This window comes from Salvelinus alpinus, chromosome 3 (genome assembly GCF_045679555.1).
Source record: "Salvelinus alpinus chromosome 3, SLU_Salpinus.1, whole genome shotgun sequence".
NCBI lineage: Eukaryota > Metazoa > Chordata > Actinopteri > Salmoniformes > Salmonidae > Salvelinus > Salvelinus alpinus.
Window position 1 is genome coordinate 10,091,121 of NC_092088.1, and position 72,089 is coordinate 10,163,209.

General features: G+C 42.5%; 3 protein-coding genes across 3 annotated transcripts; 1 reads left to right on the top strand and 2 right to left on the bottom strand.

Annotated features, from left to right (window-relative positions):
* The first annotated feature begins 20,673 nt into the window (after window positions 1-20,673).
* LOC139569682 (glucagon-like peptide 2 receptor) lies at window positions 20,674-32,423 on the top strand. The gene is made up of 12 exons (XM_071391091.1): window positions 20,674-20,767; window positions 20,973-21,077; window positions 21,257-21,378; window positions 21,522-21,628; window positions 21,999-22,155; window positions 23,050-23,209; window positions 23,394-23,454; window positions 23,622-23,688; window positions 31,065-31,153; window positions 31,244-31,382; window positions 31,595-31,636; window positions 31,750-32,423. Exons 1-12 carry the CDS (start codon window positions 20,674-20,676, stop codon window positions 32,113-32,115), a joined length of 1,509 nt encoding a protein of 502 aa, XP_071247192.1. The 3' UTR covers window positions 32,116-32,423.
* A 2,927-nt stretch (window positions 32,424-35,350) lies between these two features.
* Window positions 35,351-37,227, bottom strand: LOC139569691 (recoverin-like). Its single transcript, XM_071391097.1, has 5 exons — window positions 36,938-37,227; window positions 36,693-36,830; window positions 36,432-36,582; window positions 36,196-36,307; window positions 35,351-36,044 (listed from the first exon to the last, which is right to left on the bottom strand). Exons 1-5 carry the CDS (start codon window positions 37,027-37,029, stop codon window positions 35,926-35,928), a joined length of 612 nt encoding a protein of 203 aa, XP_071247198.1. The 5' UTR covers window positions 37,030-37,227; the 3' UTR covers window positions 35,351-35,925.
* Window positions 37,228-63,157: 25,930 nt separating this feature from the next.
* LOC139569693 (recoverin-like) lies at window positions 63,158-66,399 on the bottom strand. Its single transcript, XM_071391098.1, has 5 exons — window positions 66,102-66,399; window positions 65,861-65,994; window positions 65,596-65,746; window positions 65,360-65,471; window positions 63,158-63,776 (listed from the first exon to the last, which is right to left on the bottom strand). Exons 1-5 carry the CDS (start codon window positions 66,195-66,197, stop codon window positions 63,658-63,660), a joined length of 612 nt encoding a protein of 203 aa, XP_071247199.1. The 5' UTR covers window positions 66,198-66,399; the 3' UTR covers window positions 63,158-63,657.
* Window positions 66,400-72,089: the final 5,690 nt, after the last annotated feature.

The window sequence follows — 72,089 nt, forward strand, 5'->3', positions numbered from 1 at the left end:
CAGGATTGTGTCGAGGCACAGATCTGGGGAAGGATACCAAAAACATTCTGCAGCATTGAAGGTCCTCAAGAACACAGTGGCCTCCATCATTCTTACATGGAAGAAGTTTGGAACCACCAAGACCACCATTCAAATGCTTGAAATGCATTCCAGGTGACTACCTCATGAAGCTTGTTGAGAGAATGCCAAGAGTGTGCAAAGCTGTCATCAAGGCAAAGGGTGGCTATTTGAAGAATCTCAAATATAAAATACATTTTGATTTGTTTAACACTTTATTGATTAAGACATGATTCCATATGTGTTATTTCATAGTTTTGATGTCTTCACTATTATTCTACAATGTTGAAAAAAGTAAAAATAAAAACCCTTGAATGAGTAGGTGTGTCCAAACTTTTGACTGGTACTGTACATACATATACACACACAGAGATCATCATTGGCATGAGGTAGCAATACCAGGGCTACCCTAAGGCCATGTCTCCGTGAAATTGCTTTTATCACATTTAATCTGTCTGGGACCTGAGATAATTTCTCTATATATTTTCATTGTCTTGTAAACCCCCTTAAACTGTTAATTGTTAGTTAAGATAATGCTGACATATGACTACATCTTGACTTTATACAGCCATGTTTAAGGAGCCAAGTGTAGAAAAAAAATGTGTTGAATGTTTAGTATATTTCAAAGTCACAAATATATTGTGTGACTGGTCACAGTGGAGCCTTATTTCCTTTGTCATCATAACCCCTATACCACTGGGATGGATTGACTGTCAAATCTGCCCCGTTTATCACAGCACTAGATCACCCTGTAATTAAAAGACAATTACTCCAGTTGATGGATACCTTCTGGAAACAAAGCTCGTATTATAAGGAGGATGGGATCCACCAAAATCATTTGTGTTCCTGGATCCTTTCACAGCATAATAAGGCTGCGTTAACACAATGATTTATCAATGACCCAAATCCAGCTAATTTAATCCCTACCACTGTGTCGTGAGTTGTCATAATGCTTTAGCAAATGTACATTATCGTAGGGGCATTGTAAGACACAATGTTAAAAATAGCCCGCGTTAACACATGTAGCTTAAGGCTAGGGGGTAGTATTCGGAAGTTCGGATGACTGACGTGCCCAAAGTAAACTGCCTGTTACTCAGGCCCAGAAGCTAGGATATGCATATAACTGGAAGCATTGGATAGAAAACACTGTGAAGTTTTTAAAACTGTTCGAATAATGTTCTAATAGTAATCCATCCTGAATTTTTTATTTTTAGGTCACAGTCCATTCAAATGCTTGTCTATGGGATATTCAAAGGAATTCCTCCCAGATTGCAGTTCCTATGGCTTCCACTAGATGTCAACAGTCTTTAGAAAGGGTTTCAGGCTTGTTATTTGAAAAAATGAATTAGTATTTGTAGTTTTTCAAGGTGGCTCTCATTCTGACTGTATTCTTGTGGCGCGCGTGGATGAGTGCACACACCTCGTTATTTATCTCCTGTATTGAACATACTGCATTCCGTCTTAAATTGTATCGTTTATTGGGTACCTGAGGATTGATTAGAAATGCTTTTTGACTTGTTTGGACAAAGTTTATTGGTAACTTTTCGGATTCCTTTGTCTGCATGTTGAACGAGTGGAATGGGTGGATTACTGAATCAAACGCACCAACTAAACTGACTTTTTTGGGATATAAAGAAGGACTTTATCGAACAAAATGACCATTTGTTGTGTAGCTGGGACCCTTGGGATTGCAAACAGAGTAAGATCTTCAAAGGTAAGTGATTTATTTTATCGCTATTTCTGATTTTTGTGACGCCTCTGCTGGTTTGGAAAATGTTTTTAATGCTGGTGTATGCGGGGCGCTGTCCTCAGATAATCGCATGGTATGCTTTCGCCGAAAAAGCCTTTTTGAAATCTGACAACGCGGTTGGATTAACAAGAAAGTAAGCTTTTAAATGATGTAGGACACTTGTATGTTCATGAATGTTTAATATGAAGACTTTTGTATTTTGAATTTCGCACTCTGCAATTTCACCAGATGTTGTCGATGTGGGTCACTAGCGCCCCACCTAGCCCAAAGAGGTTTTAAGAAACAAGGTTCATGAAATCAATAATTTGCTAGTTACAGATGACATTCATATTCTCTGAAACTCACTTAGATAATACCTTTGATGATACAGTGGTAGCAATACAAGGTTATAACATTTACAGAAAATACATAAATGTCAACGAGGGCGGTGTTGCGGTTTATATTCAGAACTGTAAAGATCAGAGATGATCTTATGTTAAATACTGTTTAAGTAATATGGCTACAGGTTCACCTTCCTCACCTAAAGCCCATTCTGGTAGGAAGCTGCTATAGACCATCAAGTGTTAACAGTCAGTATCTGGATAACGTGTGAAATCCTTGATAATGTAATTGATGTCAATAGAGAGGTATATTTTCTGGATGATTTAAATGTTGACTGGCTTTCATCAAGCTGCCCACTCAAGAGAAAGCTTCAAACTGTAACTAGAGCCTCCAACCTGGTTCAGGATATCAATCAACTTACCAGGGTAGTTACAAACAGTACAGCAGAGGTGGAAAAAGTACTCAGTTGTCATACTTGAGTAAAAGTAAAGATTCCTTAATAGAAAATTACTTAAGTATAAGTGAAATTCACAAAGTCAAACACTACTTGAGTAAAAGTCTAAAATTATCTGGTTTTAAATGTACTTAAGTGCAGTGGTATAAAGAGTACTCAATCAAACTTGAGTAAAAGTTCAAAGTTAAAGTAAATGTTAAACAATAAATTCCTTATTTTAAGCAGTGGTGGATGTATTTAAGTATCAAAAGTAAAAGTATGAAACGTAAGAGTCGGCTAAAAGGCTAAACAGACCTTTAATTTGGTTTGAGCTTTTCTGAAAGGTAACAGTCTTACGGATGCAAGAAGAAAAAAGTGGATTCTCAAATAGGTAACACTTCAAAATACATCTCTTACAGACAAAATAGAATTTTGCCTTAAAAATGAAGGAATATAGCCAGTAAACGTAAGCACTTACAATCACAGTCACAATCACAACATCCTATAATACAACCCTGTACACACAACCTCACTGTTGGAATATGAGGACATCACCACTGATGGAACTGTATTAGAAATCAGGGTGTCAGGTCATGCCTTTGTAACAAGGACACATATAACATGTGAATTTTAAACATAAATTAACAAAACGCATTAGGCATCAGTGTCCTTGGGCTTGCTAGCGTTAAGCTGTCATTACTTGAAGTTGAAGAATTTATGGTTCATCTTCAGTAAAAGCTGTTTTTCAAAGTTTGTGGCATCCAGCCTTGTTCTCCGGGGGCTTGAAACAAGTCCTGCAATGCTGAACAGCCTTTCACAGGCAGCTGATGCAGGTAAGGCTGTGTTTAAGCTCAGAGAACAGCTTACAGACTGCCGGGAAGGACTTGAGCAAATCCATATGATCCGCTGAACAGGCCAGTTATCCGTCCAGCTGTTTGGAGCTTTCTTGTGCTTGAGACATTTTCAAAGCAGAGAAGAAGTCCTCCTCATCTGATGAACTGGTGCCATCACCTAGCTGCAGCAAGGGTTCTTCCAGGTGGTCCTTGATGTAGTCCATTCCTGAAATACAAGGAAGATGACAATAGACATCATGCAGTTGTGAGCCTACATTAATCCATCCCCCATCCAAGAAACAGGGCTAAGTAGGTTACTCATTGGACCTGAACCACAAAGTCAGGAATGTAGTTTAAATGGGTGGTTCTCAGATCTATGAAGTGTCAAACTGTACACTATACACAGTTGTTTATGAATAATAAAATACTGTTAATTAAACACGTTGTCTTACCCATTTTGATGGTGGCTTCATCCTTTGTCCACGTTGTTTTGAATTTGGGGAGTTGCTGCGATCAGCTCAGGGTCGTGAAACATGTGGCTGAAGCGCTACTTCAGTCCCAGTTGTAACGCATCTACCAGAGGCTTACAGTAATTCAGGAACAACTTGATTCAGTCCCAGTTGTAACGCATCTACCAGAGGCTTTCAGTAATTCAGGGACAACTCGATTCGGTCAAGTTTTGTGATCAGCAGGTTAATAGTAGGAAGAAGCCACCCCATCTGGACATTGGTTTCAGCCTGCAGGATGTTGATGGCCTTTGCGACTGGGCTCATGGTGGCAGCATACTCTGTGAGGAAGGCAAGATCAGCTGGATTGAAACTATGAAAAAAAAATATATATATATAATAATACTGTGTTTTCTAACCCGATACAAAGGGGACCACTAACCATTTCACCTGATTTAACTACAGTAATCAATGGCTGGAAGAGTAGTTGACTAAATTGATCAATGATAGTTTATGGCTACAACATGTGAAACAGTTATTAGTCCCCAAGCAAAGTCAGGAAACACTGCAACAGATTTAGAGAACATTCAAGACCTTAAATTATGACAAAGTAATGCACAATCCTAACTTACATTGGAACCTCAAAGTTTGTGTAGAGAACTCTCTTTGTCTTTGACAATCCTTCTACAGCCATGAACCAGAAGTTCAACCTTGTAGTATTCGGGCGCAGAAGCTGGAGATCGCAAGCATCTTCAACCGTATCGGCTGCAATTGTGGATCTTCCGCATTTGTTCCAAAATGGTTGGCACTTGCTGAATGTTGAACACGACACTTTTTTTGTAAGATTCACTGATGTGGTCAACTCCAACTGCTCTGCTTGATTGTGGAGGGAGTTTTGGGGCCATGTTTTCTCTTCAGTGTGTTTGCCGCCAGTTCTCCATACTTCTTAAGATGGTGTTTAAGCTTTCTCTGAAATAAGAAGAAAAGGAAAAGTGAAAGACAGTTACTTAGCTAGAAAACTACCATCACCAAAAACTTAAGGTATAAGATACTAATTTTAAAGCTATAAACAACATTAGTTAAGTGTGAGTTTGTGACCACTGTATAATATTACAATGAGGGAAAAACGATGTTAATTGATCTAGCTGGTAGGTTACGTCAATTACCGTAAGTCTACGGTAATTAGCAGGGTAAGAACAACTTTATCAACTAACACAATAAATAAAATGGCTAGCTAACTGGGTGTTAGCTAAAATTCAAAAGCTATCAGTTAGCTAGCTTGACCAGGTGTTTAGAGAAAAGTTATTTGGCTAGACTTACGTTAGCTGACTAAAATGTGCCCAGATTCAGAAACTACCAGTTAGCTAGCTTGTTAACAAGCATGTCATCGCCTGCTGCCTAGCAAAACAAGTTCACCCATGAATGTGCCGACTCGCCGATGTTGCTTGCATCTTTTTCCCAACATAATTTGTTTTTTCGGGGTTTTTTGTTTTTTGATTTTGTAACGAAGGTGTCAGGGGAAATGTATTGGAGTAAAAGTATACTTTTTTAATGTAGTGAAGTAAAAGTAAAAGTCAACAGAAATATAAATAGTAAAGTAAAGTACAGATACCCCCCCAAAAAATACTTAAGTACAGTAACGAACCCATTAAGAAAATTACTGTAAAAACTGTTAAATCCCTGTGTATAGATGAGGAATTGAAAAATGGTATGGTTGAGAGCGATGAGGCAAAGGAGATGGCAAATAGTTCTGGCTGTACAACCGATTGGCTAACTTACTGCAGATTGAGAAATCATGTGACTAAACTGAACAAAAAGAAGAAGAAACTACACTATGGAACAAAGTTAAATGACATAATGAATGATAGTAAAAAGCTTTGGTGCAACTCCGCTCCATTAGGCAAACTCCGCTCCATTATTATTTGATTCAGATGGCTCATTCATCACAAAAACCACTGATATTGCCAACTACTATAATGATTTTTACATTTGCAACATTAGCAAACTTAGGCATGACATGCCAGCAACAAACGCTGACACTACACATCCAAGTACAGTTGAAGTCGGAAGTTTAGATACACCTGAGCCAAATACATTTAAACTCAGTTTTTCACAAATCCTGACATTTAATTCTCGTATAAATTCCCTGTCTTAGGTCAGTTAGGATCACCACTTTATTTTAAGAATGTGAAATGTTAGAATAAGAGTAGAGAAAATGATTTATTTCAGCTTTTATTTCTCTCATCACATTCCCAGTGGGTCAGAAGTTTGCATACAGTCAATTAGTATTTGGTAGCATTGCCTATAAATTGTTTAACTTGGGTCAAATGTTTTAGGTAGCCTTCCACAAGCTTCCCACAATAAATTGGGTGAATTTTGTCCCATTCCTCCTGACAGAGCTGGTGTAACGGAGTCAGGTTTGTAGGCCTCCTTGCTTGCACACACTTATACAGTTCTGCCCACAAATGTTCTATAGGATTGAGGTCAGGGCTTTGTGATGGCCACTCCAATACCTTGACTTTGTTGTCCTTAAGCCATTTTGCCACAACTTTGGAAGTATGCTTGTGGTCATTGTCCATTTAGAAGACCTATTTGCGACCAAGCTTTAACTTCCTGACTGATGTCTTGAGATGTTTCTTCAATATATCTGCATAATTTCCATCCTCATGATTCCATCTATCTGACTCGGTTTTGGAGCAGTGGCTTCTTCCTTGCTGAGCGGCCTTTCAAGTTATGTCGATATAGGACTCGTTTTACTGTGGATATAGATACTTTTGTACCTGTTTGAACCAGCATCTTCACAAGGTCCTTTGCTGTTGTTCTGGGATTGATTTGCACTTTTCGCACCAAAGTACGTTCATCTCTAGGAGACAGAACGCCTATCCTTCCTGAGCGGTGTGACGGCTGTGTGGTCCCATGGTGTTTATACTTGCTTACTATTGTTTGTACAGATGAACGTGGTACCTACAGACGTTTGTAAATTGCTCCGAAGGATGAAACAGACTTGTGGAGGTCTACAATTGTTTTTCTGAGGTCTTGGCTGATTTCTTTTGATTGTCCCATGATGTCAAGAAAAGAGGCACTGAGTTTGAAGGTAGGCCTTGAAATACATCCACAGGTACACCCCCAATTGACTCAAATGATGTCAATTAGCCTATCAGAAGTTTCTAAAGCCATGACATAATTTTCTGTAATTTTCAAAGTTGTTTAAAGGCACAGTCAACTTAGTGTATGTAAACTTCTGACCCACTGGAATTGTGATACATATGTGAATTATAAGTGAAATAATCTGTCAGTAAACAATTGTTGGAAAAATTACTTGTATCATGCACAAAGTAGATGTCCTAACCGACTTGCCAAAACTATAGTTTGTTAACAATACATTTGTGGAGTGGTTGAAAAACAAGTTTGCATGACTCCAACCTAAGTGTATGTAAACTTCCGATTTCAACTGTGTATCTGACTAAATTCGGAAAGACAAGAACTGTAATTTTGAATTCCATACAGTAAGTGTGGAAGAGGTGAAACAATGACAATCCACAGGGGTCTGACAACTTGGATGGAAAATGACTGAGGATAATAGAGGACGATATTGCCACTATTTGCCTTATCTTAAATTTAAACCTACTAGAAAGTGTGTGCCCTCAGGCCTGGAGGGAAGCAAAAGTTATTCCCCTACCTAAGAATAGTAAAGCCCCCTTAACTGGCTCAAAGAGCTGACCAATCAAACTGTTACCAACCTTTTCAGCGCACTAATAGGGAAGGACATTCTACAAGCACTTATTACAAATGACTGATGATTGGCTGAGAGAAATTGATGACAAAAAGATTGTGGGGGCCGTTTTTTTAGACTTCAGTGCGGCTTTTGACATTATCACTCGTATTCTGTTGCTGGAAAAATGTATGTGTTGGCTTTACACCCCCTGCTATATTGTGGATAAAGAGTTACCTGTCTAATAGAACACAGAGGGTCTTTAATGGAAGCCTCTTCAAAAAAATCCAGGCAGAATCAGGAATTCCCCAAGGCAGCTGTCTAGGTCCCTTACTTTTTTCAATCTTTACTAACGACATGCCACAGGCCTTCAGTAAAGCCAGTGTGTCTATGTATGTGGATGACTCAACACTATACACATCAGCTACCACAGCGACTGAAATGACAGCAACACACTTAACAAAGAGCTGCAGTTAGTCTCAGAATAGGTGGCAAGGAATATGTTAGTCCTAAATATTTCAAATACTAAAAGCATTTGATTTGGGACAAATCATTCACCAAACCCTAAACCTAACCTAAATCTTGTAATGAATAATGTGGAAATTGAGCAAGTTGAGGAGACTAAACTGCTTGGAGTAACCCTGGATTGTAAACTGCCATGGTCAAAACATATTGATACAACAGTAGCTAGGATGGGGAGAAGTCTGTCTATAATAAAGTGCTGCTCTGCTTTCTTAACAGCACTATCAACAAGGCAGGTCCTACAGACCCTAGTTTTGTCTCACCTGGACTGCTGTTCAGTCGTGTGGTCAGGTGCCACAAAGAGGGACTTAGGAAAATTGCAATTGGCTCTGAACAGGACAGCACGGCTGGCCCTTGGATGTACACAGAGAGCTCCCATTAAAAATATGCATGTCAATCTCTCCTGGCTCAAAGTGGAGGAGAGATTGACTTCATCACTACTTGTATTTGTGAGAGGTATTGACATGTTGAATGCACCAAGCTGTCTGTTTGAACTACTGGCACACAGCTTGGATACCCATGCATATCCCACAAGACATACCACCAGAGGTCTCACAGTCCCCAAGTCCAGAAAAGTCTATGGGAGGTGCACAGTACTGCAGTACATAGAGCCATGACTACATGGAACTCTATTCCACATCAAGTAAATTCATGCCAGCAGTACAATTGAACAACAATAATCAGTTTGTGCTGGCCGACCACGAGGTCAAGAGAGAGAGCTGGCCCTGAAACAAGGTAAGGTGGCTGTCTCATGCAGTCAACACCAGGTTGCATACGCTTACTTCTCATATTAATGCACACATCCAATCAGGTGACAGACCAGTTAACTAGGCCTAAGACCCCTAGACTTAGCAATTGTAACAATATTAGCAGGCGAGATAATAGATTTCGTGACACATAAAGTTTTAAGCCCCTCCCTCTGTCTATAAAGTCAATTTTTTTTGTTAAACATACACAGTAATACACTTTGGACAAAGTTGATTTGATTCAATATGTTGTATCATTTTGTCTGCACCGTCTGTACCAACAGTAGCACCACATGTTGCCTTGGCTGCTAATCTATCCTGTGTGTTTGGTCACGGCCACTGCAGCTCCTGCAGTGCGTTTGTAGATCCATTGGACCACACAGGGATCCCATTAGTGTCAAATACTGTTGATGAGGCCCTCTTACTGTGAGTTAACCACCCACATAAAACTGTCACTGAACCTGTAGCAGCAGACATGGATCAACATTGCACGCTTTACCACGAATTGTGTTTGTGTGTGTGTGGATGTTTGTGTTGGCGTAGGTGTTTGAGTTTGCATGCATTCATTCACGTAAGTGTGTGCGTTCCCCTCCTGGACTACAGAGTTAAAATAGCTCTCCCTTGTCTTATCTTGATTGGCTGGGAGAATGCCGGGCGGAGAAGGGGGGGGCAGGCTGATGGGTGAGGAGCCACAGACGCTCTGTCGCTTTCAGGTCACCAGGGAGTACAGACAACAGAACCCCCGCAGGAGACAGACTTTATCAAATACAAAGAAGCCGATGATAACTTAACTATACACCTGAGGGACAGAGGACAACTTTACAAACTCACGTTATCTAGATCAGAGGACAACTTTACTAACTCACTTGATTTAGGACAAAGGACAACTTTATGAAATACTAAAACTAGGAGAGATGTAGAGATCTTTACTAGACTGATCACATCTGGAAAAGGATTGTCATTGAAAGCCTCAAAGAAACGAAGAAGTGACTGGATATCTTAACAAAACACCTGTCAATCAAGAGAATACCACCTTCAACGCCCAAAACATTGAATCTTTAAGGAAAGATTTATCTTCAGAATATCAACCACAACTAAAAGAAGTGAAACTCAGATCCGAAACAGGAGAGAAGCAGGCTCCATTTCTACCAGGCAGTTAAAGAGATTAACCTTAACAAATCACAAATCATATTTAGCTGAAAGACCCACGCTGCAAGAGGAGCCTACACCGTGTCTCGTCCCTCAACAGTAGGTTACACACTGCTTTTGGAAAATCTGCTTAGAAGCCAAATCAAATGATAAAAAATGTTTCCTAAAAACCTAGCACTGAGATCCTACACGGTGAATCAGCTTCATTAAGCACATCAAACATAATCATCTTTACCTGGAAAACCACAGTGGTGAAAAGACTGGACCATTTAGAGGAGAGGCTTGTGTCCATGTGGAGTGTATGCGTAGACCTAAGACAAGGACGACTGTGAAGAAGGCATCGATGGCAGGCGGATCCAGGAAGTGCCATCCAGCTTGTATGTAAACAAAGTGCCATGCCCATGCTACGACCGGCCTGGCACAGAGGAGGGTGGGCACTAGGGAGTACCACAGTCTCTCCCTTACTCATACTGCTCCTCTCCAGTCTGCAGGTAAAATGGTCACCAGTTTGGGAACCATGTGACATCTTCCTAACAACTCGTCCTACTTGTTTCCTCTGTCAGCTCTCAAAGAACGGCCAGTAAAAAATATCCATATAGAATATTCTGTAAAATATGGCAAAAATAATATTCTGTAAAATGTTGCAAAAATAATATTCGGTAAAATGTGGCAAAAATAATATTCTGTAAAACAAAAAAGAAGTGTGATAAAGTAATCTCACAAATAATCCAATCTGACAACAGAGAAACATAGATTTCAGTTTATCCACTATCTGATTTAGGTGAGAAGATGAGTTGCTACTGTTGGACTGTAAAACCCATAAACTATCTTACTGACTCAGTGAGATGATAAGCCCTGAATTTATGGTACTTAATACATTTTTTACAGATATGCAACTGGGATAGGCAAGAACACTGGAGTTGCTTAGCAACGTGGCTATATGATAATGTACTGGCTTGTATGGCATGGCGAACATATGGCCATAGATATCACTCCAGACATGAATATTATCACAAAATCTGCTGTATACCAGAGCAGCCAGAAACGGACATACAGCATACAGCACCTGCTGTAGAATGCACGACAAAGCATGATTCTATCAGAGTAACTCCTAAAACTCTGCTTACTGTAAATACATCCCTTAAAGGAAATGTTCACCCATTTTGAATGTTATGTTGTTTTTGTGCATCTCTGAGTGATGTTATATCGATTCCCTGGGTCATTTCATATTTTCATGTGTATCTGAGTTATTGGCGTTCAAGCAGGCAGAGATCCGTCCGGTATGACGTAGCACTGTGATAAAGTAGATCTCACTACATTGGAAGTTAATAGGAATATGAGTTTTAGATAGTTAAAGCATCTATGATACATGTCAGAGTCTAATACTGCCCGATGTCATAACGTGGTAGGTTGCCTTCTCTTGAATGAGCCATTGATCATATTTTTGCGATATTCCTACCTCAAGAAATGTTTTCTTTAACAGAGGGTCTAGTACATTTTTCCTATTTGTCTCTCTCTTTAGTTCAGGGTGCATTGCATGGTGCCATTGCCAGAGATATTACAGAAAGGAGATAAGAATCCAATGAATGAAGGAAGGTATAACGCCCCACCCAGCAGGCTGTCGACCAATCGCGTTCACGTTGTCATGCTGCGTCACGTGGTTGCTAAGCTAATCATCAAGCAATGCCTATTTTCCTCAAAAGTACGTAATGTCACGATTCCAAAGCTATACGATACTACAGATAGCAAGTTAATTATCTCACATCTCAGAAAATATTTGTAATGTTGTATTTCTTGTTGATGAAATTCGTGCTAATGTTGGGTTTTTGAGCTGACGCCCAATAGACTCCCATTCCCTCCTTGAAGGAGAGCGTTCCTTGTCCCAGAATTGCATAAAATTCACCGGCCGGCCCATTGACGTAGAATGGGCAACGTTTCCCATCGCCTCAAAATGTATATCTGCAGTTGCGAATGTTAGGCTCCACTCTGTGAGGCACATCAATCTGCAGGTTGAACATGGTGAGATTGTAGACTCCTAAATTGATAGTGCAGTTTGTTTAGGCCAATTTACAGCTAACTAGCTACATTACATGCTGATATTGTCTTTGGTATTATTGTGTGTAGCTACGTTTGCTAGCTGGCTACCTAGCTAGCTAACTAACTAGCCAGCCCATAGAGAGAGCATTGCGTTGTGGATTTTGTAGTCGACTTTTCCTGTAACAGATTTCCACAACGATTTGCCATGTTGCTACCAATCTTCTAACTCCAAAATGAAACATTTGTTCACAAAAATAGAGATCTCTCACATTTGATTCCCAGGTTCCTACATGACATCAGCACTCTCTCCAAATCTATAACTGAGTTAAGCTCAGAATCCTTAAGTGTCTTGTGGATTTTAAAGCCTTTTCTCTTTAAGGTAGAGGCGAGCCAAATGTATTTTCTTTTCACCCCAGATAAAAGTAGAGACCGACACAAACTCTCTCTCTCTCTCTCGTCTGTGATATCTGCTGTCCAGACAACCTGATGATAGGAGACAGACAACCTGGTGGTAGGAGACAGACGACCTGGTGGTAGGAGACAGACAACCTGGTGGTAGGAGACAGACAACCTGGTGGTAGGAAACAGACAACCTGGTGGTAGGAGACAGACAACCTGGTGGTAGGAAACAGACAACCTGGTGGTAGGAAACAGACAACCTGGTGGTAGGAAACAGACAACCTGGTGGTAGGAAACAGACAACCTGGTGGTAGGAAACAGACAACCTGGTGGTAGGAGACAGACAACCTGGTGGTAGGAGATAGACAACCTGGTGGTAGGAAACAGACAACCTGGTGGTAGGAAACAGACAACCTGGTGGTAGGAAACAGACAACCTGGTGGTAGGAGACAGACAACCTGGTGGTAGGAAACAGACAACCTGGTGGTAGGAAACAGACAACCTGGTGGTAGGAGACAGACAACCTGGTGGTAGGAAACAGACAACCTGGTGGTAGGAAACAGACAACCTGGTGGTAGGAAACAGACAACCTGGTGGTAGGAGACAGACAACCTGGTGGTAGGAGACAGACAACCTGGTGGTAGGAAACAGACAACCTGGTGGTAGGAAACAGACAACCTGATGATAGGAAACAGACAACCTGGTGGTAGGAGACAGACAACCTGGTGGTAGGAAACAGACAACCTGGTGGTAGGAGACAGACAACCTGGTGGTAGGAAACAGACAACCTGGTGGTAGGAAACAGACAACCTGGTGGTAGGAAACAGACAACCTGGTCGTAGGAAACAGACAACCTGGTGGTAGGAAACAGACAACCTGGTGGTAGGAGACAGACAACCTGGTGGTAGGAAACAGACAACCTGGTGGTAGGAAACAGACAACCTGGTGGTAGGAAACAGACAACCTGGTGGTAGGAGACAGACAACCTGGTGGTAGGAGACAGACAACCTGGTGGTAGGAAACAGACAACCTGGTGGTAGGAAACAGACAACCTGGTGGTAGGAGACAGACAACCTGGTGGTAGGAAACAGACAACCTGGTGGTAGGAGACAGACAACCTGGTGGTAGGAAACAGACAACCTGGTGGTAGGAGATAGACAACCTGGTGGTAGGAAACAGACAACCTGGTGGTTGGAGATAGACAACCTGGTGGTAGGAGATAGACAACCTGGTGGTAGGAAACTGACAACCTGGTGGTTGGAGACAGACAACCTGGTGGTAGGAAACAGACAACCTGGTGGTAGGAGATAGACCACCTGGTGGTAGGAAACAGACAACCTGGTGGTTGGAGATAGACAACCTGGTGGTAGGAGACAGACAACCTGGTGGTAGGAAACTGACAACCTGGTGGTAGGAGATAGTCAACCTGGTGGTAGGAAACAGACAACCTGGTGGTAGGAGACAGACAACCTGGTGGTAGGAGACAGACAACCTGGTGGTAGGAGACAGACAACATGGTGGTAGGAGACAGACAACCTGGTGGTAGGAGATAGACAACCTGGTGGTAGGAAACAGACAACCTGGTGGTAGGAGATAGTCAACCTGGTGGTAGGAGATAGTCAACCTGGTGGTAGGAGACAGACAACCTGGTGGTAGGAGACAGACAACCTGGTGGTAGGAAACAGACAACCTGGTGGTAGGAGATAGTCAACCTGGTGGTAGGAGACAGACAACCTGATGGTAGGAAACAGACAACCTGGTGGTAGGAAACAGACAACCTGGTGGTAGGAAACAGACAACCTGGTGGTAGGAGACAGACAACCTGGTGGTAGGAGACAGACAACCTGGTGGTAGGAGATAGACAACCTGGTGGTAGGAAACAGACAACCTGGTGGTAGGAAACAGACAACCTGGTGGTAGGAGACAGACAACCTGGTGGTAGGAGACAGACAACCTGGTGGTAGGAGACAGACAACCTGGTGGTAGGAGACATACAACCTGGTGGTAGGAGACAGACAACCTGGTGGTAGGAGACAGACAACCTGTTGGTAGGAAACAGACAACCTGGTGGTAGGAGACAGACACCCTGGTGGTAGGAGACAGACAACCTGGTGGTAGGAAACAGACAACCTGGTGGTAGGAGACAGACAACCTGGTGGTAGGAGACAGACAACCTGGTGGTAGGAGACAGACAACCTGGTGGTAGGAGACAGACAACCTGGTGGTAGGAGACAGACAACATGGTGGTAGGAAAAAGACAACCTGGTGGTAGGAAACAGACAACCTGGTGGTAGGAGACAGACAACCTGGTGGTAGGAGACAGACAACCTGGTGGTAGGAGACAGACAACCTGGTGGTAGGAGACAGACAACCTGGTGGTAGGAAACAGACAACCTGGTGGTAGGAGATAGACAACCCGGTGGTAGGAAACAGACAACCCGGTGGTAGGAAACAGACAACATGGTGGTAGGAGATAGACAACCTGGTGGTAGGAAACAGACAACCTGGTGGTAGGAAACAGACAACCTGGTGGTAGGAGACAGACAACCTGGTGGTAGGAGACAGACAACCTGGTGGTAGGAGATAGACAACCTGGTGGTAGGAGACAGACAACCTGGTGGTAGGAGACAGACAACCTGGTGGTAGGAGACAGACAACCTGGTGGTAGGAGACAGACAACCTGGTGGTAGGAAACAGACAACCTGGTGGTAGGAAACAGACAACCTGGTGGTAGGAGACAGACAACCTGGTGGTAGGAAACTGACAACCTGGTGGTAGGAGACAGACAACCTGGTGGTAGGAGACAGACAACCTGGTGGTAGGAGACAGACAACCTGGTGGTAGGAGACAGACAACCTGATGGTAGGAAACAGACAACCTGGTGGTAGGAAACAGACAACCTGGTGGTAGGAGACAGACAACCTGATGATAGGAGATAGACAACCTGGTGGTAGGAGACAGACAACCTGGTGGTAGGAGACAGACAACCTGGTGGTAGGAGACAGACAACCTGGTGGTAGGAGACAGACAACCTGGTGGTAGGAAACAGCCAACCTGGTGGTAGGAGACAGACAACCTGGTGGTAGGAGACAGACAACCTGGTGGTAGGAGACAGACAACCTGGTGGTAGGAGATAGACAACCTGGTGGTAGGAGACAGACAACCTGGTGGTAGGAAACAGACAACCTGGTGGTAGGAGACAGAATGGGTAATTGAAGTGTTAGACAGTCAGAGCGCTCTTATAGGATAGAGGAACAGGCGGTGGTGTGGAGGGGGATAGAATGGACAGGCACAGGGAGGATACACAGCTCAAACATTGAGATATGTATCCCTACTGGAGAGTGAAGGCAAGGCAGGGAATGTTAGTCAGAGATAGAGTACCACACATGGAAATAGAATCCATTGGATGGTACTACACCCCACCCGTGGAACGACAGATTCTAAATGGGAAACTTTGATTCTCTGTTTACCTTTAAATAGGAAGAGAAGGGTTGGTATGTCACTAGAATCAGAAGAGAAGCGCTGGTCTGTCACTAGAATCAGAAGAGAAGGGTTGGTCTGTCACTAGAATCAGAAGAGAAGGGCTGGTCTGTCACTAGAATCAGAAGAAAAGGTTTGGTCTGTCACTAGAATCAGAAGAAAAGGTTTGGTCTGTCACTAGAATCAGAAGAGAAGGGCTGGTCTGTCACTAGAATCAGGAGAGAAGGTTTGGTCTGTCACTAGAATCAGGAGAGATGGGCTTGTCTGTCACTAGAATCAGAAGAGAAGGGCTGGTCTGTCACTAGAATCAGAAGAGAAGGGCTGGTCTGTCACTAGAATCAGAAGAGAAGGGTTGGTCTGTCACTAGAATCAGAAGAAAAGGTTTGGTCTGTCACTAGAATCAGAAGAAAAGGTTTGGTCTGTCACTAGAATCAGAAGAGAAGGTTTGGTCTGTCACTAGAATCAGGAGAGAAGGTTTGGTCTGTCACTAGAATCAGGAGAGATGGGCTGGTCTGTCACTAGAATCAGAAGAGAAGGGCTGGTCTGTCACTAGAATCAGGAGAGAAGGTTTGGTCTGTCACTAGAATCAGAAGAGAAGGTTTGGTCTGTCACTAGAATCAGAAGAGAAGGGCTGGTCTGTCACTAGAATCAGAAGAGAAGGTTTGGTCTGTAACTAGAATCAGAAGAGAAGGGCTGGTCTGTCACTAGAATCAGAAGAGAAGGTTTGGTCTGTCACGAGAATCAGAAGAGAAGGGTTGGTCTGTCACTAGAATCAGAAGAGAAGGTTTGGTCTGTCACTAGAATCAGAAGAGAAGGTTTGGTCTGTCACGAGAATCGAAAGAGAAGGGCTGGTCTGTCACTAGAATCAGAACATAATTGTCTGTCTGTCACTAGAATCAGAAGAGAAGGGTTGGTCTGTCACTAGAATCAGATGGTTGGTCTGTCACTAGAATCAGAAGAGAAGGGTTGGTATGTCACTAGAATCAGTAGGGTTAGTATGTTACTAGAATCAGAAAGGTTGGTCTGTCACTAGAATCAGAAGGGTGGGTCTGTCACTAGAATCAGAAGAGAAGGGTTGGTCTGTCACTAGAATCAGAGGAGAAGGGTTGGTCTGTCACTGGAATCACAAGGGTTGGTCTGTCACTAGAATCAGAAGGGTTGGTCTATCACTAGAATCAAAAGAGAAGGATTGGTAAGTCACTAGAATCAGAAGGGTTGGTAAGTCACTAGAATAAGATGAGAAGAGTTGGTATGTCACTAGAATCAGGAGGGTTGGTCTGTCACTAGAATTGGAAGAGAAGGGTTTGTCACTAGAATCAGAGGAGAAGGGTTGGTATCTCACTAGAATCAGAAAATAAGGGTTGGTCTGTCACTAGAATTAGAAATATTGCTATGTCACTAGAATCCGAAGGGTCTGTATGTCACTACAATCAGAATGGTTGGTGTGTCACTAGAATCAGAAGGGTTGGTTTGTCACTAGAATCAGAAGGGTTGGTCTGTCACTAGAATCAGAAGAGAAGGGTTGGTATGTCACTGGAATCAGAAGGGTTGGTCTGTCACTAGGATCAGAAGAGAAGGGTTCGTCTGTCACTAGAATCGTAAAATAAGTGTTGGTATGTCACTAGAATCAGAAGGGTTGGTCTGTCACTAGAATCAGAAGGGTTGGTTTGTGACTCGAATCAGAAGGGTTGGTCTGTCACTAGAATCAGAAGAGAAGGGTTGGTATGTCACTAGAATCAAAAGGGTTGGTCTGTAACTAGGATCAGATGAGAAGAGTTGGTATGTCACTAGAATCAGAAGGGTTGGTCTGTCATTAGAATCAGAAGTGAAGGGTTGGTCTGTCACTAGGATCAGAAGAGAAGAGTTGGTATGTCACTAGAATCAGAAGGGTTGGTCTGTCATTAGAATCAGAAGTGAAGGGTTGGTCTGTCACTAGAATCGTAAAATAAGTGTTGGTATGTCACTAGAATCAGAAGGGTTGGTCTGTCACTAGAATCAGAAGAGAAGGGTTGGTATGTCACTAGAATCAGAAGGGTTGGTATGTCACTAGAATCAGAAGGGTTGGTCTGTCACTAGAATCAGAAGAGAAGGGTTGGTATGTCACTAGAATCAGAAGGGTTGGTCTGTCACTAGGATCAGATGAGAAGAGTTGGTATGTCATTAGAATCAGAAGGGTTGGTATGTCACTAGAATCAGAAGGGTTGGTCTGTCATTAGAATCAGAAGTGAAGGGTTGGTCTGTCACTAGGATCAGAAGAGAAGAGTTGGTATGTCACTAGAATCAGAAGGGTTGGTCTGTCATTAGAATCGGAAGTGAAGGGTTGGTCTGTCACTAGAATCGTAAAATAAGTGTTGGTATGTCACTAGAATCAGAAGGGTTGGTCTGTCACTAGAATCAGAAGAGAAGGGTTGGTATGTCACTAGAATCAGAAGGGTTGGTATGTCACTAGAATCAGAAGGGTTGGTCTGTCACTAGAATCAGAAGAGAAGGGTTGGTATGTCACTAGAATCAGAAGGGTTGGTCTGTCACTAGGATCAGAAGGGTTGGTATGTCACTAGAATCAGATGAGAAGAGTTGGTATGTCATTAGAATCGTAAGGTTTGGTTTGTCTCCAGAATCAGATGAGAAGAGTTGGTCTGTCGCTAGAATCAGAAGGGTTGGTATGTCGTTAGAATCAGAAGGGTTGGTATGTCACTAGAATCAGAAGAGTTGGTGTGTCTCTAGAATCAGAAAAGATGGGTTGGTCTGTCACTAGAATCAGAAGAGAAGGGTTGGTATGTCAATAGAATCAGAAGGGTTGGTCTGTCACTAGAATCAAAAGAGAATGGTTGGTATGTCAATAGAATCAGAAGGGTTGGTCTGTAACTAGAATCAGAAGAAATGGGATGGTCTTTCACAAGAATTAGAAGAGAATGGTTGGTCTATCACTAGAATCAAAAGAGAAGGTTGGGCCTCCCGAGTGAAGCAGTGGTCCAAGGTACTGCATCGCAGTGATGCGGCGTCACTACAGCCTGGAGTTCGATGCATAATTGGCCCAGCTTTGTCCTAGTTTGGGGAGGGTCTGGTCGGGGTGTGCTTTACTTGGCTCATCGCACTCTAGCGACTCCTTGTGGTGGGCCTGGTGCCAGCAGGCTGACTTCGGTCATCAGTTGAACTGTGTTTTTCTTCCGACACATTGGTGCAGCTGGCTTCTGGGTTAAGCTAGCGGATGTTAAGAAGTGCGGCTTGGCGGGTCATGATTCGGAGGACGCATGACTCGACGTTCGCCTCTCCCAAGCCAGTTGGGGAGTTGCAGTGATGAGACAAAATCATAATAACGAAATTGGGGAGAAAAAGGGGGTAAAAAAGAACATTGCCCAAGCATGTGTTAAGAAATCTTAAGTTTTAGACCAAGATCATAAAAATGCAGGTAAGAACCCAAATCTGATTTCCTTTATATTTCCAATCTTTTTTTTCTGACTGTCCACACATAGTTTTAAATGTGACCTGTATCAGATTGATGTAGCATCTGAAGGAGCACACAAATGCAATGCTAATTTCCCATCTCTGTTGCTTTACATTTTGGGGTGGATGTCATGGTAACGACAGCTCATGTGCAATGAAACTACTTATATTCCCAAATATTTAGCAAAAGTTTTGATCTAATTGGTCGAAAGACCAATTAATCGGGTTAAATCTCTGAATTGGGCTGCTTGTGTAAATGCAGCCATATGGAAGCGGTATAAATTGGAAGGTATAAGATCAGATTCAATGTGTTTTTTTGTTGTTGTTGCTGAAAAAATCAGATGGGTAACAGATATGCACATAATTGATGAAAGATCTGAATTGGGCTGCCTGTGTAAATGCAGCCTAACTGAGGCACTGCTGGTTAAATCTCCCAAGTTTATTTCTCCCCTCAGACTAAATGAAACCGGTACTTTTACTTCTAGTAGTTTGACCACATGATATTATGGGCTCGATTCAATCCGTATATCACCGGAGTTCAGCGTGTTTGCGGAGACTGCATTCACAGTTAAAGACCCAGTGCAGTCAAAAACATGATTATTCTGTGTTTTATATACATTTCCACACTGAGGTTGGAATTATACTGTGAAATTGTGAAAATTATGATCATGCCTTTTTATTGTAAGAGCTGTTTGAAAAGATCGCCTGAATTCATTTCATCCTGTTTTTGAGGGATGGAGTTTAGGTCACCAGTGATAAATGAGGTAATAGACCAATAAGGAGAGTTCCAAACCTCTCTGCCAATAACAGCTACCCCTCCCCATTCAGACCACTCCCAGACAGACAGTCCTGGAAAAATGTCTTTGCCAAGAAGCTTATTTATTAATTTTTTTTTACATTCACGGTAAGGTACTTATTAATTGTTACCCAGAAATAATTTGATATTGACATAAAAATGGCTGCAATGGACCTTTTCACCCTGGATATGTCGGCTCAATCGGAAATTACCTTTACATTTCAATTGCGAGATAGAGCTGAACTTCGGCGACGGATTGAGTTGAGCCCCAGGCTTGTGAACTTGCCTAAACAGACGCCTAAGACGATTGAGGTTGAGTAGGTAGATACCTCAGCATGAATTCTACTCAAACACTGCCATCTTGTGGACTCTCACTACAACCACATTCCCCCTCTGTCTTCCTGACACATCGTTGAGGCCCGGGGGTGGTAAACATTCATATTTTATCATGAACTATTCCTTTTGGATTTTCTTATTTGACATGAAAGGTGGTGGTTCTGTGATTGATTGTATTGTATTTTCATTAGGATCCCCCATTAGCTGATGCCATGAAGCTAACGCTCAAAGAGTTGATCTCTAAAAGGAATGAATATAGGGAGAACTGCACCAGGACTTTAGCAGAAAGCATCTTCTCAGGAACTGGTGAGCAGTTTGTTTTTGGCCCTGGCCACTTGCATGTATCATTGTAGCATGTTTCTGCCACAATGTGTATTGTAATTGTACTGCAGCCAGACTGTCAGCGCTGCAATTAATCTGTATGGAAATTAATTTTGAGATAAGCAGTAGCACTTTATTATTCATGTACTTTTCTGTTTGCCTCTTGCTCTGTCCTTGTTTGTCCTTTCAGGAACCTACTGTAACGGGACGGTTGACCTATTTGTGTGTTGGCCCCACTCAGCTCCTGGTAACGTGTCTGTGCCCTGCCCTTCTTACCTCCCCTGGGTCACAGAGGGTGAGACTCCAGGCGTCGTATCACACACGTTCCATATCCATTATGTCACGTGATGGCACAACATGACATAATGACATTTCTACCTAAGTAGAAAGTTAAACGTATCTTCCAACACGGTTAGCTCGTGAGCACATCTCTCCATAACCAATCTATTGGTTCCTCTTCTCTTCCTGACCCAGATGACTCCAGGAGTGTGTACAGGCAGTGTCTGTCCAATGGGAGCTGGCGACTCCAGGAGAATTCTTCGGAAGCCTGGCGGGACCAGAGAGAATGCGATGAGAAACATTTCTTTGAAGCCGAGGTGAGGGAAAGGCTGTGAGGAAACTTTTGGAAAAGGCCTTGTAACTGTATTGTCAAACATAAATCATATCCCAGATAAAAATCTGAATGTTCCATCGAGGTCAAAGGTCACCTCTTTTACTTTTGTTTGTTTGTGTTTTCCAGGAGGATGAGGTGTTTCGCCAAGCAGCACTGAGGGTTATCTCCATCATCGGCTACGCTCTGTCCCTCTTCTCCCTCTCTCTGGCCACTCTCCTCATGGGCATTCTCAGGTCAGCGTCAAGGGGTCAGCGTCAAGGGTTCAACGTCAACAGCTTAGGCACATGTTGATGATGATTATGATGAATTCTACTATGGTTGGGCGATGACATGATTGAAAATTAATGACATTCTCCTTAGTCACGGCATCGATTCAAACCCACTAGTCACTGTTCAATGTCAGTATATAATATGTAACGGATATCAGGGGAGGTAGAATAACAAGATTACAGATGTTGTCGATCACTATAAATGACATTATAACAACTACATTGGATTGCCTATGTACTGGGCACTTATCTTAATCACATAATAACAAAATCAACTTCCATGCTAAATAGTCAGTGGTGGTTTTGAGTCAATGCCAACCTCTGTCTCTTCCAGGAAGCTCCACTGTACGAGGAACTACATCCACATGAATCTGTTTGTGTCGTTCATGATGAGAGCCATAGCTGTTTTCATAAAGGAGATCGTTTTACATGTCATGTACACCAAGCTACCCATTGACGACCCAGGGTGGAACTCATACTCCAACTCAGTGGTATTCATCTCCTGCAGAGAATTTAATTAGAAATGACCTTCAGAATATTTATTTCTTATGATATATGCTCAAAATGTCTAGAAAAAAATGACTTTCTTCTGAAACTCGTCAGTCTATTCTTGTTCTGAGAAATGAAGGCTATTCCATGCGAGAAATTGCCAAGAAACTGAAGATCTCGTACAACGATGTGTTCTACTCCCTTCACAGAACAGCCCAAACTGGCTCTAATCAGAATAGAAAGAGGAGTGGGAGGCCCTGGTGCACAATTGAGCAAGAGGACAAGTACATTAGAGTGTCTAGTTTGAGAAACAGATGCCTCACATGTCCTCAACTGGCAGCTTCATTAAATAGTACCCACAAAACACCAGTCTCAATGTCCACATTGAAGAAAGTCTTTGTTTCTGGCCATTTTGAGCCTGTAATCAAACCCACAAATGCTGATGCTCCAGATACTCAACTAGTCTAAAGAAGGCCAGTGTTATTGCTTCTTTAAACAGGACAACAGTTTTCAGCTGTGCTAACATAATTGCAAAATGGTTTTCTAATGATCAACTAGCCTTTTAAAATGATAAACTTGGATTAGCTAACACAACATGCCATTGGAACACAGGAGTGATGTTTGCAGATAATGGGCCTCTGTACGCCTGTAGATATTCCATAAAAAATCTGCCGTTTCCAGCTACAATAGTCATTTACAACATTAACATTGTCTACACTGTATTTCTGCAGTGTAATGTATATTTTACAAGGCAGTGTAAAGTATATAGTTAAGGCAGTGTAATGTATATATTTAACAAGGCAGTGTAATGTATATATTTAACAAGGCAGTGTAATGTATATATTTAACAAGGAAGTGTCATTTCTAATATTGAATAGTCTTTCCTCTTCCTGTAGATAGCGGTGGTATGTAAGGCCTCCCGGATGTCCATGGAATATTTTGTAGCCTGTAACTACTTCTGGCTCCTGGTGGAAGCCATCTTCCTCCACACTCTCCTCTTCACCGCCGTCCTCACCAAGAGACGGCTGCTCAAGAGATACATGCTCATTGGCTGGGGTAAGGTTCTAATGTTTCAAAGACATGTTCATTGGCTGGGGTAAGGTTCTAATGTTTCAAAGACATATTCATTGGCTGGGGTAAGGTTCTAATGTTTCAAAGACATGTTCATCGGCTAGGTTAAGGCTCTAATGAAGATAGATTAACAACTACGGCAACACAATACTCTTTGTTCTTCCTAAAGGTACTCCATTCGTGTTTGTGGTGCCATGGACAGTTACCAAAGTTTTATTTGAAAATGAAGGGTAAGTATTTTTGGAGCATTTCCTCTCATTTCAACACTTCTGATCATATTTCTGACTTTTCGCATAAAGTAATCAATCAGTAGTGATCTGTGTAATTACCCAAATACATCTATGCTATAAGCTGATACTCTAGGCCTAAATCTGGTTTGAATATCTTCTGTCCTAAGGTGCTGGGCCAATAAGGATAGATGGATCTGGTGGATAATTAGAGGTCCGATCTCTTTATCTGTGTTGGTGAGTAGCAACCAACCAGGACCATGCACGGACCTTGGAGAGAAAGGTGCTCAAAGTGAAAAAAAGCCCCTCCCCCCCCAAACAAAAAACCTGTTGACTTCATTTTCTTACATTCAAAGCTAATTAAGCCAAATTAGTGTGTATATATACAGTAAAAGTCAAAAGTTTGGACACAGCTACTTACTATTTTCTATATTGTAGAATAATAGTGAAGATATCAAAACTATGAAATAACACATATGGAATCATGTAGTAACGAAAACAGTGTTAAACAAATCAAAATATATTTTAGATTTTAGATTCTTCAAAGTAGCCACCCTTTGCCTTGTTGACAGCTTGGCACAATCTTGGCATTCTCTCATCCAGCTTCACCTGGAATGCTTTTCCAATAGTCTTGAAGGAGTTCCCACATATGCTGAGCACTTGTTGGCTGCTTTTCCTTCACTCTGCAGTCCAACTCATCCCAAACCATCTCAATTGGGTTGAGGTTGGGTGATTGTGGAGGCCAGGTCATCACTCTCCTTCTTGGTCAAATAGCCCTTACACAGCCTGGAGGTGTGTTGGGTCATTGTCCTGTTGAAAAACAAATGATAGTCCCACTAAGCGCAAACCAGATGGGACAGCATATCGCTGGAGAATTCTGTGGTAGCCATGCTGGTTAAGTGTGCCTTGAATTCTAAATAAATCACTGACAGTGTCACCAGCAAAGCACCCCCACACCATCACACCTCCTCCTCCATGCTTCACGGTGGGAACCACACATGCGGGGATCATCCGTTTACCCACTCTGCGTCTCACAAAGCCACGGCGGTTGGAACCAAAAATCTCAAATTTGGACTCATCAGCCCAAAGGACAGATTTCCACCAGTCTAATGTCCATTGCGCAATTTTCTTGGCCCAAGCAAATCTCTTCTTCTTATTGGTGTCCTTTGGTAGTGGTTTCTTTGCAGCAATTTGACCATGATGATTCATGCAGTCTCCTCTGAACAGTTGATGTTGAGATTGGTCTGCTCCAATCTAAAATGCAGGTAATTGATGATTTCTGAGGCCGGTAACTCTAATGAACTAATCCTCTGCAGCAAAGTCAACTCTGGGTTTTCCTTTCCTGTGGCAGTCCTGATGAGAGACAGTTTCATCATAGTGCTTGATGGTTTTTGCGACTGCACTTGAAGAAACATTCAAAGTTCTTGAAATGTTCCGCATTGACTGACCTTCATGTCTTAAAGTAATGATGGACTGTCGATTCGCTTTGCTTATTTGTGTCACACCCTGATCTGTTTCACCCGTCTTGTGCTTGTCTCCAACCCCCACCAGGTGACTCCTATATTTCCCCATTATCCCCTGTGTATTTATACCTGTGTTTTCTGTTGGTCTGTTGCCAGTTTTTCTTGTTATGTCAAGTCTTACAAGCATTTTGCCCGTTTCTCCTTTTATCAAGTTTTGTTTTGTAGTATTCCCTGGGTCATATCCTGAGTCGTGATAGTACAAACTGGTCATGACTGATCCAGCAGACTCGGACCATCTCTGCAACACTGTCTCTTCACAAGGAGCCACCATTGGAAGACATGAAGAGTTACTACATAACCTTATGGAAGGATTCCACACCATGCCGGAACACCATGACCATGCCGGAACACCATGACCTTGCCGGAACACCATGACCATGCCGGAACACCATGACCATGCCATCGGTGCATTGTTGGAACAATTCCACAGACTATCTATTAGGCAGGAAGCCTCCCAGACTCTCAGTAACCCCGCTACTAGCGATGCTTCTTCCCAGCCTACCCCGGCTTCCCGAGAACCCCGTTTCCCTCCCCTGAAGCGCAACACTGGGGATGCTGGAATCTGCCGTGTGTTTCTCTCCCAGTGCTCCTTCATTTTTGAGCTTCAGCCCTCTTCGTTTCTGTTGGACGATTCTAAGATAGCGTATCTTATAATGCTGATGTCCAGGAGGGCACTCGCTTGGGCTACGGCGATGTGTGAGCAATAATCTACCGTTTTCCTTAGGCTGGAGAATTTTGTGGCAGAAGTAAGGAAGGTGTTCGACTCTCCGTTGTCTGGGAAAGAGACGGAAGCTACTTCTATTACGTCAACACTCCCTTTCGCACTTTAGCCGCCGATAGTGCCTGAAAGCCGGGATCCCTGTTCGACATGTTCCATCATGGATTATCGGAGGAAATAAAAGATGAGCTCGCAGCCCGGGAACTGCCCTTGGACCTCGACTCTCTCATAGCCTTGACCATAAGGATCGATGGGTGACTACGGGAACGCAGTAGGGAGAGGATTGTCATGGCTCCAGAGGCACAACCTCCTGATTTACTGGGCTATGGGTTCTATCATGGGTTGGAGCCCGTTCTGCCATGTGCATTGCCTCAAGGCGGCGCGGCCCGCCCCTGGACGTCTTCCTGCGGACTTGGATAAAGTCTCGGCTCTCTCTGCCATTCCTGTGGAGTATCAAGACCTCCGGGAGGTTTTCAACAAGGCCCGCACCACATCTCTTCCTCCACATTGACCCTATGACTGTGCCATTGACCTCCTCCCTGGCACTACACCGCCTCGGGGGCGGCTTTATTCCTTGTCAGGTCCGGAGATCAAGACCATGTAAGGGTACATTGAGGACTCTCTGGGGGCAGGGTTCATTCGTCCTTCCTCCCCTGCTGGCGCAGGGTTCTTCTTTGTGGGGAAGGACAAAACCCTGCGCCCGTGTATCGTCTACTGGGGCCTTAAAGACATCACGGTAAAGAACCGCAACCCGCTACCACTCCTCTCCTCAGCTTTCGAGCCTCTCCAGGGGGTGACTGTATTCTCAAAGTTGGGCCTTCGGAATGCCTAGCATCTGATTCGGATAAGGGAAGGAGACGAATGGAAGACAGCCTTTAACACAGCTAGCGGGCACTACAAGTATCTGGTTATGCCATTCGGACTGACCAATGCTCCCGCAGTGTTCCAAGCTCTGGTCAATGATGTGCTCCGTGACATGTTGAACCAGTTCGTGTTTGTCTACCTTGACAACATCCGTGTCTTTTTCCGTTCAGTTCAGGAGCATGTTCTCACATCAGACAAGTTCTGCAGCGCCTCCTTGAGAACCAGTTGTTTGTCAAGGCGGAGAAGTAAGAATTTCATCGTTCCTCTATCTCCTTTCTGGGATACGTCATTCAGAAACATTCAGATGGATCCAGACAAGGTGAGAGCGGTGGTGGAGTGGCCCCAACACCTCATCAGAGTGCAGCTGCAATGTTTCCTGGGATTTTCTCATTTCTACCGCTGCTTCATCCAGGCGTACAGCACCCTGGCTTCCCCCCTCTCTGCACTCACCTCACCCAAGGTTCCGTTCACATGATCCCCAGCTGCTGAACGGGCGTTTTCGGATCTCAAGCATCGGTTCACTACAGCCCCCATCTTAATCCATCCGGACCCGTCCCATCTGTTCGTGGTGGAGGTCAACGCCTCGGACGTTGGAGTGGGGGCAGTCCTGTCCCAGCGTTCTGCCCAGGACCAAAAGCTGTATCCCTGCGTTTTCCTTAACCATCGTCTTAATCCCGTGGAGAGGAACTATGATATTGGAGGAATGGAGTCACTGGCTAGAAAAGGCGGAATATCCATTCCTAGTGTGGACCGACCATAATAATCTGGATTATCTCTGCATTGCCAAGTGCCTCAACTCAAGGCAGGCTTGTTGGGCTCTGTTCCCTCGTTTTCATTTCACCATCTCCTACCGCCCTGGGTCCAAGAATGTGAAGACTGATGTCCTCTCTCGCTTGCATAGCTCCGCTGCTACTCCGTCTGACCCAGAGACCATCCTCCCTACCTCCTGTTTAGGCTTGAGGGGCCCGGTTAACCGGTTGTTTGTCCCAGATTCTGTCCGGTCCCTGGTCCTGGAATGGGCTCATTACTCTAATCTAACCTCCCGTCACGGCTCCCGCCATACCCTGGCCTTCCTCCGACAAAGGTTTTGGTGGCCTACTATGTTTTCTAACATTCATCGCCTCATGCATGGTGTGTGCTCAGAATAAGACTCTGCGGCAAGCTCCGGTCTGGCCTCCAACCACTCCCTGTTCCTCATCGCCCCTGGTCCCATATATCCCTGGACTTTGTCACTGGTCTCCCTCCATCTGATCGCAACACCACCATCCTTACAATGGTGGATAGGCTTTCCAAAGTTGCCCACTTCATCCCCCTTCCAAGTTACCCTCAGCCAAGGAGACGGCCTAACTCATGGTAAGTCTTCTGAATTCATGGACTTCCAGTCGACATAGTCTCCAATCATGGTCCTCAGTTCTCGTCCCGATTCTGGAACGCGTTCTGCAACATCACTGGATCGTCGGCCAGCCTGTCCTCGGGGTTTCATCCTCAATCTAACAGCCAGTTGGAGCATGACATTCATGACCTGAAGACGACACTTTGGTGCCTCTTCTCGGCCAACCCCACCACCTGGAGCCAGCAACTTGTGTGGGTGGAGTATGCCCGGAATCCCCGTCCCTGCTCGGCCACTGGTCTCTCGCCCTTCGAGTGCTCCATGGGTTATCAGCCGCCGCTCTTCCCTGAGCAAGACGAAGAGGTCAACATACCTTCGGCCCAGATGTACATTCGCGTACCTGGAAGAGAGCCCTGTCCGCTCTTCTTAAGACCACCTTCAGGTATCGTCAACAAGCGGACCACCACCGGACCCCGGTTCCCCGCTACCGTCTCGGGCAGATGGTATGGCTCCCCACTCGGGATCTGCCCTTCTGGGTGGAGTCCCGTAAACTTTCCCCCCACTTTATTGGCCCTTTCCCCATCTCTAAAGTCCTTAGCACCACAGCTGTTCATCTTCTGTTGCCCTGCACCCTCCGTATACTTTCCACTTTTCATGTGTCTAGGATTAAACCTCTGTCTCACAGCGTTTTGTCTCCTATTTCCAGGCCCACTCCTGTCTCCCGTCTTATCGACGGCCATCTGGCATACACAGTGAGGCGCCTCCTGAGTGTTTGACCTCAGGACAGGAGATTCCAGTACCTGGTTGACTGGGAGGGTTATGGCCCGGAGGAGAGGTGCTGAGACCTCTCTAGGAACACCGTGGATCCAGCCCTCATCGCTGAGTTCCGACCGCCAACACTCCGGTCAACCAGGAACAGTTGAAGTCGGAAGTTTACATACACTTACGTTGGAGTCATGAAAACTTGTTTTTCAACAACTCCACAAATGTATTGTTAACAAACTGAAGTTTTTGCAAGTCGGTAAGGACATCTACTTTGTGCATGACACAAGTAATTTTTCCAACAATTGTTTACAGACAGATTATTTCACTTAATTCACTGTATCACAATTCCAGTGGGTCAGAGGTTTACATACACTAAATTGCCTGTGCCTTTAAACAGCTTGGAAAATTCCAGAAAATTATGTAATGGCTTTAGAAGCTTCTGATAGGCTAATTGACATCATTTGAGTCAATTGAAGGTGTACCTTTGGATGTATTTCAAGGCCTACATTCAAACTCAGTTCCTCTTTGCTTGACATAATGGGAAAATCAAAAGAAAACAGCCAAGACCAAAAATAAATTGTCGACCTCCACTGGTCTGGTTTATCCTTGAGAGCAATTTCCAAATGTCTGAAGGTACCACGTTCATCTGTACACACAATAGTACGGAAGTTTAATTATCTATAGGACCTCAATCCTATAGATAATTTGTGGGCAGACCGGGAAAAGCATGTGCAAGCAAGGACTTGACTCGGTTACACTAGCTCTGTCAGGAGGAATGGGCCAAAATTCACCCAACTTATTGTGGGAAACTTGTGGAAGGCTACCCAACACGTTTGACCCAAGTTAAACAATTTAAAGGCAATGCTACCAAATACTAATTGAGTGTAAGTAAACTTCTGACCCACTGGGAATGTGATGAGAGAAATAAAAGCTGAAATAAATAATTATCTCTACTATTATTCTGACATTTTACGTTCTTAAAATAAAGTGGTGATCCTAACTGACCTAAGACAGAGATGTTTTACTAGGATTAAAAGGAATTGTGAAAAACTTAGTTTAAATGTATTTGGCTCAGGTGTATGTAAACTTCTGACTTCAACTGTATGTGCTCGGATAGGACGCTAGGTGGCGGGGCGGGGGGGGGGGGGGGGGGGCACTGTTGCCATTTCGTCTTGTTTTGTCAGGTCTTATCAGCAGTTTTCCCATTTCTTCTGTTCTGAAGTTTAAATAGGGCTATCCTTCAAACTCATTAAGAAGGGAAGAAATTCCACAACTTAACTTTGACAAGGCACAACTGTTAACTGAAATGCATTCCAGGTGGCTACCTCATGAAGCTGGTTGAGAGAATGCCAAGAGCGTGCAAAGCTGTCATCCAGGCAAAGGGTGGCTACTTTGAATAATCTGAAATCTAAAATATATTTAGATTTGTTTAACACTTTTTAGCTTTCTACATGATTCCATATGTGCTATTTCATAGTTTTGATGTCCACTATTATTCTACAATGTAGAAAATAGTACAAATAAAGAAAAACCCTTGAATGAGTAGGTGTGTCCAAACTTCTGCCTTTCAATCTCTCTGTCCCAGCTTTGATGCACCTGTACTGACCTCACCTTCTGGATGGAAGCGGGGTGAACATGTAGTAGCTCAGGTGGCTATTGTCCTTGATGATCACCTTGATGATCACCCATAGGCCTTTCTTTTCTGAAAAATCCCATTGCAAGCAAGCTTATAGCCTTCTGCTCAAAGAGAGAGCAAAGAGGGGCGGGCTATCAGCTGATAACGAATGTAGATTATGTAAATCAGATTGTTTCAACAGGATAGCTAACGAACTAGCCTTTACCTGTGATTGGAGTTTATCCTGCTGCTGACATCTGCGTCTTAGGCCTACTAACAAATTGAAGCCTTCCATGTTCCTGACCGTGAGATGACCCGTGCAACTCAAAAGGGATCCGCTTCCACACTACTGTTTGGCGCCGGTAGCTTCTCCAGGACGAGTGCAGTGCGTGTGCTCATCTATGGGCAGGGGAGGGGGACTGATACCTAAGAATGTGACACAATGATAAATCATCCATCAAACCATATAGACTGACACACTGGGGGAATCAGTTCTCCTGAGCGTTCCAGTGATTTCTCACTGATTTCACACTGATTTTGGGCTGTCTGTAAGATCAGTAGTTAGTAGAGACAAAGTGTAGATCGGTAGTCAGTAGAGACCAAGTGACATAGACTTCAGCCAGAACAGTGGTTGTCATATGTGGTCACAAGCATATCTATAGGGCAGAATGGTTAGGGTGCAGTGATGACAATAAGATGGGGATTCTGTTCTTAAAGACACCGTTTTGACACACCAGACTAAAAACCCATGTCTTACTGTTTTACAGAAAAAAAACATTTAATTGATTTGTGTTGCAGGTCATTTTCTACATATTCATCAAAATACTAATGTTGCTGCTCTCTAAGTTAAAAGCAGACCAAGTGAGATTCACAGACTACAGATACAGGTACTGTTGCTCAAAAGGGTGACTGATCTGTTACATGAGTAAAAACCTCAGTACTGTCTGAATGCCATAACGCCTTTCCTTTCCTCTAAGCTTGGCCAGGGCTACACTAGTCCTGATCCCTTTACTGGGAATCCACGAGGTGGTTTTCACTCTCCTGATTGACGAGTGTGTGGAGGGAAACACCCGCTATGCCAGGAACGTCATCAACCTCACCCTCAGCTCCTTCCAGGTGAGAGCTGAGAACAATGGCCGCATGTCACAACAAGAACATAACAATGTTTTATTATGTTTCCATTATTTTGTGTTCCTGTTGAGGATAGAAAAGAAAGCACCCAGATCCCATTGAGAACAACATTTAGTGGGAGAAATTAGTCCTGATAAAAATGCAATGGAAAATTAGCCAGTAGAGTAATGCCAATCATTGTCATACCTCTCTCTCAGGGACTCTTGGTTTCTGTGCTGTACTGCTTCGCCAATGGAGAGGTAGCTATCCACAAACTATCAGTTAAATGTACTGTAGTCTTAAGTGTTAGGCTAACAAATCATAATGGGAAATAATAAATAAATATAACACCACATAAATCTGTTATCTCCAGTTCCAGGCGGAGCTGAAGAAGCACTGGCAGCTCTTCCGGTTCACTAACCACTTCCAGGTCACGCCCTGTATTGACTACCGGGACGCGCCCCTCAAACACCTGTGGAAGTGCTCCAGAGGACGACGCTCCCATCAGAGCAAATCATATAAGGAGGAGGGTGGGCCTGCCACACACTCACACCTGCTGCAGGTGGCCTGGCAGGGGGACGGAGGAGGGGGAGAAGGAGGGGCAGTGGCAGGGTGGAGAGGAAGGGGGAGAGAAATGGGAGGATTGGAGTTCCACACCAGGAAGAGTCTGTCAGGTAGTGACGGAGAGATGACGCTGGGAGAAACCATGGAGGAGATGCTGGAGGAGAGTGAGTTCTGACCTCCATCTTGTGGACCCTCCTTTTCTCTCCAGACTGATATGAACTGTTACGGGGCCTCGTCTCCTTATAGATGGAGTCATTCCTATATGATTCAAGTCCTTTGACAGACAACGGTCACTTCTTGCGTATAATAATGATGTTGTATCTTTGTACAGATTCTTTGTACATATTCTTTGTATGGTACCTTGTGTATCATTGTGTATGTGAGCAATGTTCCATGATTTTAATACTAAATCATAAAACACATACAGTACCAGTCAAAAGTTTGGACACAGCTACTCATTCAAGGGTGTTTCTTTATTTTTACTATTTTCTACACTGTATAATAAAAATGAAGACATCAACACTATGAAATAACACATATGAAATCATGTAGTAACCCCAAAAAGTGTTAAACAAATCAAAATATATTTTAGATGTTCGATTCTTCAAAGTAGCCACCCTTTGCCTTGATGACAGCTTTGCACACTCTTGGCATTCTCTTAACCAGCTTCACCTGGAATGCTTTTCCAACAGTCTTGAAGGAGTTCGCACATAGGTAACCGACTGCCTTGATTCGGTCTTATGTAGCAACATTTGAAATTGTGTTTTTTACATATGATTAAAGCAGAGACACAGAGATACAAAATTGTATATCATACACTGCATTTGAGGAACAATGGGAAAGTAATTCTGCTTTGAAAGTTGACAAAGTTATAACCTCACTTTTGAGAAAATGGCGTTTGAATGTTTTTTTACCGACTGGAGAGCTCTTCTTTGTCTACCCCCATTCAGCATCGTTCACACCCTCTTAAGCTTTAGCCCCCACCCAAACTCTGACCATTTTACTTGCCCTAGCAGAGCTGGTTAGGATGTTTTCATGTTATCCAGAGCGTTGGTGACTGTAACTGTGCTGCTGGCAACAATTTATTTGCGTTTATTTACCGACGTTTCCTGACACTGGCCATATTGAACGGGTGTTGAGCGTTCTTAAATTCATCAGTTATTCTGCGCTCTGGCACACTCAGACGAGAGTGCTCTGGAATCGGAGTAGATGGCCAGACTGAATTTACGAACGCACCCAAAATGGTTACTTGTATAGTGTAGTCTTTTGTTAAGACATGTAGCTAGCTAGCTACATGTCTTAACAAAAGACTCCACTCAATGTTTAGCTAGCTAGCTAATCCCAACTCATGACGTTACCACCCTGCATGAATCTGCTGGTAGCTAACCAACCAGGTTCAATGTTAGCTAGCTAACATTAGGCTATAACTAGCCAAGAAAATGGCTCTGAGATACGAATAATAAGATCATACACGTAACTTTGGCTAGCGAGCCAGCCAGCTAACATTAGCTAGCTAACAGCACACTTTAACTTGAAATGAAACCACTTTCTTTCAAAATTAGAAACATGTAATATCTGAAAATGTAGCTAGCTAGACTATCTTACCCGTCATCATGGATGGACGTGACTCCTGTCACGGATACCATGGGTGCCCTTACTATGAATATGTATTCTTGAGACAGGTGTTTTTTCTCCATGTCCTTAGCTATCATACTCGAATTCCACTGATTTCAAAACTCGGTCCTCCAGAAAGTGGACAACAACACTTGCAGTTTAACTACGCGATACATAAAAAAAGCTGCATTAGACAGGATTACCTACACATACTGACCAGCTCAAATAGACAGAAGCGTGCTATATGTCAAACCAATCCAAACTCATCTCTCGGCATGTCCAGCCCACTCATTATGTCAACCAATCATTGCTAGCGGGAAGGTTGCTCCTTTTTTCTGTGGCTAAACCAACCAGGCTCGTCATTTAACAATTTTATGCGTATTTACAGATGGCATACAAGTTTGTTATTAAGGCACATGAAAGTTCACTGTTCGAGGAGGCATTTCTGCCTTAATTTAAAAAAGTTTACGTTCAAACGGCTCTCCTGTGAAGTAGTGACCCTATTTTCCTGAAACGAGTCACTTATGCTGAGCACTTGTTGGCTGCTTTTACTTCACTCTGCGGTCCAACTCATCCCAAACCATCTCCACTGGGTTGAGGTCAGGGGATTGTGGAGGCCAGGTCATCTGATGCAGCACTCCATCACTCTCCTTCTTGGTCAAATAGCCCTTACACAGCCTGGAGGTGTGTTGGGTTATTGTCCTGTTGAAAAGCAAATGATAGTCCCACTAAGCGCAAACCAGATGGGATGGCATATTGCTGCAGAATGCTGTGGTAGCCATGCTGCTTAAGTGTGTCTTGAATTCTAAATAAATCAGTGACAGTGTCACCAGCAAAGTACACCCTCACCATCACACCACCTCCTCCATGCTTCACGGTGGGAACCAGACATTCGGAAATCATCCATTCACCTACTCTGCGTCTCACAAAGACACAGCGGTTGGAACCAAAAATCTCAAATTTGGACTCATCAGACCAAAGGACAGATTTCCACCATTCTAATGTCCATTGCTCATGTTTCTTGGCCCAAGCAAGTCTCTTCTTATTATTGGTGTCCTTTTAATAGTGGTTTCTTTGCAGCAATTCGACCACGAAGGCCTGATTCACGCAGTCTCCTCTGAACAGTTGATGTTGAGATGTGTCTGTTATTTGAACTCTGTGAAGCATTTATTTGGGGTGCAATGTCTAAGGCTGGTAACTCTAATGAACTTGTCCTCTGCAGCAGAGGTAACTCTGGGTCTTCCTTTCCTGTGGCGGTCCTCATGAAAGCCAGTTTCATCATAGTGCTTGATGGGTTTTGCGACTGCACTTGAAGAAACTTTCAATGTTCTTGAAATGTTCCGGATTGACTGACCTTCGTGTCTTAAAGTAATGATGGACTGTCATTTCTCTTTGCTTATTTGAGCAGTTCTTTCCATAATATGGACTTGGTCTTTAACCAAATAGGGCTATCGTCTGTATATCACCCCTACTATGTCACAACACAACTGATTGGCTCAAAAGCATTAAAAAGGAATGAAATTCCAGAAATTAAGTTTTAACAAGGCACACCTGTTAATATAAATGCATTCCAGGTGACTACCTCATGAAGCTGGTTGAGAGAATGCCAAGAATGTGCAAGGCTCTCATCAAGGCAAAGGGTGGCTACTTTGAAGATTCTGAAATATAAACTATATTTAGATTTGTTTAAAACTTTTTTGCTTACTAAATGATTCCATATGTTTTATTCTATAGTTTTGACGTCTTCACTATTATTCTACAATGTTGAAAATAGTAAAAAAATAAAATTAAAAAAAACGTTGAATGAGTAGATGTGTCCAAACATTTGACTGGTGCTGTATTTATGTAAATGTTATCAGAAAAACAATTAAATGACTCAAATGAAACCTTATCACATAAAGGTACTAACGGCAGATATATAAACATAATTTAATACACTCAAAACAGTAGAGCATTGACAGGTAAGTGTTGGTATTGAACATACTAATATTGGTCTTTGACAAAGTACAGTGTGAAGGATATATATATTACAGTAATGTGCATGATGTGGGTATTATCATGTATTTGTCATATCTAAAATGTATCCTTAAAGGAATATATACATTAAAAGGAATTTTGTATTACATTTTGTGTTTGAAACAAATCTCTGCTACTGATTTACTAAATAATAAAAATGTATATACGGTAAACAAAAGAGACCACATAAACGTACCGTTTCAACGGCACACTTGAACAAGTGCTGTTACAAACTTAACAACAACAATTGCAAGCTTCAGGTCTCTCTTGATGTGAATATTTTGTCCCAGTGAGACTAACGTGGAAATATAAAGTTGAAGTGAAAAACACGTTAAAAAGATGGCGTAGTCAGCAGCTAATGTTTCATCTCATTCAGTCTCTCCTGTACCTTCTGTGGCTGGTCAAACTGCACCAGTCTGAGGATGTTCTTGTTGTCCATCACTCCCTGGATAAACTCCTCCTCTGTTAGCTTATCTGAAAGGACAGAACACATAACAGATACAATAATAGATATATTTACAATGCTCATTGCACATAAGCTCAAAATGCATTCATCAAAATACAATATACATGATTTTCTTGAACTATTCTTTGAGTGGTTCTTAAACATGAAAACAAGGCTTACCATTTTCTTTCTTGCCGAAGAAGTCCCAGATTTTATCAGCTCTCTTCTCTGGTGTGTTCTCATCATCAGGAAGATTCTTTTGGTCCTCTTTGGAGATCATGTTGAATATCGACTATAAACAGAAAGTTTCTTTCATCATTATTGAGATTTGAGCAGCACGCAAAACATGATGTGACCACATCTCATCTCTTACACCTACTTCATCACATCTATTTCACAACGACTCTACAACTGACCTCGACGATCTCCTGGATCTCCTTCTTGGTTATGCTTCTGTTGTGGTCGACGTCGTACAGGTTGAACGCCCACTCCAGTTTCTGTATGGTCCTCCCAGAGGAGGTCAAGTGCAGGGCCATGATGTACTCCTTAAAGTCCAGCATCCCATCACTGCAGGGTTCAATATCATTCAATTACTCTGTTTCTATATCCCACAAGTGCTAATTATGCAGAGCAGTGCAAATCAGCAGGAACGTTGTAATGATCATATCATCCATCACCTGTTGGAATCGAAGCTCCTGAAGACGTGGCGTGCATAAGCCTTGGGGTCTGCGTCGGGGAAGAATTTGATGTAGATGGCCTCAAACTGCTGCTTGCTGATTTGCCCACTGGGACACTCTCTCAGGAAGGTCTGGTACCTATAGAGGATGAAATAAAGATGTATCAAACAGTAGCTACGTCTCAAATGACACCCTTCTCTCTATAAAGTGTATTTATTTTGACCAGAATTGTAAGTTCTAGGTACCCGGTACATAGCTGCTCCTCGCTGTACTTGGTGTTCAGTTTCAGCTCCTCTAGGAGATCCTTGGACAGGGAGACACTTTTGCTGTTGCCCATCTCTCCTGTGTTTCGGGATCGTTGTCCTCTATTTTTCTCTCTGTTTCTTCCCTCTCTGTCCGTTGCTCTATTTTGCTCGATTCCTCCTTTGTTCTTTATCAGTTTCTTTCTTTTCCACAGTCTCTTTGTTTTCTCTGATCTCTCATGTGAGGGGACCCACTCAATCCTAGTCTGGTGCACCTCTGCTCTGACCAGAAACAAACACTGGCCCTCTTGTTCTCTGCTATTTAAATGAAGACAGATTGGTATTGGTCCAGACTGGGTGTAGGGGAGATTATAGTACACACAGCTGGTGATTTTCAGTGCACTCAACTGACACCTACGTTGAAATGGATAGGGATTAAACAGCAGGGAACCTCATGGTCTAATACTGTTTGATTAGATTGGTGTCTGTGTATTACCTGTTTTACACTGATACTCAGTGATAGGCATAAAACACATATGAACATGAGTCATCACTATCACAAGCTGTGATTATTCATAAGTATGACATTGTAATTTGTCAATTACTGAGGTAAAAAAAAATGTTTTTATATGTATAAATATATGTATATATTGAACAAAAATATAAATGCAACATGCAACAATTTCAAAGATTTTAATGTGTTCAAATCAAATTTTATTTGTCACATTCACATGGTTAGCAGATGTTAATGCGAGTGTAGCGAAATGCTTGTGCTTCTAGTTCCGACCATGCAGTAGTTTCTTACAAGTAATCTAACCAAACAATTTCACAACACCTACCTTATACACACAAGTGTAAAGGAATGAATAAGAATATGTACATAAAAAAATATGAATGAGCGATGGCCAAACGGCATAGGCAAGATGCAGTAGATGGTATAGAGTACAGTATATACATATGAGATGAGTAATGTAGGGTATGTAAACTTTATATAAAGTGGCATTGTTTAAAGTGGCTAGTGATACACTTATTACATCAATTTTTTCATTATTAAAGTGGCTGGAGTTGAGTCAGTATGTTGGCAGCAGCAACTCAATGTTAGTGATGGCTGTTTAACAGTCTGATGGCCTTGAGATAGAAGCTGTTTTTCAGTCTCTCGGTCCCAGCTTTGATGCACCTGTACTGACCTCGCCTTCTGAATGATAGCGGGGTGAACAGGCAGTGGCTCAGGTGGTTGTTGTCCTTGATGATCTTTTTGGCCTTCCTGTGACATCGGGTGGTGTAGGTGTCCTGGAGGGCAGGTAGTTTGCCCCCGGTGATGTGTTGTGCAGACCTCACTACCCTCTGGAGAGCCTTACGGTTGTGGGCGGAGCAGTTGCCGTACCAGGCGGTAATACAGCCGGACAGGATGCTCTCGATTGTGCATCTGTAAAAGTTTGTGAGTGCTTTTGGTGACAAGCCAAATTTCTTCAGCCTCCTGAGGTTGAAGAGGCGCTGCTGCGCCTTCTTCACAATGCTGTCTGTGTGGGTGGACCATTTCAGTTTGTCCGTGATGTGTACGCCGAAGAACTTAAAACTTTCTACCCTCTCCAAGCATGTTGGGAGAGGCATGGCCATCAAAATCACTTGGAACTGAAATGAACCAGATCCCTGCTGCAAAGTCAACTGTAAAGCTTTCTTTGGTTTCCCTAATCTATCTATTCCAACAGGGACCCCTGTGGATTACCCATAGAGATTTTGCAATCAAAGAAAGAAAGATATTATTGGATATGGCCCTATCTTTCAGACTACTAGTTTAATAGCATATACATAAAGACCATTGTTCTTTGTACTGTGGTCATGCTTGTCAACGTATATATATATATAGATTCAATGTAGTATTTTTTATAGTACATGATAATGACTAAAAACATATATACCAAGATACAAGGTCATCAGAATTACTGTAACATACATGACTTCAGATATTAAACAAGACTCCCGTCTGCTGGAAAACCGAAGAAATACAGTTATTAAACTAGGAAACTCAGGCTTACACACGTTCAATACATGTTGATGCATAAATAATATGTCATTTAAGTTTGTGATGAAATGTGAATTGAAACTGTAAATAGTTACAAAAAAATAACAATACAAATCGATTGCTACTGTAAATAGTAAAAATAGTAATTGAATGAAGACATAATAAAATATTTAATGAGGAAAAAAGTATAGAGAAATATTTAACATGCGAAACAACAACTGGTGTGTGTGTGTCTGTGTGTCTGTGTTTCTGTGTGTGTGTGTTTCTGTGTGTGTGTGTGTGTGTGTGTGTGTGTGTGTGTGTGTGTGTGTGTGTGTGTGTGTGTGTGTGTGTGTGTGTGTGTGTGTGTGTGTGTGTGTGTGTGTGCGTGCATGTGTGCATGTGTGCATGTGTGCATGTGTGCATGTGTGTATGCATAAACGTGTGTGTGCGCGTCCGTGTGTGTGTGTGCGTGTGTATGTGTGTGTGTGTGCGTGTGTATGTGTGTGTGTGTGTGTGTGTGCGTGCGTGCGTGCGTATGCGTAAACGTGTGTGTCTGTGCCCGTGTGTTTGTGTGTGAGCTGAAGTCATCTGCTGAAAAGCTGGTCAGGTTCACACCATCAAATCATCTTCGTATATGCAGCAGAAAAGTCGACGGAAGAATCTCATGACTCTGCTTTTCTTTGGTTTAATGACCACAACATCTTCTGGAAATGAGAAGGAGAAGATCAATCACGATAGCTTAAATTACTTACAAATGAGTTAGTTACAAAACTGTCATGTTAAAATTAAACATTAGCTAATACCATATATTACAGAGGGAAATGATAACCTGTCAAAGTGATCTGTGTTAATGTAACTCACCTGACTGGAGGTCAACTGGTTCATCCGTAGCCTTAAGGTTGACTGGATTAGTGGCTAGGGGTGTTGTGATGTTGTCCACCTTAACTGGGGCATCAACCAGGGTTGTTGTTGTGTTGTCCAGCACTTTGTCATGGATAGTGGTCAAGGGCTTTTTAATGTCTGGCAGTGACAGGGGTCGAAGCAACTCCAACACCTTGACAGGGTGAGGGACAAATTCGTCGGCAATTGCCAGGTTCATGTCCACAGACTGAAAGCAAAAATATTAAATATTTAAGACGTTTATTATTTAACATAACATTTGCAACACTGCAGATGTACGTTTTACATTTTTCATTAACATTATTGACAACAATACATTTTTGGATCAGACATAACTGAATGAGTGGACTTTAATAAGATAAACACTTGAAATCATCGCTTACTCCATTGCTTCCTGAATCTTCAGCCTCGTCAACGTCTGCTGCTGAGAGGAACATCTTGGGGTACAATTTCTTTGCAAACAAGTTGGCCACCACTAAACATCTCTCCTCATCACATGTGAAGGCTTCAATCCCCAGGCACTGGGATGATGGGTACCTCTTCATGTACTCCCAGTAGAAGGTGTAAGCCCAGTACTGCTTACTGTCAGAGTCGGTACACTTCTCCAGCTGCTCATTAATGATGTTGCGGAATCTGGAAGTGATGCTCTGAAACAGAGTGCAGATACGATCGGCGATAGTGAGGAACTCTGACTCAAGGTCCTCTGATGCAGGAGGGAGCCTCTCCAAGAATAGCAGGACCATGTGTTTAGGGATGATTTTCGTGCCAGAGCCTGGCATGGCATTAGCGGCGAAGCTTGGCGATGCGGTGCAGGTTGTCAGGGCAAAGCCTGGGGGTGGAATGCAGGGTGCTGAGGAAAAGCCTTGGGGTGGAATGCAGTGTGCCGGGGCAAAGCCTGTTGGTTGCGGACAAAATTAAGATCAGTCTTACATAAAAACTTGAAGTGGCACTCTAGTGTCCTTTTCACCTCAGTTAACACCTGATGTGCTTAACAAAAGTCACCTCTCAACAGGTGGTCTAGGTATGTCATGACATAGCACAAGTTTCGGGGTGGGCCATTTCTCTTTTGTTCTATATTGCTTCTCTGTTGTTCCTCAAGCAAGGGGGAGGCCAATGACATCACAGATCACCATTAGACCAACACCTTGAATGGCCTGCTCCTTGAAGTTGGCAGTTGTCTCTAAGAAACTGTATTTCGCTCAAAACTTATAATTTTCCCCTTGAGAGCAGTAGTCACCAACCTTTTCTGAGTCAAGATCACTTTCTGAGTCAAGATCACTTTCTGAGTCAAGATCACAAGATCACTTTCTGAGTCAAAATCACTTTCTGAGTCAAGATCACTTTCTGAGTCAAAATCACTTTCTGAGTCAAGATCACAAGATCACTTTCTGAGTCAAGATCACAAGATCACTTTCTGAGTCAAGATCACTTTCTGAGTCAAGATCACTTTCTGAGTCAAGATCACTTTCTGAGTCAAGATGCAAGTCCAGATATAGTGCTCAGATTGTTTTTAAACATGACTTTAAAAAAAGTTAACTTATGCAACATTAACTATTTCAAAACTGTTCTGTAGCAATGAGGTTTGTTCAGTAGGCTATAGGCCCAATACATTATCACTGCATATTGGCTACGCTTGGATTGGCCTGCCAATGTTGATCTTTTCAGACCGTGTGTTTAAATAATATATATATATTTTTTGATATATGATAATACTGGTAATTAGATAATTTGTTGTATTATTTGGGAGGCACAGCTGAGTGAGCATAATAATTCACTTGAATTGTTTTGCAGGACTGATGGCCTGCATCTGATGGTCAGTCTGAGGAGAGGGAGGGAGAAGCAGTGAGGCTGCCTCTCACCCGACTCACCGTCCCCTCTGCACTCCAGCTGAGGGTGAAACTCAAGGCCCACTGCATTATTTCCACCTCATGCACCAATTCATGTTGTTACTCCCATGACCAGTGAGATATCCCTCAATATAAAAACAGAAGACACGCCGCTAATAATAACACAAGCTTATCGGAACACTTTGCCATACTCATTCATTGCAGCTTGCAGTGCTGGTTGTAGCGTGAGTGGAAATATGGACAACTCGCATTTTATGGATTTAAGTGTTGAACAAAGTGTTGACAATGCTGAATAACAACTTAAACATGAACTTACTCATTAAAAGAACAGCGCCTTGCTGTATTCGTTGAGTCTCTCTCTTGTCATGGTTTTAAAGGTTTTGAAGTGTCACAATATGAAATTTGCTGTGCGTTCAAGACTTCATTTTACAGTCTATGGCTCAAGGAAAATGTGCAGGCTATCTGATTGGCCAGCGGTAGGCCTATACAGTAGGTGCAGTTGATTTGCTATCTGCGCCTGCCGGGTAGGCGGATTTCTACCTTCAGACACAAGAAATAGTTCAAAATGGGAACACTATGCCTTCCCGGTGCTAGGACTGCTGAATCAAGTGCACCTACAACCAACAGCGTGAAAGTAATACACAAAATAGGAACTTAAGGCTTTATTGTTGGCTTTTTTACATAAATGTTTGATGATTGACTAGAAATGCCTTGGAGATCGACCAGTCAATAGCGATTGGCTGGTTGGTGACCACTGCTTTAGTGTGTGTACTTTACTGGACTTATACTTGGGATAGCGCTTTTCAACAGGAAAAGTTCAACAATCTCTGGAGGACGTCTTTAACTTAATTACCAAACGGTCTAGTTATAAAACTTTAGCCAGTAAGTTACACTACAGTGAAAAATGATCACCTGTCAAAGTGATTGTGACAGTGTAACTCACCTGACTGAAGGACAAGTGTTTCATCCAAAACCTCAAGGTTGACTGGATTAGTGGTCAGGGGTGTTGTGATGTCTACCACTTTAACAGGGTTAGGGGTCTCTGAGATTGCCAGGTTCAAGTCCACAGACTGAAAGCAACAAGGACACAATATTTAACAGAACATTTGCTACATTTCATATCTCCTTTTTCCCAACATTGACATTTATTTGTATTTTCATCAGAGATAATTTAATGAGTGGACTTTCATAAAGATAAACACTTGAAATCATTGCTTACTCCATTGCTGCCTGAATCTTCAGCCTCGTCGAAGTCTGCTGCTGAGGGGAGCATCTTGGGGCACATCTTCTTTGCAAACAATTTGGCCACCACTAAACATCTCTCCTCATCACATGTGAAGGCTTCAATCCCCAGGCACTGGGATGATGGGTACCTCTTCATGTACTCCCAGTAGAAGGTGTAAGCCCAGTACTTCTTACTGTCAGAGTCGGTACACTTCTCCAGCTCCTCATTAACGATGTTGCGGAATCTGGCAGTGATGCTTTGAAACAGCGTGCAGATACGATCGGTGAAAGTCAGGAACTCTGACTCAAGGTCCTCTGACGCAGGAGGGAGCCTCTCCAAGAATAGCAGGACCATTTGTTTCAGGATGACTTCCGTGCCAAAGCCCTGCATGGCATTAGCGGCAAAGCTTGGCGACGAGCTGCAGGTTGCCAGGGCAAAGCCTGGGGGTGGATTGCAGGGTGCTGGGGCAAAATCTGGTGTTGGGGTGCAGTGTGCCGTGGCAAAGCCTGTTGGTGGCGGACAAAGTGAAGATCAGTCTTACATAAAAACTTGAAGGCTTTATTGTTGGTTTTTTTACATACATGTTTGGTGATTGACTAGGAATGCCTTGGAGATCGACCAGTCAATAGCGATTGGCCGGTTGGTGACCACTGCTTTAGTGTGTGTACTTTACTGGATTTATACTTGGGATATCGCTTTTTAACAGGAAAACTTCAACAATCTCTGGAGGACGTCTTTAACTTAATTACCAAACTGTCTAGTTATAAAACTTTAGCCAGTAAGTTACACTACAGTGAAAAATGATCACCTGTCAAAGTGATTGTGACAGTGTAACTCACCTGACTGAAGGACAAGTGTTTCATCCAAAACCTCAAGGTTGACTGGATTAGTGGTCAGGGGTGTTGTGATGTCTACCACTTTGACAGGGTTAGGGGTCTCTGGGATTGCCAGGTTCAAGTCCACAGACTGAAAGCAACAAGGACACAATATTTAACAGAACATTTGCTACATTTCATATCTCCTTTTTCCCAACATTGACATTTATTTGTATTTTTATCAGAGATAATTTAATGAGTGGACTTTCATAAAGATAAACACTTGAAATCATCGCTTACTCCATTGCTGCCTGAATCTTCAGCCTCGTCGAAGTCTGCTGCTGAGGGGAGCATCTTGGGGCACATCTTCTTTGCAAACAATTTGGCCACCACTAAACATCTCTCCTCATCACATGTGAAGGCTTCAATCCCCAGGCACTGGGATGATGGGTACCTCTTCATGTACTCCCAGTAGAAGGTGTAAGCCCAGTACTTCTTACTGTCAGAGTCGGTACACTTCTCCAGCTCCTCATTAACGATGTTGCGGAATCTGGCAGTGATGCTTTGAAACAGCGTGCAGATACGATCGGTGATAGTCAGGAACTCTGACTCAAGGTCCTCTGACGCAGGAGGGAGCCTCTCCAAGAATAGCAGGACCATTTGTTTCAGGATGACTTCCGTGCCAAAGCCCTGCATGGCATTAGCGGCAAAGCTTGGCGACGAAGTGCAGGTTGCCAGGGCAAAGCCTGGGGGTGGATTGCAGGGTGCTGGGGCAAAATCTGGTGTTGGGGTGCAGTGTGCCGTGGCAAAGCCTGTTGGTGGCGGACAAAGTGAAGATCAGTCTTACATAAAAACTTGAAGGCTTTATTGTTGGGTTCTTTACATAAATGTTTGGTGATTGACTAGGAATGCCTTGGAGATCGACCAGTCGATTGCGATTGGCCGGTTGGTGACCACTGCTTTAGTGTGTGTACTTTACTGGATTAATACTTGGGATATCGCTTTTTAACAGGAAAAGTTCAACAATCTCTGGAGGACGTCTTTAACTTAATTACCAAACTGTCTAGTTATAAAACTTTAGCCAGTAAGTTACACTACAGTGAAAAATTATCACCCGTCAAAGTGATTGTGACAGTGTAACTCACCTGACTGAAGGACAAGTGTTTCATCCAAAACCTCAAGGTTGACTGGATTAGTGGTCAGGGGTGTTGTGATGTCTACCACTTTGACAGGGTTAGGGGTTTCTGGGATTGCCAGGTTCAAGTCCACAGACTGAAAGCAACAAGGACACAATATTTAACAGAACAGTTGTTACATTTCATATCTCCTCTTTACCAAAAATGTTTTGTATTTTTATCAGAGAAAATTGAATGAGTGGACTTTCATAAGGATAAACACTTGTGATCGTTGCTTACCCCACGTCTCCCCACTTCATCCACGTTAAAGTCTTCCACTGAGAGGAGCATCTCGAGCTGGAGGTTGTTCTGCAATATTCTGCCGATTATGTTGGCCACCACGAAAAATCTCTCCTCATCAAATGAGAAGGCTTCAATCCCCTGGGGTGATGGGTACATCTTCATGTACTCGCAGTAGAAAGTGTCAGCCCAGATGCTCTTACTATAAGAGTCGACACACTTCTCCAGCTCCTTGTTGACGATGTTGTTGGATCTGGCAGTGATGCTCTGAATCAGCGTGCAGATATGATCAGCGATAGTGAGTGGTAGGTGGCATGACGCCGGGGCAAAGCCTGGTGGTGGGGGGCATGAAGCCTGGGCAGATCCTGGTGGTGGGGGGCAGGATAGAGGGGCAAAGCCTGGTGGTGGGGGGCATGATGCCTGGGCAAATCCTGGTGGTGGGGGGCAGGATAGAGGGGCAAAGCCTGGTGGTGGGGGGCAGGATAGAAGGGCAAAGCCTGGTGGTGGGGGGCATGATAGAGGGGCAAAGCCTGGTGGTGGGGGGCAGGATAGAGGGGCAAAGCCTGGTGGTGGGGGGCATGATAGAGGGGCAAAGCCTGGTGGTGGGGGGCAGGATAGAGGGGCAAATCCTGGTGGTGGGGGGAAGGATAGAGGGGCAAAGCCTGGTGGTGGGGGGAAGGATGGAAGGGCAAAGCCTGGTGGTGGGGGGCATGATAGAGGGGCAAAGCCTGGTGGTGGGGGGCAGGATAGAATGGCAAAGCCAGGTGGTGGGGGGCAGGATAGAGGGGCAAAGCCTGGTGGTGGGGGGCAGGATAGAATGGCAAAGCCAGGTGGTGTGGGGCAGGATATAATGGCAAAGCCAAGTGGTGGGGGGCAGGATAGAGGGGCAAAGCCTGGTGGTGGGGGGAAGGATAGAGGGGCAAAGCCTGGTGGTGGGGGGCAGGATATAATGGCAAAGCCAAGTGGTGGGGGGCAGGATAGAGGGGCAAAGCCTGGTGGTGGGGGGAAGGATAGAGGGGCAAAGCCTTGTGGTGGGGGGCAGGATATAATGGCAAAGCCAGGTGGTGGGGGGCAGGATAGAGGGGCAAAGCCTGGTGGTGGGGTGCAGGATGCAGTGGCAAAGCCTGGGGGTAATATGAATGGTGCCGGGGCAAAGCCTACAGGTGGAATGCAGGGTGCTGAGTGTTTTACCACAACATTCCCTTGAAATTAGAAGGAGAAGATCAATCTCATACAAACACAACTTATTACAAAACTGTCTAGTTACAAAACATTAGCTAATAAGTTATATTACAGTAAGACATGATAACCTGTCAAAGTGATCCGTGTCAATTTAACTCACCTGACTGGAGGTCAACTGGAATTGTGGTCATGGTTGTTGTGATGTTGTCCACTTTGACGGGGTTAGTGATTAGGGGTGCTGTGATGTCCACCATGGGGGTAGTGGCCAGGGGTTGAAGCCAATCCACCACTTTGACAAGGTTAGGGACAATGTGGTCGGTGATTGCCAGGTTCATGTCCACAGACTGAAAGCAACAAGGACATCATATTTAACGTAATATTTGCGACATTGCGAATCTTCTTTTTACCAACAACAACAGCAAAAAATGCTTTGTATGAGTGGACTTTCATAAAGATAAAGACTTGTAATCATTGCTTACCTCACTGCTCCCTGAAGCTGGTGTCCCTTCATCCACGTCCTTCAGCTTTACCAGCTCCTCCACCACATGGTGAACCATGTGCCTCGTTAGCATGGTGGCCCTGGCAGATGTTGCAATCTTAAGTACCAGCTCTGTGCCAGTATAGTGGTGAAGATGAGTATGGATGTTTGTCACCATCTCATGGATCTGGTACCAGCCAATATGCCAGTTGGCCTTGCCCCCTTTCTTTGTGACTTTAACCCCACACAGTGACAGCTGGTGGATTATGTCGTTTATGAGGGGCCAGTAATGAAGGTTGATGTCTTCCTCTAGGTGGCCTTCGAAGACTACATAAACTATCATACCAATGATGTTCCTCAGGAGCTCCGAGGAGATTACCAGCTGGTCAGGGCACTTTGGACGAACCTCGCTCGCCTTGGGCTCTGATAGCCAGCGGCGGATAGAGCTTAATGGAATGTAGTCAGCAGGAGCTTCAAACAGCCTCTGGACTTTGGTGCTCACAGCTTCAATGATGGTGCTGATCAGGGTGGAACTTTGGGTGAAAAGAGCTCTCCTAAGGTCCTCAGGGCTGCTTAGGCACTGGATCTTACGGTTGAGTGAGTGGACCATCCTGACACCAGTGGAACGGGAGTAGTAGACTTGAGCGACAGGAGGAGCCTTCAGAACTCTAGAGAGGTTCTCCACTACTGCCAGCACTATGGTGACACTCATGTCGCTCAGGGCCATGGAGGACCGGTCACAGGGGCTTTCCATCTGGCAGGACCAGAGGGCCTGGAGCAGCCTGGACACGATGTCCACCACCACCTTAGGGGGACAGCACAGCTTGGAGTACGGCTGGAAGGCCAGGCTCTGGGAAATGCTCTTTAGAGCTCTTACAACCTCATCGCAGGCCTCAGGGTTTCTAAAATATACAAGCCAGAGAGACAGAGGAAACACTTTTATGCACTTTGAAACGCGTCCTCTGTAAGAAATGTGCTACATACAGTAAATTAAGTTTGATATCGGCCCCTGCACTAGTCATTTCATTTAGCATCAGTGGATGGATAGAATAATACATAGACCAAACAACTGTAACATAAAGAGTGAATGTGACTCACAGGTAGGAGAGATCAGCAGTAAAGTCAAGTGAGTCAATGGCCTGACTAAGGTCGGTGGCCAACTCAGTAAAAGCCTCATGTTCAACGTCCCTCATTCTGAGTTGAGTGTTCACCTCCCAGGTCTGTCACAGGAAACAGGGGGTGCCATTAATGCCCATAGCAGTGAGGGGAAAATATGGATATCAACGTACCATGAGCCAATGCCAAATAAGGACATTGTTTATTAGAAAGGATAACTCACTAACTGTATATTATCTCCACTTAACTTATACTGTAGACATATTTCTAATCTCTTACCAGGTGACTTATGTCATTCCCTTCCTCTGCTTCCTTCCTGAACCTTAAAATCAAATACAGAGCAACTGAACATTCCTGCCTTTTTTCTCCTTCCTCTACTTTCACATTGATTTCCCATTGAGCCTATGACCGTGATTCAGTGGCGTAACCAGAAATGTGTTGATGGGTGGGCCTGCAGACATTTGGGTGGGCCAGAAACTTCCTGCTATTGTACACATTTTGCCATGAGGCTGAGAGAAAATGTAGCATTTTAAAGCTAAGTGAAGCTACAGTATAGATATGTTGACTGATAAAGGCACTGAATTATGAGCTGAATTGTTTGCTAAATGAACAAATGAAATAGGCAGTGGCATGATGCATATAGCCATAGAAGCACAGTGAAATATGCCTCAATGCAGTCACATTTGTGGCTTATTGGGAGTGTGGCTTTCAGTTAGTTATTTTTGGCAACCCATCCCGTGACAGTGAATGTCATTCCAGATCATCTGTTCTGTTATATTTCATAAAATTTGTGCACTGATTGCTATGAATTCTATCTGATGGTGTTCGCATGTTTAGGTAAAAAGAAAATCGTGTCCATTCAGAACACAAGCAATAAAAAAAATATATACATATTTCTTTACTCAAGCCGAGTGGGTGGGCCTGGCTCCCCAGTGGGCATGTCTACGCCCTTGAAGTGAATGACAGTGGTAGTGTACATGGCATTGAGATCCTATTAAATTATAAGGGCTATGTCATAAACCCTCAAAGTTACAGAATGGGAGGAAAATGGCAGCCATTGTGGTCAGGGAGAAATCCAGAGTGAATTGCAGTACAGCAGCCTGGCCTCAAATACTAGACGTAACATGGTAAATGTAAATCTGTGACACTCAAATGAGTATGATATGTTACGTTGTACATAATAAATAAGGATATTTAAGCCAAAAACAAAATGAAGGAGGTTAGTTGGGGAAGACCCAAAGGTTGCGTGTTCGAATCACATCATTGACAACTTTATAATTTCAGCTAATTAGCAACTTTGCAACTACTTAGAACTTTTTAGCTACTTTACAACTACTTAGCTTGTAATATAACCCTTCCCCTAACCATAACCCCTAACCCCTAGCCTAGCTAAAGTTAGCCACCTAGCTGACATTAGCCACAAATAAGTGGAATGCGGAACATGTCTTATGTATTGCTAATTCATAACATATTGTACGTACTAAAAAAATCTATATTTTTGATGTAAATGGCATGTTACAGAAGGGTCCTGACATTTTTTAGCAATTGTACTTGTTTTTGAAAAACGTACCCCGACCAGCGATTCACTTCCTCATCATCGTTTTGCAGTAGTGGGGCTCTGAAAAGACATGATCAAATGCTCTCAATATAGTGAAGCTGGTCTTTAGATGTTGTACACATGAAATTGTGTCATTCCAAATGTAACCGCAACGTTTTATTCCATTTTGTGTGAATCAAGCTGTTTCCCCTACACAGCTGTTCCATTCTCTGTGTAGCCTGCTGCTAGAATGGATGGAGAGGTATCCCTCCAGTTGCAACAAAATGTAATAGAACGTTGTGGATAAAGTTCGGAATGATACAATTCTGCCCCACCTATCCTGAATGACGGGTCACCACTGTAGCTCACAAACATACTGTGCAGATAATCTTCAAATTCATTGTTTCACACAATATTTTATCACAGCACTGGCTGACCAACTCCCTTACCAAAATGGCTGACTTTTTAAAGTGTCGTATGAAGTTTCATGTCCATTCTAGTATTCTGATTCCTAATGATATGGTACATAGTACAAGTAGCTGTACTCACCGCTCCAGGGACTTGTTCTTTACCAGCCAGTTGCTCATGTCCTCCACGGTGGTGTGGTGAGGGACATGACTCTGGAGGCCTTGTCTCTGGAGCACCAAAAACTGCTTCATCAGCTTCTTCTGCAAGACAAATCATGTTGTCTATTAGACAACCTAGAGTTTGCTTTAGCCGGTCTGAATTGAGAGGTGGCCGGGGTTTGTACTAGGGATGTGCCAGCAGCATACCACCATGCAACCCACTGCTGGCTTGCATCTGAAGCTAAGCAGGGTTGGTCCTGGCTGGGAGACCAGATGCTGCTGGAAGTGGTGTTGGAGGGCCAGTAGAAGGGACTCTTTCCTCTGGTCTAAAAAACAATATCCCAATGCCCCAGTGTAGTGATTGGGGACATTACCCTGTGTAGGGTGCCGGCTTTCACATGGGGTGTTAAATGGGTGTCCGGACTGGTCACTAATGATCCCATGGCACTTATTGTAAGAGTAGGGCTATTAACTCCAGTATCATGACTGGCCCCCCCAATCTGGTCCTCATACCATCATGGCCACCTAATCATCCCCAGCTTCCAATTGGCACATTCATCCCCTTCCTCTCCCCTGTAACTATACCCCAGGTCACTGCTGTAAATGAGAATGTGTTCTCAGTCAACTTACCTGGTAAAATACATGTGCATCTTTCCTTTTCAAGGTGATTTGATATTCAGTGTCTTGATACAGGAATCAGTAAGTTTTAATTTTAAGCGATTTGATTAGAAGAACAAATCGATGCATTGACATTTGTTGAAAAAACACATACATTTTCCTTTCGAAATAAAAATGTGCTGTTGTTGATGGAGCTCATGAGCTGGACCAGGCTGAGCTGGATCTGTCTGAGCTGACTTCTCTGTGTGTGTGTGTGTGTGTGTGTGTGTGTGTGTGTGTGTGTGTGTGTGTGCGTGCGTGCGTGCGTGCGTGCGTGCGTGCGTGCGTGCGTGCGTGCGTGCGTGCGTGCGTGTGTAAATTATGTACAGTGGGTATCATAAGTACTCACCCCCCTTGGATGTTTTCAAATGTTCATGTATTACAAAGTGGGATTGTTGTCAATGATCTTCACAAAATACTCCATAATGTAAAAGTGAAAAGAAACATATTTCCAAATGAATAAAAATGAAATAACTAAAATATAGTCGTTGCTTAAGTATTCACCCCCTTTGTTTAGGCAAGACTAAATTAGTTCAGTAGTAAAATGTGGCTTAACAAATCACATGAATTACATGGACGATGTGTTAAAAATAGGGCATGACCTTGGAACTAAAGTTCTATCTGACATTTTGGTTAAAAATCAGTTATTCACATAGAGATTCCCTTTAGGTGGTCCTTTTTATGTGGTATGTCCGCTTTTTCTTGAAATCCATTTACAATGAAAGAAAAATGTATAATCTGAAAGTTCTGTCTGAGCAAACACCTTTTAACTTGGTGCTATTAGGTTCTGTCTGAGCAAACACCTTTTAACTTGATGCTATTTGGTTCTGTCTGAGCAAACACCTTATAACTTGATGCTATTTGGTTCTGTCTGAGCAAACACCTTTTAACTTGGTGCTATTAGGTTCTGTCTGAGCAAACACCTTTTAACTTGATGCTATTTGGTTCTGTCTGCAATCCAATTACACAATACTTGGTTGTCAATCAAAAATAATTGTCTGTAAGGTGATATACAGTGCATTTGGAAAGTATTTAGACCCCTTGACTTTTTTCACCTTTTGTTACATTACAGCCTTAATCTAAACTGGATTAAATGAAATGTTTTCCTCATCAATCTACACACGATACCCCATAATGACAAAGCGAAAACAGGTTTTCAGACATGTTTGCAAATGTATTAAAGGTAAAAAACAGTAATATCTTATTTACATAAGCATTCAGACCCTTTGCTATGAGACTCGAAATTGAGCTCAGGTGCATCGTGTTTCCATTGATCATCCTTGAGATGAGTCCACCTGTGATAAATTCAAATGATTGGACATGATTTGGAAAGGCACACAAGTGTCTATATAAGGTCCCACAGTTGACAGTGCATGTCAGAGCAAAAACCAAGCCATGAGGTGGAAGGAACTGTCCGTAGAGCTCTGAGACAGGATTGTGTTGAGGCACAGATCTGGGGAAGGGTACCAAATAACTTCTGCAGCATTGAAGGTCCCCAAGAAGACAGTGGCCTCCATCATTCTTAAATGGAAGAAGTTTGGAACTACCAAGACTATTTCTAGAGCTGGGCACCCAGCCAAACTGAGCAATCGGGGGAGAAGGGCCTTGGTCAGGGAGGTGACCAAGAACCCGATGGTCAATATGAAAAAGCTCCAGAGTTCCTCTGTGGAGACGGGAGAACCTTCCAGAAGGACAACCATCTCTGCAGCACTCCACCAATCAGGCCTTTATGGTAGTGGCCAGACAGAAGCCACTCCTCAGTAAAAGGCACATGAAAGCACGCTTGGATTTTTCCAAAAGACACCAAAAGGATTCTCAGATCATGAGAAACAAGATCCTCTGGTCTGATGAAACCAAGATTGAACTCTTTGGAATGAATGCCAAGCGTCACATCTGGAGGAACCCTGTCACCGTCCCTACGGTGATGCATGGTGGTGGCAGCTGTGGGGATGATATTCAGCGTCAGGGGCTGGGAGACTAGTCAGGATCGAGGGAAAGATGAACGGAGCAAAGTACAGAGAGATCCTTGATGAAAACCTGCTCCAGAGCGCTCAGGACCTCAGACTGGGGGCGAAGGTTCACCTTCCAACAGGACAAAGACCCTAAGCAAACAGCCAAGACAACACAGGAGTGGCTTCGGGACAAGTCTCTGAATGTTCTTGAGTAGTCGAGCCAGAGCCAGGACTTGAACCTGATCGAACATCTCTGGAGAGACCTGAAAATAGCTGTGCAGCGACGCTCCCCATCCAACCTGACAGAGCTTGAGAGGATCTGCAGAGAAGAATTTTGAGAAATTCCCCAGATACAGGTGTGCCAAGAATTGTAGCGTCAAAGCCAAGAGGACTCAAGGCTGTAATTGCTTCAACAAAAGACTGAGTAAAGGGTCTGAATACTTACGTAAATATAATATTTCAGTTTTTTATTTTTTATACATTTGCAAAAATGTTTAAAAACCTGCTTTTACTTTGTCAATATGGGGTATTGTGTGTAGATTGAAGAGGGGAATAAAAATAAAAAATAAATAAGGCTGTAACGTAACAAAATGTGGAATAAGTCAACGGGTCTGAATACTTTCCAAATGCACTGTATTTATTGAGTCATGAAGAGGAAGACATCAAAAAACAATTGTGAGATCTGGGACTTGAAAAATACCCATTATCTCAAAACCATACATTTTGCATTTACTTTGATTTTTTTTAACAACTTTATCTGAAGAATGGCCATAACGTAGCCCCCCCACCCCTAAAAAAAACAGATTTACAAATGGCTTAGGATTTTGATACTCAGCACTTTAGGTACCTTTAAGGTGAGGACCTTACTGGGTTATGAAAGAAGAATGAGCTACAAAACAGCTCTGAGATCTGTGATGTGAAAACTCTAATGCTCAATATCTCAGATCTATGCTTTGCACATATAGAAACTTATAGTCCCAAGGTCTGAAGGGGTTGACATGATGTTTTAGTGACTAGCCTTTCTTCTGTCCCCCCTACATACAACATCTGTAAAGTCCCTCGGTCAAGTATAGAACTTCAAGCACAGATTCAACTACAAAGACCAGGGAGGTTTTCAAAAGCCTCGTAAAGAAGAGCAGTAATTGGTAGATGGGTAACAATAACAATTAAACATTGAATATCTCTTTAAGCATGGTCAAGTTCATAATTATGGTGGTATATTCAACCACCCAAACACATCAAAGATACAGTCGTCCTTTTTGGCCTAAATGCAAAGCCCATGTTTGGGACAAATCCAACACAACACATCATTAAGTAACTGCCTCCTTATTTTCAAGCATGGTGGTGGCTGCATCATGAAATGGGTAGGCTTGACATCGATAAAGACTGGGGAGTTTATCAGGATAAAAAGAAATGGGACGGAGCTAAGCACAGGCAAAATCCTAGATAAAAAGCTGCTTTGCACCAGACACTGGGAGAGGAATTCACCTTTCAGCAGGACAGTAACCTAAAACACAAGGCCAAATCTACACTGGAGTTGCTTACCAAGAAGACAGTGAATGTTCCCGAGTGGCCAAGTTACAGTTTTGACTTAAATCTGTTTGAAAATCTATGGCAAGACTTGAAAATAGCTGTCTAGCCATGACCCCCATCATCTCCTAGACAGACCTTTAAGAATTAAAACAATAATAATAATGGGCAAATATTGCACAGTCCAGGTGTGCAAAGCTCTTCAAATCAAAAATCAAATCAAATGTTATTTGTCACATCCCCCGAATACAACAGCTGTAGTAGACCTTACAGTAAAATGCTTACTTACAAGCCCTTAACCAACAATGCAGTTTTAAGAAAAAAAATTGTTAAAAAAGTATTTACTAAAATAAACTGAAGAAAAAAATAAATAGATCAAAATAGAAAAATAACAAATAACTAAGGAGCAACAATAAAATAACAGTAGCAGGCTATATACAGGGGGTACCGGTATAGAGTCAATGTGCGGAGCTACAGAGTCAATGTGTATTAGTTGAGGTAATTGAGGTAATATGTACATGTAGGTAGAGGCAAAGTGACTATGCATGGATAATAAACGAGTAGCAGCAGTGAGAGTAGCGGCAGTGTAAAAATGGGGGGGAAATGCAAATAGTCCGGGTAGCAACTTGATTTGCTGTTCAGGAATCTTATGGTTTGAGGGTAGAAGCTGTTAAGTAGCCTACAGTACCAGTCACAAGTTTGGACACACCTACTCATTCCTGTTTTTTCCTTTATTATTTACTATTTTCTGTAGAATAATAGTGAACACATCAAAACTGAAATAACTCATATGGAATCAGTGGTGTAAAATACTTAAGTTAAAATACTTTAAGTCGTTTTGGGGGGTATCTGTACTTTACTATTTATATTTTTGACTACTTTTACTTCACTACTTCACTGTCCTGTTAAAAAAGAAATGATAATCCCACTAAGCGCAAACCAGATGGTATCGCTGTAAAATGCTGTGGTAGCCATGTGGGTTAAGTGTGCCTTGAATTCTAAATAAATTACAGACAATGTCACCTGATTGGCTCAAACACATTAAGTGTGCCTTGAATTCTAAATAAATTACAGACAATGTCACCTGATTGGTTCAAACACAGTAAGTGTGCCTTGAATTCTAAATAAATTACAGACAATGTCACCTGATTGGCTCAAACACATTAAGTGTGCCTTGAATTCTGAATAAATTACAGACAATGTCACCTGATTGGCTCAAACACATTAAGTGTGCCTTGAATTCTAAATAAATTACAGACAATGTCACCTGATTGGCTCAAATACATTAAGTGTGCCTTGAATTCTAAATAAATTACAGACAATGTCACCTGATTGGCTCAAACACATTAAGTGTGCCTTGAATTCTAAATAAATTACAGACAATGTCACCTGATTGGCTCAAACACATTAAGTGTGCCTTGAATTCTAAATAAATTACAGACAATGTCACCTGATTGGCTCAAACACATTAAGTGTGCCTTGAATTCTAAATAAATTACAGACAATGTCACATGATTGGCTCAAACACATTAAGAAGGATAGAAATTCCACAAATGCACTTTTAACAAGGCACACCTGTTCATTGAAATGCATTCCAGGTGACTACCTCAGGAAGCTGGATGAGAGAATGCCAAGAGTGTGCACAGCTGTCATCAAGGCAAAGGGTCCCTACTTTGAAGAATCTCAAATATAACATATATGTTGAATTGTTTAATAATTTTTTTGGTTACTAGATGATTCCATATGTGTTATTTCATAGTTTTGATGTCTTCACTGTTTTTACACAATGTAGTAAAAATAAAGAGAAACCCTGGAATGAGTAGGTGTGTCCAAACTTTTGACTGGTACTGTATATACAGGCTATATATACAGTATATACTGTAAATATCTGAAACAGGATTACATTTGAATGGAATGGACGGAGAGAGACTGCTTGTGCCTGCTCTGATTTAAAGCAACGATATTAGAGTGATAGGCTGTTTTAAAACTCTGCGGCTGCAATTTAAAAATATATATATTTCCAATTAAAAAATATATATTTCCAATTAAAAAATATATATTTCCAATTAAAAAATATAGTGATCCCAGAAAGCCAGATTGAGATGTGTAAATTAGACATGCATTCAGTCCTTATGTTACCCAACCTTCTGGCCCCCAGCCCTGTGTGCTATCAAAATGTCCATGATGCCATTTAATGCTTACAGCATGGGTGTCAAACTCTGGCCCGCGGGCCAAATTTGGCCCGTGGGGTAATTATATTTGGCCCGCGAGACAATACCAAATTACTACTAGAGCTGGCCCGCCGGTATTATACAGCGCATTCACCGCTAATACTACGAATCCCATAATGCTCTGCTGTTGTTTTCGCGCGCCAATCAGGACAGGACCCAGAAACGCCCTCTCCTCTGTGACAGTAGTCATAGCAACATAGACGCTACAACTGTCAGCGCGCTATCCCTTCCCAAAAATGGCGAAAAGAAAGGCAGAAAACAGGAGCTTTCTGGACAAGTGGGAGGCAGAATATCTGTTTACATATGTAAAAGACAAACCTGTTTGTCTTGTTTGGTGGAGTCAACGTGGCTGTAAGTAAGGAGTACAACATTAGACGACACTATGAAACGAAACACCATGACAAATACAAGGACCTGGACATGACTCAAAGGAGCCAGAAAGTAGAGGAGATGAAAAGAAGTTTGGTTTCACAACAGAATATGTTCAAAAAAGCCACATCACAAAGTGAGGCTGCTGTAAAGGCTAGTTATATAGTGGCAGCAGAGATCGCAAAATCAGCCCGGCCCTTTAATGAGGGAGAGTTCGTGAAAAAGTGCATGATGAAAGTTTGTGACCTCGTATGCCCAGAGAAAAAGCAAGCATTTTCAAACGTGAGCCTGAGCAGGAACACAGTAGCTGATCGCACATGTGATCTTGCCACCAATCTGTATGACCAGCTGATGGAAAAGGGAAAAGATTTCGTTGCGTTCTCCCTCGCTGTGGATGAGAGCTGCGACGCATCTGGAAAAAGTTTATTTTGGTATTTAAATCAGAAGGCTGCAAATAGAAAAGAGGCATACGATTTTTATTTAAATTTTATTTATTTAATAAATGAATGCCATTGATGTGTTTTTTCATTTGAAATTCGATTTTGCATGTCTCCACTATTAAATTATATATTGTATGGTAATAAGCGATGCTTGTTCCATATTCAATGTTAAAGCAAAACTTGTTTGGGTCCATATTAAAAGGTTCATTTGTTCAATGTTGGCCCGCGACTTTGTTCAGGTTTTACATTTTGGCCCACTGGGTATTTGAGTTTGACACCCCTGGCTTACAGGATGAATAGCAATTTATAAAACTGCATATCTAAAGCTCTTGTCTGTCCAAGAAGTTAGGGTAAACGGTAGACATGGTATCTGTTATCCACTTTGTTTTAGTTAATATTTTGGGTATATGGGAGGGTCACTATATTTTAAAGTAGGGTTTTAGGTCAAATATATTTTGCTGAAGGGAAGGCCATCCATTTTCATTTCAGAATGGTTCGATTTTCTCCATGTAAGTCTTATCATAAATAACGTTCACTCCCTGCAACATTCACATTTACTCCACTGTAACATACACTTTCGATATGGTGTAAGTGTTTTCTGAAATGAAGATGATTTAATTTTACCTGCTCATTGTAGTAGCTCTTGTCCCAGCACCGCTCTACAGTCTGCCGGTATTCAGCACTCGGACTGAACATCTTGAGAACAGAAAAACATACCAGTACTAGACTTTCTACAAGGACATAATTGAACGATTAAAACTCAAATAAGATATATCATAGGATTTACCTGTGCAGATGTAGAAAGGGCACGCGGGATTTTATAGCTAGAATCCATGAATTATTTGACGAAATGATAGATGGACTTTTGACAATAACTCAAAATAAAGATGAGTAATCGTAGCTAATTCGCAAAGGTGTTCGTGCTTGGGTTGGCGCAAACTAATGTTTTTAACTAACATTCTGACATTCTGGAGAAATCAAACATTCCATCTCCATAGAAATTGATTGTGAACACACTGTTATGGATTGTGCGTATTGTTGCGTATACTGTAGGCTACAGGTTCGATCATTGTCACACTGTGCGTGACTGGTGATAAGCTGCGCTCTCGTTCCTCACGCGTAAAAGCGAATGCAAAAATGCATGATGTCGATTATCAAATAAGGAAAACATCAACTTAGGCCTAATTGTCAGCAAAATGATTTGTTTGATTTGATTGACTCCTGCGTAATTAAATATACAAACATGTATTTATTACCAAAACATCAATGACAACGGCAATGGTTAGCCTATAAATACAGTCTACATTTATTTACACTTGCAAATAGCCTACATCTATAATCTATTTGGAAATAACAATAATGTATATGATTGTTACAGTAATTGAACACACGGATGCAACGAACCGCAACAGTGTTTTGCATATATCAGTGCTCTATGGTCATCTCTGTCTTCACAATAGGACTGTTAAATCACCTGGCAAGAAGAGCTGAAGTAGCTCAGCTCAGACAATGGCCCTAGTTTGCTATAGAAATTCCTTTGATATGTTTATACTTTAAAGGGGACATAATGAACGAAAATGTCCCTTGTGTCACTTGAGGCCAATACACAGATGTTGAGCCATAGTCGAAAAACTGCTAAAATATCATTGGCAACATTCTCCTGAAATACATGTAGGCCTATAGGGCAATTTTCTGAGCTGAGCTGCTTCAGCTTTTCTTGCCAGGTGATTTAACAGTCCCATTGTGAAGACAGAGATGACCATAGAGCAGTGATATATGCTACATAGCTGTAGAGAACAGTCTTTAGCATACACCAGAGAGGCTAGGAGTTATTGTGGAGGCCAGAGCAGCATATGTTATAAAGGTGAGCCAGGAGGCTGCTTTGTGACCTCACAGGGAGAAAGGAACTGGCCAGACATCAACTGCAGTGCATTGTAAACTTGAAACCCACCTCAGTGCAAGCCAGGCACAGTGTGTGTGTGTGTGTGTGTGTGTGTGTGTGTGTGTGTGTGTGTGTGTGTGTGTGTGTGTGTGTGTGTGTGTGTGTGTGTGTGTGTGTGTGTGTGTGTGTGTGTGTGTGTGTGTGTGTGTGTGGGGGGGGGGGGGGGGGGCATTGGCAGAAGATGTAGATCCGCGCTGCATGGGTCTCGGGGGGATGTTGTGTTGTGTTGTTGAAAGGTGTGGGAATCTGACTGGAGGTTAAATACAGCACAGCAACAATCTCGACGGATGTACTGTACGGTGCTGTAGTCGTTGTGTCTCAACATTTTCCTACTAGTTCTTCCCATGGTCTTGCTCCCAGTCTCACCACAGCCCCCACCCATCATCAAATCAAATCAAATCAAAATGTATTTGTCACATATACATGGTTAGCAGATGTTAACGCGAGTGTAGCGAAATGCTTGTGCTTCTAGTTCTGACAATGCAGTAATAACCAACGAGTAATCTAACCAAACAATTTCACAACAGCTACCTTATACACACAAGTGTAAAGGGATGAAGAATATGTACATAAAGATATATGAATGAGTGATGGTACAGAACGGCATAGGCAAGATGCAGTAGATGGTATCGAGTACAGTATATACATATGAGATGAGTAATGTAGGGTATGTAAACATTATATAAAGTGGCATTGTTTAAAGTGGCTAGTGATACATTTTTTACTTGTATGGCAGCAGCCACTCAATGTTAGTGGTGGCTGTTGAACAGTCTGATGGCCTTGAGATAGAAGCTGTTTTTCAGTTTCTCGGTCCCTGCTTTGATGCACCTGTACTGACCTCGCCTTCTGGATGATAGCGGGGTAAACAGGCAGTGGCTCGGGTGGTTGTTGTCCTTGATGATCTTTATGGCCTTCCTGTGACATTGGGTGGTGTAGGTGTCCTGGAGGGCAGGTAGTTTGCCCCCGGTGATGCGTTGTGCAGACCTCACTACCCTCTGGAGAGCCTTACGGTTGTGGGCGGAGCAGTTGCCGTACCAGGCGGTAATACAGTCGGACAGGATTCTCTCGATTGTGCATCTGTAAAAGTTTGTGAGTGCTTTTGGTGCCAAGCCAAATTTCTTCAGCCTCCTGAGGTTGAAGAGGCGCTGCTGCGCCTTCTTCACCACGCTGACTGTGTGGGTGGACCAATTCAGTTTGTCCCTGATGATACTCAAAATATATTTTCGATTTTCGATTCTTCAAAGTAGCCACCCTTTGCCTTGATGACAGCTTTGCACACTCTTGGCATTCTCTTAACATTCTTCACCTGGAATGCTTTTCCAACAGTCTTGAAGGAGTTCCCACATATGTGACCGACCACCTTGTGTCTTATGTAGCAACATTTGAAATTGTGTTTTTTACATATGATAAAAGCAGAGACACAGAGATACAAAATGGTATTTCATACACTGCATTTGAGGAACAATGGGAAAGTAATTCTGCTTTGAAAGTTGACAAAGTTATAACCTCACTTTTGAGAAAATGTCCTTTGAATGTTTTTGTACCTACTGGAGAGCTCTTCTTTGTCTACCCCCATTCAGCATCGTTCACACCCTCTTAAGCTTTAGCCCCCACCCAAACTCTGACCATTTTACTTGCCCTAGCAGAGCTGGTTAGGATGTTTTCATGTTATCCAGAGCGTTGGTAACTGTAACTGTGCTGCTGGCAACAATTTAATTACGTTTATTTACCGAAGTTTTCTGACACTGGCCATATTGAACAGCGTTCTTAAATTCATCAGTTATTCTGCGCTCTGGCACACTCAGACGAGAGTGCTCTGGAATCGGAGTAGATGGCCAGACTGAATTTACGAACGCACCCAAAATGGTTACTTGTATAGTGTAGTCTTTTGTTAAGACATGTAGCTAGCTAGCTACATGTCTTAACAAAAGACTCCACTCATTGTTTAGCTAGCTAGCTAATCCCAACTCATGACATTACCACCCTGCATGAATCTGCTGGTAGCTAACCAACCAGGTTCAATGTTAGCTAGCTAACATTAGGCTATAACTAGCCAAGAAAATGGCTCTGAGATACGAATAATAAGATCATACACGTAACTTTGGCTAGCGAGCCAGCCAGCTAACGTTAGCTAGCAAACAGTACACTTTAACTTGTAATGAAACCACTTTCTTTCAAAATTAGAAACATGTAATATTTGAAAATATAGCTAGCTAGACTATCTTACCCGTATACATCATGGATGGACGTGACTCCTGTCACGGATACCATGGGTGCCCTTACTTTGAATATGTAATCTTGAGACAGGAGTTTTTTCTCCATGTCCTCAGCTATTATACTTAAATTCCAATGATTTCAAAACTCGATAGACAGAAGCGTGCTATATGTCAAACCAATCCAAGCTCATCTCTCGGCATGTCCAGCCCACTCATTATGTCAGCCAATCATTGCTAGCGGGAAGGTTGCTGCTTTTGTCTGTGGCTAAACCAACCAGGCTCGTCATTTAACATTTTTATGCGTATTTACAGATGGCAAACAAATTTGTTATTAAGGCACATGAAAGTTCACTGTTCGAGGAGGCATTTCTGCCTTGATAAAAAAATAAAAGTTTACGTTCAAACGGCTCTTCTGTGAAGTAGTGACCCTATTTTCCTGAAACGAGTCACATATGCTGAACGCTTGTTGGCTGCTTTTACTTCACTCTGCGGTCCAACTCATCCCAAACCATCTCCACTGGGTTGAGGTCAGGGGATTGTGGAGGCCAGGTCATCTGATGCAGCACTCCATCACTCTCCTTCTTGGTCAAATAGCCCTTACACAGCCTGGAGGTATGTTGGGTTATTGTCCTGTTGAAAAGCAAATGATAGTCCCACTAAGCGCAAACCAGATGGGATGGCATATTGCTGCAGAATACTGTGGTAGCCATGCTGCTTAAGTGTGTCTTGAATTCTAAATAAATCAGTGACAGTGTCACCAGCAAAGTACACCCTCACCATCACACCACCTCCTCCATGCTTCACGGTGGGAACCACACATTCGTAAATCATCCATTCACCTACTCTGCGTCTCACAAAGACACAGCGGTTGGAACCAAAAATCTAAAATTTGGACTCATCAGACCAAAGGACAAATTTCCACCATTCTAATGTCCATTGCTCATGTTTCTTGGCCCAAGCAAGTCTCTTCTTATTATTGGTGTCCTTTTAATAGTGGTTTCTTTGCAGCAATTCGACCACGAAGGCCTGATTCATGCAGTCTCCTCTGAACAGTTGATGTTGAGATGTGTCTGTTATTTGAACTCTGTGAAGCATTTATTTGGGGTGCAATGTCTGAGGCTGGTAACTCTAATGAACTTATCCTATGCAGCAGAGGTAACTCTTGGTCTTCCTTTCCTGTGGCGGTCCTCATGAGAGCCAGTTTCATCATTGCGCTTGATGGGTTTTGCGACTGCACTTGAAGAAACTTTCAAAGTTCTTGAAATGTTCCGGATTGACTGACCTTCGTGTCTTAAAGTAATGATGGACTGTCATTTCTCTTTGCTTATTTGAGCAGTTCTTTCCATAATATGGACTTGGTCTTTAACCAAATAGGGCTATCGTCTGTATATCACCCCTACTATGTCACAACACAACTGATTGGCTCAAACACATTAAAAAGGAAAGAAATTCCAGAAATTAAGTTTTAACAAGGCACACCTGTTAATATAAATGCATTCCAGGTGACTACCTCATGAAGCTGGTTGAGAGAATGCCAAGATTGTGCAAAGCTGTCATCAAGGCAAAGGGTGGCTACTTTGAAGAATTTGAAATATATAATATATTTTGATTTGTTTAAAACTTTTTTTGCTTACTAAATGATTCCATATGTTTTATGCTATAGTTTTGATGTCTTCACTATTATTCTACAATAATGAAAATAGTTTTTTTCTTTTACTTTAAAAAAAACTTGAATGAGTAGATGTGTCCAAACGTGTGACTGGTGCTGTATTTATGTAAATGTTATCAGAAAAACTATCAAATGACTCAAATGAAACCTTACCACATAAAGGTACTAACGGCAGATATATAAACATCATTTAATACACTCAAAACAGTAAAGCATTGACAGGTAAGTGTTGGTATTGAACATACTAATATTGGTCTTTGACAAAGTACAGTGTGAAGGATATATATATTACAGTAATGTGCATAATGTGGGTATTATCATGTATTTGTCATATCTAAAATGTATCCTTAAAGGAATATATACATTAAAAGGAATTTTGTATTACATTTTGTGTTTGAAACAAATCTCTGCTACTGATTACTAAATAATAAAAATGTATATACGGTAAACAAAAGAGACCCCATAAACATGCCGTTCCAACGGAACACTTGAACAAGTGCTTTTACAAACTTAACAGCAAAAATTGCAAGCTTCAGGTCTCTCTTGATGTGAATATTTTGTCCCAGTGAGACTAACGTGGAGATATAAAGTTGAAGTGAAAAACACGTTAAAAAGATGGCGTAGTCAGCAGCTAATGTTTCATCTCATTCAGTCTCTCCTGTACCTTCTGTGGCTGGTCAAACTGCACCAGTCTGAGGATGTTCTTGTTCTCCATCACTCCCTGGATAAACTCCTCCTCTGTTAGCTTATCTGAAAGGACAGAACACATAACAGATACAATAATAGATATATTTACAATGCTCATCGCACATAAGCTCAAAATGCATTCATCAAAATACAATATACATGATTTTCTTGAACTATTCTTTGACTATTCTTATGGCTGCAGTCCCGGTAACGGGACCGATATGACAACAGCCAATCCAAGTGCAGGGCACCAAATTCAAAAACCAGAAATCTCATAATTAAAATTCCTCAGACATTCATGTGTCTTATATAATTTTAAAGGTAATCTTGTTGTTAATCCCACCAAAGTGTCCGATTTCAAATAGGCTTTTCAGCGAAAGCACTACAAACGATTATGTTAGGTCACCACAAAACCAAAAATAATCACAGCCATTTTTCCCAGCTAAAGATAGCTTCACAAAAACCAGAATAGAGATAAAATGAATCACTAACCTTCGATTATTTTCATCAGATGACACTCATAGGACTTCATGTTACACAATACATGCATGTTTTGTTTGATTAAATTCATATTTATATAAAAAAATCTGAGTTTACATTGAGGCTACAAGATTCACTAAATGCAAAAACATCAAGTGACTTTGCATAGCCCATCGTTTCAACATGAATACTCATCATAAATATAGATGATAATACAAGTTATACACATTGAATTATAGATATACCGCTCCTTAATGCAACCGCTATGTCAGATTTCAAAAAAACTTTACGGAAAAATAATTGCACGCTATAATCTGAGACGGTGCTCAAAAGTAGCATACCACAGCTGCAAAGATGGCGTCACTATAAACAATAAAATACATGATAAATATTCCATTACCTTTGATGATCTAGATCAGAAAGCACACCAGGAATTCCAGGTCCACAATAAATGTTTGTTTTGTTCGAAAAAAATCCGTTATTTATGTCCAAATACCTTCTTTTGATAGCGCGTCTGGTTTACATATCCAAATGCCAATTCTGGTCAGCGTTATATCGGACAAAAACTTCAAAATGTGATATTACCGGTCGAAGAAACATTTCAAACTAAGTACTGAATCAATCTCATTAGGATGTTTTTAACATATAGCTTCAATAAAGTTCCAACCGGAGTATTCGTTCTTGTCTGCGTGAGCAATGGAACGTCAGTGGCTTGCATGAAGAAAAGGCATGATCAGGACATGGCTGCTTGATGGACACCTGACTGATTCTGCTCTCATTCTCTCCCACAACATCATAGAAGTCTCATTGGAATTTCTATTGATTGCTGACATCTAGTGGAACCGCTAGGCAGTGCAACATCATTCATAACTCAATTGGATTTCTTAAGGGACTCTGGTGAAAACAGACAAGCTCAGATTTCTGACTTCCTGTTTTGATTTCAACTCAGGATTTTGCCTGCCAATATGAGTTATGTTAATCTCACAGACATAATTCAAACAGTTTTAGAAACTTTAGAGTGTTTTCTATCCAATACTAATAATAATATGCAAATATTAGGAACTATGACTGAGGAGCAGGCCGTTTGAAATGGGCACCTTTCATCCAAGCTACTCAATACTGCCCCTTCAGCCATAAGAAGTTTTAAACATGAAAACAACGCTTACCATTTTCTTTCTTGCCGAAGAAGTCCCAAATTTTATCAGCTCTCTTCTCTGGTCTGTTCTCATCATCAGGAAGATTCTTCTGGTCCTCTTTGGAGATCATGTTGAATATCGACTATAAACAGAAAGTTTCTTTCATCATTATAGAGATTTGAGCAGCACGCAAAACATGATGTTACCTCATCTCATCTCTTACACCTATTTCATCACATCTATTTCGCAATGACTCTACAACTGACCTCGACGATCTCCTGGATCTCCTTCTTGGTTATGCTTCCGTTGTGGTCGATGTCGTACAGGTTGAATGCCCACTCCAGTTTCTGTATGGTTCTCCCAGAGGAGGTCAAGTGCAGGGCCATGATGTACTCCTTAAAGTCCAGCATCCCATCACTGCAGGGTTCAATATCATTCAATTACTCTGTTTCTATATCCCACAAGTGCTAATTATGCAGAGCAGTGCAAATCAGCAGGAACGTTGTAATGATCATGTAATCTATCCATCACCTGTTGGAATCGAAGCTCCTGAAGACGTGGCGTGCATAAGCCTTGGGGTCTGCGTCGGGGAAGAATTTGATGTAGATGGCCTCAAACTGCTGCTTGCTGATTCGCCCACTGGGACACTCTCTCAGGAAGGTCTGGTACCTATAGAGGATGAAATGAAGATGGATCAAAGAGTATCTACGTCTCAAATGACACCTTTCTCTCTATAAAGTGTCTTTATTTTGACCAGAATTGTAAGTTCTAGGTACCCGGTACATAGCTGCTCCTCGCTGTACTTGGTGTTCAATTTCAGCTCCTCTAGGAGATCCTTGGACAGGGAAACACTTTTGCTGTTGCCCATCTCTCCTGTGTTTCGGGATCGTTGTCCTCTATTTTTCTCTCTGTTTAATCCCTCTCTGTCCGTTGCTCTATTTTGCTCGATTCCTCCTTTGTTCTTTATCAGTTTCTTTCTCTTCCACAGTCTCTTTGTTTTCTCTGCGCTCTCATGTGAGGGGACCCACTCAATCCTAGTCTGGTGCACCTCTGCTCTGACCAGAAACAAACACTGGCCCTCTTGTTCTCTGCTATTTAAATGGAGACAGATTGGTATTGGTCCAGACTGGGTGTAGGGGAGATTATAGTACACACAGCTGGTGATTTTCAGTGCACTCAACTGACACCTACATTGAAATGGATAGGGATTAAACAGCAGGGAACCTCATGGTCTAATACTGTTTGATTAGATTGGTGTCTGTGTATTACCTGTTTTACACTGATACACAGTGATAGGCAAAAAACACATATGAACATGAGTCATCACTATCACAAGCTGTGATTATTCATAAGTATGACATTGTAATTTGTCAATTACTCAGGTAAAAAGAAAAGTTTTTATATGTATAAATATATGTATATATTGAACAAAAATATAAACGTAACATGCAACAATTTCAACGATTTTAATGAGTTCAAATCAAATTTTATTTGTCACATACTGTCACGTTCCTGACCTTATTTTCCTTTGTTTAGCTTTGTTTAGTTGGTCAGGACGTGAGCTGGGTGGGCAGTCTATGTTGTTTGTTTCTATGTTTAGTTTCATTGTTAATTAGCCTTATATGGTTCTCAATCAGGGGCAGGTGTTTGACGTTTCCTCTGATTGAGAACCATATTAAGGTAGGCTGTTCACACCGTTTGTTTGTGGGTGATTGTGTTCCTGTGTCTGTGTATGTCGCACCACACGGGACTGTTTCGTTTTCGTTCGTGTATGTGTTCGTTCCTGTTAGTGCGTTATGTTCTCTAGTTCAGGTTTGTTCACACCGTTTATTGTTTTGTAGTTATTCAAGTGTTCTTCGTGTTCGTCGTCTTGTTTAAATAAAATTCATCATGTATTCCACCTACGCTGCATTTTGGTCCGATCCTTCTCGCCTCTCCTCGTCAGATGAGGAGGACGACTTAGACGAGCGTGACACATACACATGGTTAACAGATGTTAATGCGAGTGTAGCGAAATGCTTGTGCTTCTAGTTCCGACCATGCAGTAGTTTCTAACAAGTAATCTAACCAAACAATTTCACAACACCTACCTTATACACACACAGTGTAAAGGAATGAATAAGAATATGTACATAAAAAAATATGAATGAGCTATGGCCAAACGGCATAGGCAAGATGCAGTAGATGGTATAGAGTACAGTATATACATATGAGATGAGTAATGTAGGGTATGTAAACTTTATATAAAGTGGCATTGTTTAAAGTGGCTAGTGATACACTTATTATATCAATTTTTCATTATTAAAGTGGCTAGAGATGAGTCAGTATGTTGGCAGCAGCCACTCAATGTTAGTGATGGCTGTTTAACAGTGTCGTGTCTTTGGCTATGCCGGATTAAGTTTTATGACATGCTATTCTATAAAATACTTTCTCCGTAATTAATATTACCTGATTGAACTAATCATGTAAATGTAATTAACTAGAGGGGCACCACGAAATAATATTTATAGAGCTGTTATCTTCCGAATAAACTCTTAAAGACCTAATCATATTTTACATCAATAGCAGTCAATATTAATCGTCATCTTATTTCAGTCTCATCTGAAAGTTGTAAATTCTTGGTTATCTTCACGAACCCTGGCTAACAAGTTGAATCAGCAATACAAAATTGGGTTTAATTATTTATTTACTAAATACCTAACTAAATCACACAGAATTACATATACACGGACTAAATCATACCTTGATTACAAATTCCGTCATAAAGAAAACGTCCCTAGCGGGTGAAACCGATATGACAGCTTGTTACACAAAAGAAAAGGGGCTGGGTTTTAGTGAAAGAGCGGGAGACTGGAACAGAGGCGAAGCTGTGCTATCGTAAATACAGTATCTTATGCATTCTAAATTACCGCCCATTTGGAAAAGGAAAATGCAATAAATATTTACTCTGAGCTGCGCTTCAGTAGGTTGGTGGTAGATGGAAGACCGTGTTGCCAAACCGAGTCCTCTGTCCTTTGAAGAATGTCTCTGGTGGTCACTGGATACGTTGTAGTAACGTCGTTGTGTAGTAGACTGGATACTCTGACTGTCCTTCCTAACCTGCGTCTGTAGCAGCTGTTGCTAACTCAACGGTTAGGAGGTATCACTTCTGTAGTGAATAAGATTTCAAAGTTCATACCAGTCGCAACCAAAGCTCATGCTGAGGTTGGTTTCGTTCTGTAGTTATTACCTGAACCAATCTGACATGGGATCGTCACCCTCATATCCTCGGAACAGAAGGTTACATTTTTGTCAATGGCTTATATAGTGGAGGGAGAGGGGTGTGTCTGAAAAGATTATAACCCATGTCTCTTCACAGGGCCGGGCCACTGATTGAGCAGAGGCCCAAACTTATGAAAACCCAAATCTCTCATTTGGAAGCTAAAAATAAATGTAATCTCTTCACAAATAATTTCATATTCAAACATTTGAATTAAACAACAATTCCATGTGAATCCGATACCTCTGATGTTTAGACTTTCCACAGTAGAGTTTATGTCATTCTATCATTGATGAGAATGTGTCAGAGGGCCACCGAACTGACATAATATACCTTAAGTACCACCGCATATGTTCAGTTGGTCGGATTACCAGAATATAGTTCATTTCCCCCCAACTTCTGATGTTCCCAGAATCTCTATGTTAACCAAAGGGGCTTTCTAATGTCACATCAGTAGAGTAGGGAGAGGAACGGGGGGGGGAAGAGGTATTTATGACTGTCATAAACCTACCCCCAGGCCAACGTCATGACAACAGTCTGATGGCCTTGAGATAGAAGCTGTAGAAGCTGTTTTTCAGTCTCTCGGTCCCAGCTTTGATGCACCTGTACTGACCTCGCCTTCTGAATGATAGCGGGGTGAACAGGCAGTGGCTCAGGTGGTTGCTGTCCTTGATGATCTTTTTGGCCTTCCTGTGACAATGGGTGGTGTAGGTGTCCTGGAGGGCAGGTAGTTTGCCCCCGGTGATGCGTTGTGCAGACCTCACTACCCTCTGGAGAGCCTTACGGTTGTGGGCGGAGCAGTTGCCGTACCAGGCGGTGATGCAGCCCGACAGGATGCTCTCGATTGTGCATCTGTCAAAGTTTGTGAGTGTTCTTGGTGACAAGCCAAATTTCTTCAGCCTCCTGAGGTTGAAGAGGCGCTGCTGCGCCTTCTTCACCACGTTGTCTGTGTGGGTGGACCATTTCAGTTTGTCCGTGATGTGTACGCCGAGGAACTTAAAACTTTCCACCTTCTCCACTACTGTCCCGTCGATGTGGATAGGGGGCTGTTCCCTCTGCTGTTTCCTGAAGTCCACGATCATCTCCTTCATTTTGTTGACATTGAGTGTGAGGTTATTTTCCTGACACCACACTCTGAGGGCCCTCACCTCCTCCCTATAGGCCGTCTCGTCGTTGTTGGTAATCAATCAAAATCAAAATCACTACCACTGTAGTGTCGTCTGCAAACTAATAGTTCATATAAGGAAATCAGTGAATTGAAATAAATTCATTGGGCCCTAATCTATGGATTTCACATGACTGGGAATACAGATATACCTTAAAAAAACGTTAGGGGCGTGGATCAGAAAACCAGTCAGTATCTGGTGTGACAACCATTTGCCTCATGCAGCGTGACAGATTTCATTCGCATAGAGTTGATCAGGCTGTTGATTGTGGCCTGTGAAATATTATCCCACTCCGCTTCAATGGCTGTGCGAAGTTGTTGGATATTGGCGGGAACTGGAACACGCTGTTGTACACGTCGATCCAGAGCATTCCAAACATGCTCGATGGGTGACATGTCTGGTGAGTATGCAGGCCATGGAATAAATGGGATATTTTCAGCTTCCAGGGAGTGTGTACAGATCCTTACGACATGGAGACGTGGATTATCATGCTGAAATATGAGGTGATGGCAGGCGGATGAATGGCACAACAATGGGCCCCAGGATCTCGTCACGGTATCTCTGTGCATTCAAATTGCCATCGATAAAATGCAATTGTGTTCGTTGTCCGTAGCTTATGCCTGCCCATACCATAACCCCACCGCCACCATGGAGCACTCAGTTCACAAAGTTGACATCAGAAAACAGCTCGTCCACACGACGCCACAAGGTGCACCACTTTAATGTTTAATCGGCTTCTTGATATGACACACCTATCAGTTGGATGGATTATATTGGCAAATGAGAAATGCTCACTAACAGGGATGTAAACAAATTTGTGCACAAAATTGGAGAGAAATAAGCTTTTTCTGCATATGGAACATTTCTGGGATCTTTTATTTCAGCTCATGAAATACAGTACCAACACTTTGTTGCTTTTATATTTTGGTTCAGCGCATTCAGAAAGTATTCAGACCCCTTCCCTTTTTCCACATTTTGTTACATTATAGCCGTATTCATCAATCTACACACAATACTCCATAATGACAAAACAGGTTTTTAGAAATGTTTGCTAATTTATTACAAATAAAAAACAGGAATACCTTATTTACATTAGTGTTCAGACCCTTTGCTATGAGACTACAAATTTAGCTCAGGTGCTTCCTGTTTCCATTGATCATCCTTGAGATGTTTCTACAACTTGGAGTCCACCTGTGGTAAAATCAATTGATTGGACATGATTTGGAAAGGCACACACCTGTTTATATAAGGTCCCACAGTTGACAGTGCATGTCAGAGCAAAAACCAAGCCTTGAGGTTGAAGGAATTGTTCGTAGAGCTCCGAGACAGGATTGTGTCGAGGCTCAGATCTGGGGAAGGGTACCAAAACATTGGAGGTCCCCAAGAACACAGTGACCTCCATCATTCTTAAGTGGAAGAAGTTTGGAACCACCAAGACTCTTCATAGAGCTGGCTGCCCGGCCAAACTGAGCAATCGGGGGAGGTGACCAAGAACTCGATGGTGACTCTGACAGAGCTCCAGAGTTCCTCTGTGGAGATGGGACAACTATCTCTGCAGCACTCCACCAATCAGGCCTTTATGGTAGGGTGACCAGACGGAAGCCACTCCTCAGTAGAAGGTACATGACAGCCCGCTTGGAGTTTGCCAAAGATTCTCTGGTCTGATGAAATCAAGATTGAACTCTTTGGCCTGAATGCCAATTGTCACATCTGGAGGAAACTTGGTACCATCCCTACGGTAAAGCATGGTGGTGGAAGCCTTATGCTGTGGGGAAGTTTTTCAGCGGCAGAGACTGGGAGTCTAGTCAGGATCGAGGGTAAGATGAACAGAGCAAAGTACAGAGAGGTCTTTGATGAAAACCTGCTCCAGAGCACTCAGGACCTCAGACTGGGACCTTCCACTACGACAACGACCCTAGGCACACAGCCAAGACAACGCAGGAGTGGCTTCAGGACAAGTCTCTGAGCGTACTTGAGTGGCCCAGCCAGAGCCCGGACTTGAATCCGATCGAACATCTCTGGATAGACTTGAAAATAGCTGTGCAACGACTCTACCCATCCAATCTGACAGAGCTTGAGAGGATCTGTAGAGAAGAATGGGAGAAACTCCCCAAATACAGCTGTGCCAAGTTTCTAGCGTCATATCCGAGAAGAATCCAGGCTGTAATCGCAGCCAAAAGTTCTTCAACAAAGTACTGAGTAATGGGTCTGAATACTTTTGTAAATAAGTTATTTCTGTTTTTCATTTTAAATGCATTTGCACAAATTTCTAAAATCTTGTTTTTGCTTTGTCATTATGGGGTATTGTGTTTAGATTGCTGAGTAATATTTTGTA

What these genes read in the sequence shown, in the direction of transcription:
- LOC139569691 (XM_071391097.1), bottom strand. Translation starts at nt 37,029, where the DNA reads ATGGGCAACAGCAAAAGTGTCTCCCTGTCCAAGGATCTCCTAGAGGAG. An exon ending in GAGGAGCAGCTATGTACCGG is followed by an intron (nt 36,831 to 36,937) that starts GTACCTAGAACT and finishes CATCCTCTATAG; the next exon opens with GTACCAGACCTTCCTGAGAG. An exon ending in AGGAGCTTCGATTCCAACAG is followed by an intron (nt 36,583 to 36,692) that starts GTGATGGATGAT and finishes TGAACCCTGCAG; the next exon opens with TGATGGGATGCTGGACTTTA.
- LOC139569693 (XM_071391098.1), bottom strand. Translation starts at nt 66,197, where the DNA reads ATGGGCAACAGCAAAAGTGTTTCCCTGTCCAAGGATCTCCTAGAGGAG. An exon ending in AGGAGCTTCGATTCCAACAG is followed by an intron (nt 65,747 to 65,860) that starts GTGATGGATAGA and finishes TGAACCCTGCAG; the next exon opens with TGATGGGATGCTGGACTTTA. An exon ending in CTTCGGCAAGAAAGAAAATG is followed by an intron (nt 63,777 to 65,359) that starts GTAAGCGTTGTT and finishes CTGTCCTTTCAG; the next exon opens with ATAAGCTAACAGAGGAGGAG.
- LOC139569682 (XM_071391091.1), top strand. Translation starts at nt 20,674, where the DNA reads ATGAAGCTAACGCTCAAAGAGTTGATCTCTAAAAGGAATGAATATAGG. An exon ending in AACATTTCTTTGAAGCCGAG is followed by an intron (nt 21,379 to 21,521) that starts GTGAGGGAAAGG and finishes TGTGTTTTCCAG; the next exon opens with GAGGATGAGGTGTTTCGCCA. An exon ending in TTCACAGACTACAGATACAG is followed by an intron (nt 31,154 to 31,243) that starts GTACTGTTGCTC and finishes CTTTCCTCTAAG; the next exon opens with CTTGGCCAGGGCTACACTAG.